The 64,133-nt window shown below is 44.9% G+C and overlaps 1 protein-coding gene, 1 long non-coding RNA gene and 1 pseudogene across 2 annotated transcripts; 2 read left to right on the plus strand and 1 right to left on the minus strand.

Annotated features, from left to right (window-relative positions):
- Window positions 1–6,674: 6,674 nt before the first annotated feature.
- On the plus strand, window positions 6,675–7,327 carry LOC120997342 (annotated as a pseudogene).
- A 1,171-nt stretch (window positions 7,328–8,498) lies between these two features.
- Window positions 8,499–18,218, plus strand: LOC120998786. The gene is made up of 3 exons (XR_005778483.1): window positions 8,499–8,513; window positions 12,525–12,530; window positions 18,099–18,218. It is a non-coding gene; the product is annotated as an uncharacterized LOC120998786 (long non-coding RNA).
- Window positions 18,219–20,310: 2,092 nt separating this feature from the next.
- FBXO30 (F-box protein 30) lies at window positions 20,311–52,145 on the minus strand. Its single transcript, XM_040429616.1, has 3 exons — window positions 51,958–52,145; window positions 25,275–27,258; window positions 20,311–20,654 (listed from the first exon to the last, which is right to left on the minus strand). The coding sequence occupies exons 1-3, from the start codon at window positions 51,993–51,995 to the stop codon at window positions 20,451–20,453; spliced, it is 2,226 nt and encodes a 741-aa protein (XP_040285550.1). The 5' UTR covers window positions 51,996–52,145; the 3' UTR covers window positions 20,311–20,450.
- Window positions 52,146–64,133: the final 11,988 nt, after the last annotated feature.

Consider the following 64,133-nt stretch of genomic DNA (forward strand, 5'->3'; position numbering starts at 1 on the left):
GTCCAGTCAGGGCACAGTTCTGGAGGATGTGGAGAAGGAGGAGGATGATGAGGATGAACCGTGTTCACAGCAGCGTGGCACCCAAAGCAGATCATGGGCATCACTGGAGCATGGCTGGGGGGATACAGAGGACACAGACGATACACCTCCCACAGAGGACAGCTTGTCGTTTGCCTCTGGGCATCCTGGCATACATGAACGACTACATGCTGCAGTGCCTGCGCAACGACCACCGAGTTGCCCATATTCTAACCAGTGCTAATTACTGGGTGGCCACCCTGCTGGATCCCCGCTACAAGGACAACGTGCCATCTTTAATTCCATCACTGGAGCGTGATAGGAAGATGAGCGAGTACAAGTGCATGCTGGTAGACGCGCTGCTGATGGCATTCCCACCTGACAGCAGGGGCACAGTGGAAGCAAAAAGCAAAGGCAGAGGAGGAGGAAGAAGTCGCCAAAGCAGCTGGGGCAGCGCCAGCACCTCAGAAGGGAGGGTTAGCATGGCCGAAATGTGGGAAAGCTTTGTCAGCACGCCACAACAACCAGCACCACCAGCTGATACGGAACGTCTTAGCAGGAGGCAGCATTTCAGCAACATGGTAGAGCAGTATGTGTGCACACGCCTACACGTACTGACTGATGGGTATACCCCATTCATCTTCTGGGTCTCCGAATTGGGCACATGGCCTGAGCTTGCCCTTTACGCCTTGGAGGTGCTGGCCTGCCCTGCAGCCAGTGTATTGTCCGAACATGTGTTCAGCACGGCAGGGGGGGGTAATCACAGACAAGAGCAGCCGCCTGTCCACAGCCAACGTGGACAAGATCACGTTCATTAAAATAAACCAGGCATGGATCCCACAGGACTTGTCCATACCTTGTGCTGAGTAGACAAGTATACCGGACGCACCCAGCCATTGTTAGACTCCAGTGCACTTTCTCTTTTCTAGTTCCCAATGTTTTGGGGTCTTCACAAATTTATAAAAAAATAAATTAAATAAAATAAAAAAATAAAGGAAAAATAAAAATAAATAAACAGCAAAAACAGTGTTGGGTACCTCCTCCTCCACCACCACTGCTTCCACCTACACCGCCACGTCCACCACGTCCTCAGCCTCCTACTCCACTTTGACGTCTGCCTCCTAGTTCAAGATTATTATTCCTTTCTATTCTATGTTATTTTAAGTCATTTCCCTATCCACATTTGTTTGCAGGGCAACTGTCCTGCTCTTACCCCCATTTTGCTTCAGTTTGCAGCCCCCTAGCCCTTACTATATCTATTTTACAGGCATTTTAGTGCCCCAAAGTTTGGGTCCCCATTGACTTCAATGGGGTTTGGGTTCGGGGTCAAGTTCGAGTCCCGAACTTTGAGCCGAAGTTCGGCCGAATCCGGCGAACCCAAACTTAGAGGTGTTCGCTCATCCCTACTGATAACCTCTCCCTCCTGTACCAATAGTTGTTCAGGAAGTGAAAAAATTTATCAATTACAGGTTTTACTGAATCTTTTCCCACAAAAATATATAGCAATCTGCTAATCTCTTCCTGCTCTATAACATAACAATCTTCAACAAAAAGTGCTGTTTTCAGGAGGCTTTTTGCAATTTAAGGCTACTTTCACACCTGCGTTTAGGTCGGATCCGTCTGGTATGTGCCCAGACGGATCCGCACCTATAATGCAAACGCTTAGATCCGTTCAGAACGGATCCGTTTGCATTACCATGTTCATGATAATGCAAACGGATCCGTTTTGACTTTACATTGAAAGTCAATGGGAGACGGATCCGTTTGAAAATTGAGCCATACTGTGTCAACTTCAAACGGATCCGTCCCCATTGACTTACATTGTAAGTCTGGACGGATCCGTTTGCCTCCGCACGGCCAGGCAGACACCTGAACGCAGCTTGCAGCGTTCAGGTGTCCGCCTGCTGAGCGGAGCGGAGGACAAACGGAGCCAGACTGATACATTCTGAGCGGATCCGCATCCACTCAGAATGCATTAGGGCTGGACGGATCCGTTCGGGGCCGCTTGTGAGCCCCTTCAAACGGAACTCACAAGCGGAGCCCCGAACGCTAGTGTGAAAGTAGCCTTAATGTGACCGTTTGTGGATTAAGGTGGTCATAGCCATGAAGTAGCTATCAGGCAAACAATCCATCTAATATTAATATGAGCACAAAAAATAAAATCCCTGGAAAATGATCATACATGATCACATACATGTACCTAAAATTTTTGCAAGAGTCTTTCTTGGTGGGGTTTGAGTTGTACCATCCATTAGTGTAGTAAAGAAGTGTTGCACGCTTAGGATTTTATGAAATGAGGAGTTCATGGACATCGCTATGTGCATGGACACACATGTACTTGCTTGCTCAGGTCAGTGCACCTTAAAACACATATACAATGCCTCCTTGCTGTACAAATAAATAATACTGTCCCACTGTACTGTATATGAATGCATTAATATACTGTTTAAACACAAATCTGGAGAAACAAAACTTATCCCCATTACACCTGCAATATCTTATATGACCAGCAGATGGTGCATCTATCCTAGGGCTTGATATTGTTAAAGAGGACCTTTCACTAGAATAGAAAATCTAAACTAAGTATACAGACATGGAGAGCGGCGCCCAGGGATCTCCCTGCACTTACTGTTATACCTGGGCGCCGCTCCGTTTTCCCTGTATAGCCTCCGGTATCTTCATATGTTAGGCTCCACCCAGGGGAACCTGCCGGTGTCTCTTTCTCCCATGCTGTAGCGCTGGCCAATCACAGCGCTCAGCTCATAGCCTGAGAGAAAAAAAAACCTCTCAGGCTATGAGCTGAGCGCTGCGATTGGCCAGTGCTACAGCATGGGAGAAGGAGACGCCGGCAGGTTCCCCTGGGTGGAGCCTAACATATGAAGATACCGGAGGCTATACAGGGAAAACGGAGCGGCGCCCAGGTATAACAGTAAGTGCAGGGAGATCCCTGGTCTGTACAGTTAGTTTAGATTTTTTATTCTAGTGAAAGGTCCTCTTTAAATAGTTTCAGTGTCTGTTGAGGATAGTAGTTACTTTTGAGTCTAATAATACACAACTAGGGATGAGCGAATCGACTTCGGATGAAACATCCGAAGTCGATTCACATAAAACATTGTTTCAATACTGTACCTTGGAACCGAACCCGAGTTCGGGAAATGTTTTTTGTACAGTATAAATTAATTTCTGAAGTTATTATGTGAAGTCTCACGAGATTTCGCGAAGTAATAACTTCGGCTCATCTGAGCCAATACATTCTAATACTGTACGGAGTGCTCGCTCCGTACAGTATTGAAACGAAGTGAGACTTCGCATAATAACTTCAGAAATTGATTTATACTGTAAAAAAACATTTCCCAAACTCGGGTTCGGTTCCAAGGTACAGTATTGAAACAAAGTTTTATGCGAATAGACTTCGGATGTTTCATCCGAAGTCGATTTGTTCATCCCTATACACAATTAATAGCTTTTTATCAGAATTTTCCTACACAAAACATCTAAAATAACATGCTTGTAATCTGTTTTCCATGCATGCAGCAGAAAATTCTCCTGCGTTTGATAGATGGGTCCATAAACACTTATGGGCCACCATATTTTGCCATTGGCCAGGCGGCTATACATGAGTATGCCTTTTATTTTGCTGTATAGAAAAGGGTAACCTGCTGCACAGCAAGAACGAAAACATCACATGCACACAGCGTATTTGCTCGGCCGAATCCCAGCATATCTGCGAGGTAGTGGCCGGATCTCCGCCAGACCCCATTATAGTCAATGGAGCTGTCAGGCATTCTGGTAACATCCGGCAAAGCTGAATCCACAGTGCTCTGGCAGGCTGCACTCTGCTGGAATTCCTGCCACAAGTGCGAAACAGGCCTTACTTAAATAGCAGCTGCCAACATTTGGTCTTGTTCATTCCTAATATCATTTCTCCAGTAATTTACTATGTAATTATTTAGATAAAGGAAGGAGTCTAGTACCTATAAACTGGAAGATTTATAAGATTTTTTAACCTTTTCCAGAAATCTACCATACATGTACGGCGGAAGTCAGCCAATAAGTACCTCAACCATCATAACAACAGTACTAAGGGTCTAGTCTAAGTTGTACTGAAAACCTATAGAGAATAATTAATAACCCCCAATTAATCATGACATCCAAATCAAAAGTATAAAATATATTTAATACTTTTGATTTGGATGTCATAATTAATGTAACAGTGGCTGTAGTACGCCGCTGTTCCCCAGCTTACCGCCGTGGACCTGGGCGCCTCTGCAGTCCTGGACTCTGTTGCCTGTACATGCTGTGGTGCTGAGGATTCCGCGCCACGGGTTCCATTTAGCCCTGGCCACAGCGTGCTTGTTGCTGGTGTCTGGTTTCACTGCCCTGGAGGCGGCAAACATCACTTTCCCGAGTTGCAGGGGTTGGGTCACGTGACCTCACTGACCAACCCAGGCTCTCCAGCAAGGATTTAGGATGCTCGGCCCACTTCCCAGGTGCCTCAGTGTCAAGGTCCTTGTGCTTGCTAAGTTCTTTATATTCACGTGTGCTCCTGATTTACGCTTCGTTCCTGGACTCTGCTTCTTGTCTGTTCCCTGCCTGCTTGTATTGACTCCTGTTGCCGACCCGGATTGCCTGACCTCTAGCTGTGCCGCCTGCCCTGACCTTTTGCCTGTCTGACTACGCCTCTGCTTCATCCTTGATCCTGCACTGTTGCTACTGGTAACGACCATGCCTGCCTGACTACGCTGTACTGCTGGTACCTACTCAGGTATCTCCTGGTCCGCCAGGACAAGTTGCTTCTGACTCGGGGACTGCTCTGGAGTAGCTCCTGGCAACTACCCTTATGGCTCAAGTCTATCCTCACCATCTGAGACTCTAGTGAAAACCAGGTAGTTGCTTAGACATGCCCCTCCAGAGTATAGTCAGTCAGTGGCACAGTGGGTTCACATCCGCTGATCCGTGACAATTAATTGGGGGTTATAAGTTATTCTATTTAGGTTTTGGAAGTCCAGTCATTAAACATGGCGCCCACTCAGAAACTGAGCAGGTACCATAGCCACCAGGTGCCTGCTGTATAAAACAGGCAACATCCACAGACATTTAACCACTCAGATGCTGTGTTCAATTGCAACCATGGCATCTGAGTGGCGAAACCCAGGGAGTGCTGCACTCCTGGGGCCCGAACGCCCCCGCGCCAAGATTGAGGGAGCTGTACAGTTGTCTCTAGCACTATGAAGGATCCGAGGCCTGCCACAGCAATGTTCCTATGGAGCCCAGCCTATGACCTGTCTTAGTTTCCCCCGATTTGCCATAGTAGACAGCTAATTTATGATTAGGCGTGTACCTTGTCATAAACTTAGTAACTTATGCCTGCTAAAAAAAAACTAAGCCAGCCAGTAGGTTTTCAACTACCTTTACATTTCCGTCCTGGCACAGCCCCTGCTCCACCCCACTGTCGAAAACCAGCCGTGTGACAAAATATTGCCGCACAGCCATTAAAAAGGTGTTTTGTGACTTTTTATTTGACTAAAAAAAGTTGCAAATCTCTTAGAAAACATGCCCCATTCTGCCTCACATATAATAAATGTTATCTTGCCACACAACCCCTATAAATTTGGCTCAGTTAAAGGTTTTGTCTGAAACCCACAGACCTTTGAAGCGAGTCTGGAGAGGATGTGATATCTAAGAAAACCCAGCCTACCTTTTCAATGGCTCCCATCTACAGTTCTTAGCCTTAGGTGACATGTGCATGAATGGTACGGGAACCTCAGTGGTCACGAGCCATACATGCAAACGTCACACTCTCTGTAGTCACCTGCAAAAGTTTGTGGATTTCAGACAACTACTTTAAGGCACCAGTCAATGAAGCTGAATTAGGAGATGCTACCTTCCAAACTTAGCTATGATTTCTTGAAAAAGCTGCCCCAGGGCTGAGGTGACAGATTTCCTTTAAGAAATCTCTTCAGATGCCTCTCTCTAGCAGGAAGCCACTGGGAAAAGAGTGGAGTATTTCTGGTTTACATTATGGCCTGTGGCTTTATTTGCTCCACATTTATCTATCCTTAATCAGTTACAGACAAATAAAAGCCATTTACATGCTCCTCCAAGAGAGAAATGTCACAATAAATTAACTTCTTAGCTTTGTAACAATTTGTAGAACGTCACTGACCTTTAAAAATGGAATAAGACTAAAAGGCCTCTCCAGGCAAATGAGAAAATGCCACACAAATGAGATCTGTGCCCTGCGGAGACACAGACTGGCAACTGCTGTACTGAAAGGTTACATCCCGAATCTGTAGAAATGCTGCTTATAAAGAGGAAGTATGGAGCACATAGAAGTGGCATCAAAGGTGGAAACCAAGTTAAGGTTCTCACATTAGAGGACATTAACAATTTCTGAAATGCATTTATAATATACACTTGCCCCGTACATCAAAATCACTGGGCCACATAGCAAGAATCTGAAATGTCCAGAGGCACCAGATCTAGCACTGCCGTGATTTTCATTGTTGTGCTTCCATGACAGAGCAGAACAGCGAACGTCACTAGCGCAGATGTGAACAAAACTTAATATACACCTCAGCTGCTGCAGAACATCATAATAGTGATAAGAGAACTACAAGTCTCATCATGACCAGTTTAGGCCAGCAGGGCAAGAGAAGACAGAAACAGAATGTCAGAAGGATACAGTATCGGAGAATCAGTACATGGCAAGCCCTCGCTGATATATCGCTTCTTCACACGGCTAGGGCAGGTTTACCAGTCATGGCTAGACAAATCTACACCTTACACAGAAGTGCGATGGTTGATGACCCTTGGCCTAAGTGCACTCTACATGATAAGGGTTTATATACTACAGGGTTGGTATATAGTAACGTATGCCTTGGGTATCTACCATCTAAATCTCTTCATAGCATTCTTATCGCCGAAGGTAGATCCGTCCTTACTGGAAGATTCAGATGAGGGGCCTTCATTACCCACAAAACAGAATGAAGAGTTTTGTCCGTTTATCCGGAGGCTGCCAGAGTTTAAGTTTTGGCATTAGGCCACTAAAGGGATCGTTGTGGCGATGGTGTGCACTTTCTTCGAAGCATTCAATGTCCCCGTATTCTGGCCAATCCTGGTCATGTATTTCATCATGCTTTTCTGCATCACCATGAAGAGACAAATAAAGCACATAGTTAAGTACAGATACATCCCATTCACACACGGCAAACGGAAATACAAAGGAAAGGAGGAAACCGGCAAGCCATTTTCCAGTTAGAAGAAACTGTCGCCTTCTTTATGACTTTCTTATGTAAAAATGTAATCAACAAAAAAAAGGGAGAAAAAAAACAAACTGTTTTGAGCCAGTAGTAGCTACAGCAAACTGTTCCAGCAGAGTATAGCCTGCCGGAGCTCTCTGGGTACGATGGGGCCGGCAGGCACTCCGATGAGCTCTAGCAGGTTGTTCTCTGCTGGAATTACTGGCGGCAGTGTGAATACATGAAGGGGTAAAATAGGAGAGAACTAAAACTCCCAGCAAGTCCAGGCTGTTATTATGGAACCCAAGTTGACATTACAGGAAGAGGGTATAAGAAGAGAGAACTATAACCCTCAGCATTACCAGACTGTTATGGATATTATAAAAGGAGAGAATTACAACTCCCAGCATGCCCAGACTGTTATTGTAGGGATTCAGTGAACATTACATGAAGGGGGATACAGAAGGACAAAACTACAACTCCCAGTATTAGGATGTTATGGGCTATCCCAGGTTCCTCCCCATGTAGTTTCACTACATTTTCCTCTTTACGGCTGAGCTCCATCTTCCTGCCCTGGTCACATGACATCATCACAGGTCCTTCAGCTGTAAAGCTAACTCTGTATGGCCGCCCTGATCACATGCTGATGACGTCATCGCAGATCTTTCTGCACAGCAAGTTAGATTTTCACAGCTCGCTATGTAAGTGTAATTGGGGGTGGGGCTTTCCTGAAGTGCAGGGGCCCCTTCCTTCAAGGGCCCGATAGTAGCTGCGTGGTCTGCCTGTATTAGAGGTACGCCACTGCACTTGCCATAGTTTTGTTTTTAAAGGATTTCCACCCCAAACACAGTGCTACTCCTGTGCTCACGCTGTGCTTGGTATTGCAGATATAACAAGAGTGGCCCTATTTTGTATGGGGTTATGCCATGATTGCTGTAAAAATGAAAATGAGACATTATATAGTACATGACAACCTCTTTCTAACTAACTTAAAACCAGACAACCTCATGTGGATCCTGAGATCTCCCCATTTATTGCTCTGCTAGATTTATTTCAAGCTGGCAGCTCAGATGGAAAGATGGAACTAAACATGTGCTTCCATCCCAGTGAGCTGGACAAAAGTTGGCAAAAGTGCAAACAGCATGTAGCGCTATACAGATAGATTTCAGTGAATAACTAAGATCCAGGTACTGGTTTGAAAAATGTTAAATGTTTTTCGTGGGACAACCCCTTTAATTAAAAAACAGCACTTTTGTACCCTTTTCTGAAATGTTACTAAAATACAAAATCTGATCCCCAGCTGATAGAGATGTCGCGAACATAAAATTTTCCGTTCGCAAATGGCGAACGTGAATTTCCGGAGATGTTCGCGAACGGGCGAACCGCCATAGACTTCAATAGGCAGGCGAACTTTAAAACCCACAGGGACTCTTTCTGGCCACAGTGATGGAAAAGTTGTTTCAAGGGGACTAACACCTGGACTGTGGCATGCCGGAGGGGGATCCATGGCAAAACTCCCATGGAAAATTACGTAGTTGACGCAGAGTCGGGTTTTAATCCATAAAGGGCATAAATCACCTAACATTCCTAAATTGTTTGTAATAACGTGCTTTAAAACATCCAGTGTGTGTATACGATCAGGTATGATGTTGTATCGATCAGGTAGTGTAAGGGTTACGCCCGCTTCACAGTGACAGACCAAACTCTGACAGACCAAACTCCCCGTTTAACGCACAGCAAACAACCACAAACAGTCCATTTGCACAACCGCAAACTCCCCATTTGTACAAGGTTGGATACCAAGCTAGCCATGTCCCGTTCCTTGTCCTCACTGACGTCATCGAAGGTCTCTTCCTCCACCCAGCCACGTACAACACCAAGGGTCCCCGAAAGGTGACAACAAGCCCCCTGGGACGCCTGCTGTGGTTGGTCTTCCACCTCCTCAAAGCCACCTTCCTCCTCTGAATCCTCTTCTTCAGACTCCTCTCTCTGCGTTGCCGCAGGTCCAGCAATCGACGACGACAAGGCTGCTTCTGGTGGTGATGGTGACCACAACTCTTTCTCTTCATGCTCATCTACTGCCTGATCCAGCACTCTTCGCAGGGCACGCTCCAGAAAAAACGCATATGGGATGAGCTCGATGATGCTGCCTTGGGTTTGACTGACCAGGTTTGTCACCTCCGCAATAGGACGCATGAGCCTACAGCCATTGTGCATGAGCGTTCAGTAACGCGGCCAAAAAATACCCAGCTCCGCAGAGGCCGTCCTCTTTTTTTTTTTTATTAAAAAAATCTGTTCTTACCAGTTTAATCTCTGTTTTATCCCCTATCAGGGGCCGCTGTATGGAATAGATTTTAGGAACCGGGAGATGGAAAAAAAATGGTTGGTCGGTCCTCTTACTTCCAATCTGGGGCACTGCGGGTGCGCCGTGCAATGTACTGTGCCACCCTATATGAGTGGTGTGTTAAGTAGTACTATTCCTATCAGTTTAATCCCTGTTACGTCCTCTATCAGGAGCCGGTGTATGGAATAGATTTTAGGAACCGGGAGATGGAAAAAGATGGTTGGTCGGTCCTCCTACTTCCAATTTGGGGCACTGTGCGTGCGGCGTGCAATGTACTGTGCCACCCTATATGAGTGGTGGGCAGTGGGCACAGTACAGTCTGTGGGCCTGACACTCACTGGCAGGCAACTGAAATCATTTTACAGAGAATTTTTTTTTTATCTGCAAGGTACTGTGCCACCCGATATGAGTGGTGGGCACTGGCAGTGGGCACAGTACAGTAAGAATTTTTTTTTTTTATCTGCAAGGTACTGTGCCACCTGATATGAGTGGTGGGCACTGGCAGTGGGCACAGTACAGTCAGTGGGCCTGACACACACTGGCAGGCAACTGCAATTATATTAAAGGGTAAAAATTTAATGACTTTTTTATCTGTAAGGTACTGTGCCACCCGATATGAGTGGTGAGCAGTAGGCACAGTACAGTCTGTGGGCCTGACACTCACTGGCAGGCAACTGCAATTATAGTATAGGGGGCGGACCGAACATCGCATATGTTTGCCCACCGCGGCAAACGCGCGATGTTCGGGACATCTCTAACAGCTGAGGTATGTACTGGCATAGTGTGAGCGCCATAAGGTTGCTTTCCTTTTTCTGCTGTCAGCAAAATGAGACCTGACATATAGTGAGAAAAATAAGACCTCATGCACACAGCCATTACCCGGCAGTTCCGTGCATAAGGGACTGCAATTTGTGGTCCCCAATGCATGGGCAACATCCATGCGGCTGCTGCAGATGATCCCGACCCATTCAACTTCAATAGAACATGTTCCGCACCCAACCTTCCAGATTGCGGACCCAGTCAAGTGAATGGGTCCACATCACGGCTAGCCTGCAATACAAGCCCACTGTTAGCGGCCTGCAATACCGGCCCGGCCAGCACATGGTCATATGCATGAGCCCTAGGACACACTTTTTCCCCCGCAAAACAGGAGGCCAAAGTGTCTCAACGTCTTATACTACAAAGCAGCAGGGGCTCAGTAAAAAAGAAAGTATGCGCTACATATCGCTGGTAATGTCAAGGAGAGTATTCTACGTGCAGGATGCAGAGGGAAGCAACAAGAGCTGTTGTAGCTACAGCATACAGTATGTCAAGTGCGCAGCGCCAAACTAAAATAAAGGGGACGGGGAGCATAACTGTGGATGCATCAAGTACAATATGCTAGTATACTGAAGTGGAGAGAAAAAAGGACCCTCAACTCCAGGTAGACGCCTAAACTGAAACATGAACAAATCGAGTCTGGGGGTTGGAACATACACTGTAACTACAATGGACAGCTGTAGGAAATAGGGGTATAAGTAAAGGAAGGGGTTAACCCATCCATAAAATTAATGCAGAATCAAGGAGAAAAAAAGAAAATAGAATGAAATACTAAAACAAGAGGGGAAAAGACTCCAACAAAATCTACACATAAACCACATGGATAAAGGGGCAATGTACCCCTGTTTCAAAAGGGTATGGGGTCATAATAACAAGGGTATGTCAAGGGTAGCAGCAGATAACCACAGAGACTATAATAAGAACTTAGTGATGTTGGTTTTTACAGATAGGGCAATGATTTGTTAATTGCTGTATCCACGGCATCAAAATGATTAGATGCTATTAACTATCTGCAAGAATCATTTTTTAAGACACCATTTGGTTCAAAATATTTTTCTCCATCTAACACCTGAGTGCGTCTTATGGTCCGATGCATCTAAGGCCTCATGCACACGACCGTTGTTTGGGTCCGCATCCGAGCCGCCGTTTTGGCGGCTCGGATGCGGACCCATTCACTTCAATGGGGCCGCAAAAGATGCGGACAGGACTTTGTGTGCTGTCTGCAGCCCCGCTAAAAAAAAATATAACATGTCCTATTCTTGTCCGCGCTTTGCGGACAAGAATAGGCTATTATATTACCTGCGCCCGTTCCGTAAATTGCGGAAGGCAACACGGACGGCTTCCGTTTTTTTTGCGGATCCGCGGTTTGCCGACCGTAAAAAACGGCACGGCCGTGTGCATGAGGCCTTATAGCCAAAGAATATGGTACTTACACTGCATAGGCCTAACAGCCTGGTTGTTTGATGCAACCTACTGTTTTTGATCTTCAGTGAAACTGCGACTGAACTAAGGACAGAGACGTAGCGAGCAGGCTTAAAGGGGTTGTCTGGTTTTCCTCAGGATAGGTCATCAATATCGAATCACTGGGGTAAGATTGCCCGCCCTCGCCAATCAACAGCCGTGTTATGGCTGCTTGCTCCTTACGGTTTACCTGCTCGCCGCCAACATTACAGATGCTCTGGATTCAGAACTCGGCCCCCTCACAAGCGCTGCATTCTCTTCAAACTGTTCACTGGCAAGGGTGGGGAATCATACTCCAGCGATTTGATATTGACGACGTATCCTGAGCATAGATCATCAATGTGAGAAAACCGGACATATCGCGAAACATATTGTACATTAAACCAGCACCTGAATCTGAATACTTTTCTAATTGCATGTTTTTAAATATTCAGTATAGCCACTGAGGTATTCAATAAAATGTATCTATATAGCGCCACCTGCTGTTTGTTCTTTCCCTTTAAAGCTTACGATTAACCTGCCATCAATTCTACAATCCTGAAACTGCTGCCAGTATGAAAATGAGCCTTGGAGCATAAAGGCAAAAATAAAGTTGTAACGTGGCATGCTGTAACTGTGACTAGTCATGGAGACAGTCCCAGTGGCAGGTGTAGTCATGGATCCAGTACATAGTGGAGGGGTTACAGGCCTTGGTTTCATCTGCACTGGTTTAAAACATTACAAATGCATTAGACCAGTACCAAAACCTACAACAAAGTCCTCTCAGCCAACCAAGAACCCTGCTCTCTACAGTTGTCTTCAGACGAATTTCCTTCTCCTTGTGGGGAAGGTTCTTGCTTTGGCCAATAGCTTTCATTGTGTTGCAAGACCTTTAAAAGGCTGGACATTGACTATGGGGTAATTTTCTCCACTAGTTGGCACTACAGAGCGGTCTTTCTTTTGGAAGCAATTTAATTGTCATTAGGGATGAGCAAACTTGAAGTTTGAGTTTGGGCATATGCTGAATTGCGTTATGTATTCCGTTACTATGGACCATATTAAAGGCATTCCGTCATAATAGAAGTCTATGGCCAGGATAACGGATCCGTCCGTACGGTTTCCGTTATGCAGGAGAGGACTCGATTATGATGGAATGCATAACGCAATGCCTCTAAAGGGATTCCGTTATGGTGTGTGGTAACGGAATCCATAATGCAATTAAGCATATACCTGAACTTCAAAACTTGAAGTTCACTCATCCTAGGCCTCTTTCACACTACAGCTTTTTTTTTTTTTCGTTTTGCGGGCCGTTGTTTGCGTTCCGTATACGGAACCATTCATTTCAATTGGTCCGCAAAAAAAAACGGAATGTACTCCGTATTCATTCCGTTTCAGTGTTTCCGTATCTCCGTTCAAAGATAGAACATGTCCTATATTTGGCCGCAAATCACGTTCCGTGGCTCCATTAAAGTCAATGGGTCCGCAAAAAAAATGGAATGCATGCGGAAATGCATCCGTATTTCTTGCGTATCTGTTCCGTTTTTTGCGGAACCATCTATTGAAAATGTTATGCCCAGCCCAATTTGTTCTATTTAATTGTTGTATACTGTATATGCCATACGGAAACACAACACCGAACGGATCCGTGAAAAACGGACCGCAAAACACTGAAATAGCCATACGGTAGTGTGAAAGAGGCCTTAAAGGGGTTATCCAATACTATAAAAATGTCCCCTATACGCCGGGCCCCTCACAGTGAATATATTTACCCCGCACCGCCGCTGCTTCTACCTGTGCGCTGATGAACATCCGGTGTCAGGGAAGAGCAGCCAATGGCAGGCGGGGACAGGGACGATCATCCCTAGCATCGTGGGTGGTGCTAGGGAGGACTCATCCCCATCACCACCTGCCATTGGCTACCCAACCCTTCCCCCTGCCACCAGATGTTTTCATCCCCGCACGGTGAGAAGCAGCGGGGGTAAGTATATTTACTGTGAAGGGCCCGGCCTATGAGGGATATTTTTATAGTATTGAATAACCCCTTTAATTGTCATACCCTTTTCCCAGGAAGCATTGCATAGTCTATAAGACTCCCTATACCACCTCTGGTGCTCTACAGAAGAAGAAACAGTAGCTTCCAGAGTCACATCAAGAAAGCCATCATGATCCTGAATAATACTATAGTGGTGGTTGATGGATGGTACATTTGATAAGTTATTTTTTTTTTTAAGCGGTTGTCCCTCAAAAATGAATTTATCACCTATTCACAGGATAAGTGATAACAGCTTGTGGGGTTCCAAAAGTAGGATTACCCAAGTCCTCTCTAAATGCGGTAGTGCACGTCAGTCCACTGATCCATTCACTTCTGTGGGACAGTCTTTTATTTGCAGTGCCTCGAAAAAGTATTCCTATCCCCTTGAACGGTTCCAAATTTTTTTCACGTTACACCCACAAACTTAAATGTATTTTATGTGGATAGACCATCACAAAGTAGCAAGTATGTGTGAAGTGAAATAAAAAAAAGTTACATGGCTTTCAATAAATAAGAATCAGAAAAATGTGGCGTGCATTTGTATTCAGCCCTCTGTACTCAGATACCCCTAAATAAAATTCAGTGTAACCAAAGGCCTTCAGAAGTTACCTAATTAGTAAATAGAGCCCACCTGTGTGTAATTTACTTTGAGTATAACTACATCTGTTCTGTGAAGACCTCAGAGGTTTGTTAGGGAACATTAGTGATCAAACAGCAAAATGAAAACCAAGGAACACACCAGACAGGTCAGGGATAATGTTGTGAAGAAGTGTAAAGAAAGATTAGGTTATAGAATAATATCCCAGTATCTAAACATTTCACGGAGCACTGTTCAATCCATCATCCAAAAATGGAAGGAGTATGGCACAACGGCAAACCTACCAAGACATGGCCGTCATCCTAAACTGACAGCCCAGCAAAGAGGCCCGGGGTCACTCTGGAAGGGTTGAAGAGATCCAAAGCTCAGGTGGGAGAATCTGACCACAGAACAATTATTAGTTATGTACGCCACAAATCTGGCCTTTATGGAAGAGTGGCAAGAAGAAAGCCAATTTTGAAAGCAAGCCATAAGAAGTCCAGTTTGCTACAAGCCATGTAGGGGACACAGCAAACATATGGAAGAAGGTGCTCTGGTCAGATTAGACCAACAAACTTTTTGGCCTAAATGCAAAACATTATGTGTGGTGGAAAACTAACACTGCACATCACCCTGAACATACCATCCTCACCGTGTAAGGCTACTTTCCGTTCAATTGCGGTATCGAGATCCTCTGCTGGATCTTAATACCGGAATAAACGACGCAAGTGTGAAAGTAGCCTTACATGGAGATGGCAGCATCATTTTGAGGGATGCTTTAGCAGGGACAGGGAAGCTGGTCAAAGTTGATGGAAAGATGGATGGAGCCAAATACAGTGCATATGGGTAATGCTTTGGTTTAAATGGGTTATCCTCTAATTATTCAACACCTATCCACAGGATGAATGATACAGTGCCTTGAAAAAGTATCATACCCCTTGACCTTTTCCACATTTTTTTTCATGTTATACCCACAAACTTAAAAGGTCTTTTACTGGTATCAGGAATGTGTGAAATGAAAAGATGCAAGTTTTTTCAAAATTTTTAATAAATAAAAATCTGGAAAGTGTAGTGTGCATTTGTATTTAGCCCCCCTCGGTCAATAGCAGATCTGTCAAGTGTCCTATGTTACACTAGCAGAGTATTACAGGGAAATGCTGAGCTTGGGGATGTATAATTTTAATTTCATGTAAAAATCTATTGCCAAGCATCATGGGGAAAGCCTATAAATTCTTCTTCCTCTGAACAGTGATTAATAGAATTTTCCGAAAATTCACACAAAGCTGTCAATCACTCTGCGTGGGCCCAGTGTAAGGAAGTCTCAGGCTCACTGCAAGTCATGGCAACTATTGAGACAGCCTTTTACATTAAAACAGCAAATCAAATCCTAAGTAGTAATATATTAGTGAAATATAGATAGATAGAGATAGATAGAGATATATATATATATATATATATATATATATATATCAGTAACGTCATGGCCACTAGGGCTCTCACTTCCACCTAATTTGCAGTCCACTGCATGTTAGGCTAGATCCATCTCTAACAGAAGTTCATAGGATGTGGGGGCGTGTCAAAGCTAGCTGAGCTCCTGAGCCTGATACACCCACTGCCTCTACACAGCATTTGAAAAGGAGATAAGCTCCTGTGTGTCTGTAAAGTCTGATGTTCCCCTCCGTATCAGCTTTCTGAGCTCCCTACAAGAAAACAAATAGTGGAACTTTAGGCAAGTGAGGACACAGCAGTGCAGTACTGGCAGATCCCATAGAAGGGAACAATCATTGCTTGTGAGAGAAATCTACCTGTGCAGCTGAAACTGAATAATATGGCTGATGAAGACATTAGAAAAGCCCAAAGAAGACCTGTTCCTTCAGAGTTCTGATTCTACAATGAAGCACAGCCATTATGCAAACTTTTTTTTTTTTTTTTAAACTCAGGTACGCTTTAAAGCATCCAAGTGCAAGTCTGAATCTCAGATAGATAATGCCAAGATATTCAAACAAACGTGAAACTGTTTTATTAGCCTTTATTATACACCAAAATATTTCAGAAAATAAAGCATTTTGAACGCAATGATAAGTAACGGAATCAAATTGTACTGATCAAACGGTAACAGCAAGATTGTTCAATTCATTAACTCAAACCTATCAAAGGTGCATGAAATGCAAAAAAGTGACATATACAATGAGATTTTTCACACTCAACTTCTTATATTTAAGGACTCTTCTTAATGACCTATCCTTAGGACAGGTCATAATTATCAGACGGTTGTCCGACTCCCAGCAGCACCACCGATCAGCAGTTTGCAGGCGCTGCTGTGCAGCTCTGTACTCTGCATAGCGGCCATGCCCGATTACTGAACCGCTGCACCCATTCACGTGAAAACAGTGTACGGAGCTGTGCTGTTCCAGTGTCACAGATACTGCAGATCTGATACTGATGACCTATGCTAAGAATAGATCAATATTCAAGTCCTGGAAAACCCTTAGTAATTAGTGTTAAACACTTTGCACTTGAGGCATAAAATGCATTTCTTCACATGGTGCGTATGTGGCAATGTATGAATGCATTTTTATACACACAGGTGGTGAAGTGTAAGCTGCGACCCCCCCCCCCCCCCCCTTTCCTGGGAACTTAGCCAAGTGTAAGTACTACAAGTGCAAAGTGCACTGCTGACAAGACTGACAAGTATAGATAGTTTACAGTGTGCTCAAGTCAGTTTTAAGGTCCGATATTTGTGGATCATGTCTCTCTAGAGGGGTCAGAGATCCATTTAATGGCACTTCAAAATCCCCTGCATAAACATGGTCACTATTTTATTATAACGGGTGGTCCAGGATTAGAAAAACATGGCTGCTTTACTACATCTCCACCCCATTCACTTCAATGGCACTGAGCTGCAATGCCAGACACACCCATAGACAGCACCACCCCCGTTCATAGGTTCAGTCTGGCATTGCAGCTCAGCTCCACTGAAGTGAATGGGGCCAAGATGTAAAACCACAAACATGTGGACGGGTGAGGTGCCGTTTTTTCTTGGAAGAAAACCTATTTGTAGTCCTGGAGAACCCTTTTAACTGTCTGCACTCACCATTAGGGGAAGCACAGAATTTTATCACACCTATGTATACACCAACCGCTCATGTAGAGGTGGCAGCTAGAACGTGTGTAATTTGTCTATGGAGAGGGTTTGGCGCTTTGTATCATGGAAATTGAGCTGGACTGCTAGAAATATATATATTGAGAAATTAATCAGCACAGGATTTCAAACCTATTTTGATAGAGAAAAATAAATAAAAAAAGGCAGCCATTCACTATACGTCTTACTGATCCATACAAAACTAATAAGGCATCTGTAATGGAACAGCTCCTCTGGGGCTGCAAGGTGATGAATGTTAATTCTACAAAATTTACTTGCATTTGAAAACCATGGTTTTCAAATGCAACACAATCTTCTGGTCCTTTGGCCAATACTTCAGACTGAGAAGCCACACAGGCAACTTCAGCGCAGACACCCACCACCTACGCCCTAGAGAATTTTCCTGCACCCTTGTCCACACACTATTTGGGGGAGTCTGTTACATACATTCTGCCTGTAATTAAGAGGGGGAAAAAAAGCAAAAGAAAGGCACTGTAGTTAAGCTCAGGAAGACTTGCTTAGAAATGAAAAATCGGTGTCCCAAATGCATAAGTGAATATGGATTTGTCTCATCTCACAAAGATGATAACGTAAAACCAAACGAGAACCAAAAAAAAAAAATATATAAAGTCTTAAAAGTCCATCTCATATATCCTTAGTCTTAAATATAATTCAGTAAAACAGAAACGACACGTTAAAAATGTAAAAGAAGCTGTATGTTAAAAAGGTATGTGTGTGTACTACGCCATACGACCGAGTGGATCCCACTGTAGATAAATAAGGTAATGAGTGCAACTGAGAACAGCAAACATGCAGAAGCACATACCCCGAGGAAACGGACCATAGCCCTTCCTACCCCTATACAAGAGGCTGGAAACGGACCATAACCCTTCCTACCCCTATACAAGAAGCTGGAAACGGACCATAGCCCTTCCTACCCCTATACAAGAGGCTGGAAACGGACCATAGCCCTTCCTACCCCTATACAAGAGGCTGGAAACGGACCATAGCCCTTCCTACCCCTATACAAGAGGCTGGAAACGGACCATAGCCCTTCCTGCCCCTATACAAGAGGCTGGAAAGGGACCATAGCCCTTCCTACCCCTATACAAGAGGCTGGAAAGGGACCATAGCCCTTCCTACCCCTATACAAGAGGCTGGAAACGGACCATAGCCCTTCCTACCCCTATACAAGAGGCTGGAAACAGACCATAGCCCTTCCTGCCCCTATACAAGAGGCTGGAAAAGGACCATAGCCCTTCCTGCCCCTATACAAGAGGCTGGAAAGGGACCATAGCCCTTCCTACCCCTATACAAGAGGCTAGAAACGGACCATAGCCCTTCCTACCCCTATACAAGAGGCTGGAAACGGACCATAGCCCTTCCTACCCCTATACAAGAGGCTGGAAAGGGACCATAGCCCTTCCTACCCCTATACAAGAGGCTGGAAAGGGACCATAGCCCTTCCTACCCCTATACAAGAGGCTGGAAAGGGACCATAGCCCTTCCTACCCCTATACAAAGAGGCTGGAAAGGGACCATAGCCCTTCCTACCCCTATACAAGAGGCTGGAAACGGACCATAGCCCTTCCTACCCCTATACAAGAGGCTGGAAACAGACCATAGCCCTTCCTACCCCTATACAAGTGGCTGTACTCCATCCCTAGCACAGTCTGCAAACTTCCAGAGCCTTGAGATAAAGTGCTAACACGAAGTCTGTTCCAGGTCCAAGTGCATAAGGCTACTTTCACATCTGCGTTTTCAATTCCGCTATTGAGATCTGTCACAGGATCTCAATAGCGGAAGAAAACGCTTCAGTTTTGTCCCCATTCATTGTCAATGGGGACAAAACTGAACGAAACGGAGTGCACAAAAATGCATTCCGTTCCGTTGCGTCCCCGTCGACAGAAAAACGCTGCAAGCAGCTTTCTGTCCACGATGTGGTGCGGAGCAAGACGGATCCGTCCTGACACACAACGTAAGTTAATGGGGACGGATCTGTTTTCCGTGACACAATAGAAAACGGATCCGTCCCCCCATGACTTTCAATGGTGTGTTCATGACTGATCCGTCATGGCTATAGAAGACATAATACAACCGGATCTGTTCATGACGGATGCATGCCCTTGTATTATTGTAACGGAAACGTTTTTTGCAGATCCATGACGGATCCGCAAAAATGCTAATGTGAAAGTAGCTTAACCTGCGCCAGATGAAGGTGACTAAGGAGTTAATGGCACTACAAGAGGTCAGTTACTAGGAAGGGATCCCATGTACAGTACTGATGGAAGGCCGAGGAGAAGTTTAAGAGCACCTTCACATTCAGCGGAAATTTCTGTGGCTGGAAATCGGTTCCATTCATATGCTGCAAGCACCTAGATCAGATGAATGGAAGAGATTTTCAGTCGCGGTGCACCCTAAAAGAAACGCTCTTGGAGGCGTGCAGGTCTGTTCTCTACTTGCAGGCTGACCAACACTAAACTGACGGGAAGTCACATGTACATTGCTTTTGGTCAGAATGACGGAAAACAGGTTAGTATTGTTAAGTGCTTGATACCGGCCCCCATAAATCAGGACACCACGGAAATCCACGAGGGCGCTTTTGTCATTTACACATCAGGAAAAAGTCCCACAAACTTTAAGGCATTTCTTACCACTTCCTCCTGAACTAATTCTCTTTAATAGGTTCATAAAAAAATAAACATCACTTCCAAAACCAGTTCTATACAGTGATCGAGCGGCTTCTTACTTTACTATTAAAGTGTCAAAAGAGATTGGATAGCATTTAAAACTGGTGCTTGAGTGTTGGCGTTTGGAAAGTGTCCACCTTCCTCCTATTAAAGGACCGGCTTCAAGACGGAGCGGAGTGAGCGGCCATCTTTTGTCAGTTCTCGGGTCACACACATGCAAGGAAGAGGGACAGCCTCTTCTCTCTTTTCCACCGTATTGTAGCTGCACTTATTCAAATGCTCTGCCATGCTCACATTATCCGCAAACTTCCACTCCTTCACTGTGCAGAACGCAGTGCTGAACCGCCAAACCTGAAAGACAGAGCAGCATTAGAGTCACAGCCTGGTTTTCCACCACATGGGGGTCCTTTGTCTCTCCTGAATGGAGCGGTGGTCGAACATGCGTGCCGCTGCTCGATTCAGCTCTGCGGGACTCTGCTCCTCTTCGGCAGTCCCGCGCAGATGCTCCACTGCCACTCCATTCATAAGGGGAAACAAGAGGAGCCCCGTTTTAGTCATCAGTGGGGTCCCAGTGGTCAAACCCACACTGACCAGATGCTTCTTCCTTATCCTGTGGACTTTGCACAAACCCTTTAAAGGAGATTTTCTGGGAGTTCAATACCAATGACCTACCCGCAGAAATAGGTCATCAATATCTAATCAGTTGAGGTCCAACTCCTCGTATCCCCACCGATCAGCTGTTTGAAGAGGCCACAGCTGCAGTAATGTCATGTTCTTTGGTCACGTTGCCCGAGTTGTAATACCAAACACTATACAATGTACTGTGCTTGATGAGCTGTGAGGAGGCTGCCGCGCTCCAGGGCCTCTTCAAACAGCAGATCGACCAGGGTGCCGGGTGTTAGACCCACACTGATCAGATACTGATGACCGATTATGGTAGGTGTAAAACAGTTGGTTATTTTAAATAGTGTAAAGTTTAGTTTAAAAAAAAAAAAAACATGGGCCTGACAACTAGTGTTGAGCGAAGTAGTCAGAACCGAAGCAGAGTTCAGTTTCGAGTTTTAAAGTAGTTTTCCACTTTAAAAATCAACTACCAAAGTTATTCAACGAAGTCACGCGTGACTTTGTGAATGACAAACTTCGGCTCATCGGAGCCCATACATTTTAAATACTGTACGGAGACGGATCTATTAATCCAAAGTTTTGAACGAAGCGACGTCGGATGTAGCATCCAAAGCTCGCTTCGTTCAACACAACTGCCAACCTTTTTAAAGGGAATCTGTCACCCCTATCTCCAGGAGGTGTGTGTGTCTGAATTGGGAGTCCATACTGCATATTTTTTAAAGTTTTTTTTTTTTTACCAGTGATACTTTTATCATGATTAAATAAAGGATGAATTTGGATTGCATGTGGGGGTTTCATATTTATGGCGCTTTGTATAACTAGACCACACATTGGTTCTTGTTTAGTGTTTTCTTTAAAATCAGATTTGGTGTTCTCATTTCTACATAGGATGAAGACGATCCGGTCTGCAAAACACGGAACACACATGGCCGGTTAATCCGGGTTTTGCGGATCAGGAATTTGCAGACCACAAATACGGATTGGGTCGTCTGAATGAGCCCTTTGTAAGATGTGTGGAAGTGACACCCCTACTGTAGGGCTCCCATCAGAGGACCCCCACATAAGTCTGTCAGAATCCACGCCGGGCCAGAACCGCCGGGTAACAGCTGCCTTCACTGCTAATTTTGGTTTGGTGGCAGAGCCGATTGGGTGGAAGAATATAGGACACAGAAAAGACGGGGACAGGCCATAAATCTTAAGATATGACCGCACTGAAGGAAACTAAAGCGCAGTTACAGGGCACTCCATGAACTGGAGGTTGTGGACGGAAAAGACAGATCTTCTAAAAAGTCCAGCTTTTACCGAGCTACTAGTGCTCAAGCTCAGCCACATAGGATTAGAATGAAATGTGCCTCATCATGCTGCCTGTCAGAAGACGCAACGCACGTGTCTCAAGTATCAGCAAGGAAAGCCAATACCAGGTTTCTGAAACAGCCAGTAAATGTGGAAGCCTGCCGTCATCTATACAATACTAGTACTCATCCATCATGTCTGCGACCAGGACTTATAAAGGGAAGGTGTCGCCAATAGTTTTATAGCAACTCTTTTTTTCTAAGCTCTTTATTTTCTGATTACAAAATTTATTATTGTTGTTTCCTGGACATTATTATGGGGCGGCCATCTGACCTGAGCTGTTAACAGCATTTAGAAAGCATTAAGAAGATTGCTTTATGGCAGCCACATGGGCCATAGACACAATGGTCAGGAGGGGACCTCATTGATTTCTATGGGAGAGTTTAAGACATGCTGTGTGACCTGTGGAGAGCTCATTGTACAAGGAAAGAGTAGATAAGCTCTGACAATCACCTATTGTGAATGGTGGATCCTGTCTTATCTACACACAGGTGATATCATTACAGGCAGGATTAGATTAACATAAGCAGGTAACTGCAGTAAAGTGATCTGTACAGACCAAGAAGTGGTGCCTATTCGATATAGTGGCCAGTGTGAAAACTAAAGGAGGTTATTTTTTTATTTAAAAAATATTTAAATAGATATTGACATGGAAAATTTAAATAACAAAAAAACTATATAAAAATATTTATATATGGCCATTACCCCAACTCCCCTGATGAAGCCGCATCGCGGCAAACATGTCGGGTGGGGTAGTGACAATCTACAATTTTTAGACAGGTTTCAGTATAGAGCAAGATCCACAACCAGTAGGGTCGGAATTGTTGTCCACCTCAATACATATTGTGTAAATGTTCGGAGGCAAACTGCCTGATCTCCCAGCGTGTGAGATGTGTGAATGAATGATGGATGTCTGTCGCATAGGGATATAGGAATACATCTCATCTATTTACAATATAAAATCCTATACTTAGGACCTATAGGGACAACAAATAATTCACCATTGAAAACACACCTGCCACAGAGTATCCATGAGGTTGGCCACCTCTTGAGTAGAGCGTTGAGCAAGCGACAGCGCCCCAAAAAAGACAAAGTAAACTGACTTAGCCCGAAACTACAACCCGATATTTTTGAATTACCTTGTAGTATTGGCTTCTCATTTTAAAAGTAAATAATAAAGGTTAAAGTTTTAACATCTAGATAGGACCCCTTAAAAGGAGTTTTTGGTCAGGTGACCGTGGTTTGATTTTTGTTACAATCTCCTGAGGGCCCTATAGGGACAAAAATCTGGTTCTATCCCAAGGGGGACACACCATCTCTGGGAGTATTCGACCTGTCCTCATGCTGTGCAGCAGTGTATAATCGTAATCCTAGTAAGGGGGGGGGGGGGGGGGGGGGAAGGTTTACGAATATATATTTGTATAGAGGGTACATTGCTTTTGAATATTTCTGAACACTGTCCTAGACCACCAGGAAAGCAAGCATTAAAAGGGAGACTCGGCAGGAATGTGCCTGTGCCACAAAGCGCACTAATATTTTGTCATAAGGAAAACCTGCCACAATTTTCAGCATGGTATTCTAAGCAGCACTTTTTATCCATTAAATGTCAATAGTAAATGTCCGAAATTGGGAGCGCTGAAAATAGCCCCATAGAAGTGAAATGAGCAGTGGGCGGGCTTGCGCTGTGCGCTTCCCATTCATTTCAAATGGACTGCCAAAAATAGCAGAGTGCGCCACTTGGCTATTTTTGGCACTCCCATAGGAATGAAAAGAGGACGGCCACGCCCTCACTTTACAGGCTCCATTATAAAGATAGGTGCAGGTCCCATAGGTGGGACCTGCACTTATCAGACATTCGGTGCATATTGCTTGGATATGCCCCAATGTTTGAGGCGAGACAACCCCTTTAACTATTGTTATAAGCTCTGTGCACATCACATTTTACCTTAACAAAAATATTACTAAATAAACATGATTGTATATTGTAATGGGTCCAAAGATAAATTCCGCATCAGACATTTCAGACTTGGGCTACATGCACACGACAGTGAAAAATGGCCGTGTGGCGGCCGGTTCTTTTAACGGCCAGTGAATAGCGTCCGTCCAAAAATAGGACATGTCCTATCTTTGGCAGTTTTCACGGCCGGACGGACCCCATTGAAATCAATGGGACAGTTTTTAACGGCCAATTGACAGGAGTGCACCCATCTAACGGCCGTTAAAAACGGGTACACAAGCCATTTAGGGGTAAAACAAAACAAAAAAAAAAAAAAACTCGCCTCATCCACTTGCTCGCGGAGCAACAGTCTCTTCTCTCTAAACTGAGCAGGACCTGCCAAAGGACCTGCGATTTGTGTGGCGACGTAACCATGTGGGAGCGCGCAGTGACGTCATCGCGCACCTTCGGCAGGTCTCGTTCTGTGAAGATAGAAGAGACTGCTGCAGCGCGAGCAAGTGGATAAGGTGAGTTTTGTTTTTTTTTGCTCTATGGGGGCATCATATAAACCATGGGGGCCCTAAAAAGAAAAAAAAAAAAAAAAAACGCTATGGGGGACATTAATTAAGATGGGGCTCTACATAGGGGGCCTTATTAAAGCTGGGGGCAGCAAAAAATTTAAATTAAAATCCTACACTATGGGGGACATTAATTTTAGCTGGGGGCCTACCATCCTTTGGGTGTTTTCAGAAGGTTGGGTCTATAAATAACTGCCAATTAAATTCATCCATTTTTCATGTCCGGTTTTAACAGACATGAAAAACGGATGCAAAACAGACATTAAAAATGGACACACGGCCAGAAAATGGATGCACACACTGATGCAAAATGGCCATAAAAAACTGAAAAGTGTGTCTTTTAAACGGACGTTTTTTTTTCACTGTCGTGTGCATGAGCCCTAAAGGTATTTATGGTATATCCAAGGACAAGAACATTAGAACTAAGAATATTCAACTAGAAATATATTTATATCTTCCAGCTCCTATGTAAACACTAACCTGCTCTTTGATTTGCCAGGAACTTCCATGGGGATACTGTCTCTTTTCCCACAGCAGAACCACCATTCCATGGGCTTGTAGTAAACTGGCACATACATCCCTCATAAGTCTAGACACTCTTGAAAGCTGGCACAAGGAAAAACCATCAAGAAACCCTGCAATATGCTGCAGAACTTCATAAGGCAAACTACTAAGGTGATTAACGGGTGGTCCTAATGAAGAACTTTTTGTAGTTTCAATGTCAATGGGTAAATGAGGTTGAACCCCAAATGATTTCAAGTGTCTGTCGTGGATAATTTTTGATCCTTGAGTTGAAGGACAAAACCTACGTTGGGAATAAGTACATCCATAATATGCTAATGGACATCTCTGTTCCATCCAGCCGTTCAGACCTGCATGAATATCACCATGAACATTCTTAAAGTGAGAGGAAAACTCTTCTCTTCTAAACAATTGTCCACATACAAATGTAAACATAGACCTCTGTTTAGTTTGGTATCTCGCAACACATTCCAGAACCAAGTCCAGACCAAGTGTCTGAAAAGGACTAGGATTAGATAGTTGGGGATTTGCGTGGTCACAAGCAGAAGCTGAAGCTATCTCCCCAACCATGGTATTTGTTGCCAATATTGCAGAAGGAAATGAAAAGGTTTGTGTTCCAAAGTCAACATGATAACCATCTACATTTCGACTGTCTGAAATCCCTCGACCACCAGGAGAATCCCCTAAACAAAATAGCAAAGCAGCTGTAATTAAGTCAATACCATTGAGCCCCATTGGGTCTTCTTGAACTTCCAAGTCAGAAGTGTCCACTGATTTATTTGCGGTTCTAGTCTTGAACCAATACGTATCAGCCAAGAAAGGACTTCTTCCAAAGACAGCAACATTTCGTAATCCTTGTTCCTCTTTCTTATCCAATATTTGTTCGCTAGAGCCATTTACGAGTGGTGGAGAGGAGACTGGGTTGGCGCTAGGCAAGGAGCTACATTGACTGACGAGTTTCTCACCTTCTACGGTGATGACAGCACCATTTCCATTAGGTCCCACAGTAAACACATTATCTTTTCCCTGAGGAGCAAGCGTGTTATCATGGAAACCATTGCACATAACAGATACCTGGCTCACGTCATCACTTTCCACCACATAACTACCATTTGTTCGTGGATAGAAATCACTTGAACCATTTTGACACTTTTGTTTCAAGGAGCTGCAGGCCATTCCACTAGCAGCCCCAATACTGTCTTCATCATCAAATTCCTGATCCATAAAGGTATTGTGTATACTATTGTGCTCAGAGAGCTGGAAGTTTTTGTTCATCTCGCAGCTTGCATCTCGTAGCCTTCCATTAAGCACCGCAATGTCTCTTGTGGCACTGTTTAAGATGTCAAGAGCAGCTGCTAAACTTTTAGTGGTCTCTACTGTTGCTTGATAAAGTGCACTGTAGGAATCTTCATCACTGGATACATCATTTGTGATCGCATTGCCCTCATCTTCTGTTTTGACAGCTATCTGTTTAGGCGATTCAAGTTTTTCAGTAGTTTTAGATATCATGGTGGCCACTTTGAGAGACTCCAAGAGCATTCTTTGATCTTGCAATGCTAGAGCCATATCTAGTTGTTCTACTTCATCAACATCTCTGCTCAAATTCTCGTACGATTTTCTATCGGCGTAGCTCACCGGCCACCTATTCCACTCCATTGTGCAACAAACGACACTGGCAGGGCAGAGCTGTAAATGTTCAGCTAGTTTATTACGCGTCATAAAAAATGGACATCCAAAACCGCTGTTCAAGCAAGGTACTCTTTCTAGGGGACATAACATTCGATGTTCTTCGGCTTTGCATGAATGGAAGACCGCCCCACAAACATGTGGGCAGCCGATGAGATCGCAGGAAATTCCAGTCTCTGGTCTTATCATGCATCTTCGACTGACACAACAAGCACAGTGTGAATGTTGAGGTTCTTCATCCATCATGGGGCCAGGTCTAAAAGAATAAAAGAAAAATAAATAATTCACCTTTTTTAAAGAAAGTACCTTTCTTATTTACACAATCGGACATCTTTTCAATTAAAAACCAAATGATGCCTAAAAATTTGCTACTGAACACCATTAGAGGAAAGAATTCACATTCTACGGGACTAATGGAGGCCACAAACTGAATAAAGCAGCAGTGTGCATGTCTGTCCACTGCTAAAATCAAACTTCTCCTCACCACAGATCATGTAGGGTGAAGGTAATCGGGACTCAGGACCCCTGTTCTAGTGATGTTTCAGTTGTCATACCTGTGGATAAGTGACAAATTTCATTTGTGGGAAACCCCTTTATGGAAAACCCCGGATTGGACCAATAAGTGGAGACCACTAGGGACCCGGTAAGTGTAAGAACAGTGGCTGATCAGTGAGGATCTGAGGTCTTTACTAAACTCTGCCCAACTCACAGGCATCCACCCAAACCCACATTAAAGATAAAAAGATGCCACAAATACATTTTTTATTATTTTTTTAATAGGAAACCATGTACTGACTAAAAAAAGTGTTCTCTAGCTTTACCCAAATCTTCTCACTAATGAAATCATATACAACCTTCTACTGTACTTTGTGTATAATGGCCTCACCATTTCAGATCTCTGCTTGCCATCAGTGAATGCAAAATGTATTTGCAACAAGCCAGGCACCTGTGACACCAGGACATATGGCATCTTCAGCCCCCAAAAGGTAACCAAGAATGTAAGGAACCATACAACATAAATTTGTGATTTATTAACCCCTTAAGGACTGGTCCCTTATTTCCTCCCCAGACTCCAAGGATCATTACTTTTTCGGTTCACATGACGCTGATTTTTGGCAGAACATGTATTTTTTAATGGCACCATTTCATTTACCAGGTCTTGTACTGGAAAACAGAAAAAAAGTCTTTTGGGGGTAAAAAGGAAAAACTCCAAGGTTTATTTTGGCTTTGATATTAAAAGGAAAAATGGCTTATATTTTAATAGTTTGGTCATTTTGAGATGCGGCGATACAAAAATTAATAAACAATAACACAAAAATTATGAGTATGTAAAAATTCAGAAAATGGTTGATTTTAATTTTTATTTTATTTTCTCCACAGTAACTTTTAGTTCCCTTAGGGGACTGGAAAATGCAGTCTTCTCATCGCTTGTCCCATACACTGCAATAGAATACTACTGCAGTCTATGGGATTCTGAGACACTGCCTGCTGAGCCGTGTCTCGCACATGGCTTTACATGCAGTCACTTCAATCATCGACTATTGCTCCACCTGTAGTATACCACGACCTGATTCAGAACCTCACTCAGGCTCCACAATTATGTCCACATAATCCACTCAGTCGTATTAGTCTTCTTTAAAAGGTTATTCGAGAGGTATAAAATAATACTAACTCTTTTGAAGCTTTGCTTGAATTTTTTTTTTTTGTGCTTTTATTTTTCATATAAATAAATCGCTATAATGAATAGTAAATCCTGAAAGCGCTGCTGCTTCATGGGGTAGCTCTCACGATTACTATGCATTATAGCGATTTATTTATATGAAAAATAAAAGCACTGAAAAAAAAATACAAGCAAAGCTTCAAAAGAGTGAGTATTATTTATACCTCACGAATAACCTTTCAAACAAGACTAATACGACGGAGTGGATTATGTTTACACGCAGTTAACCATGACAGGCTTGAGAACCTTCAGAAGGCACTAGACTGTTAGGCCCCTTTCACACAGGCAAGAATTCCTCACGGGTGCAATGCGTGAGGTGAACGCATTGCACCCGCACTTGTGCGTTGCGTCAAACTAGCAGCATGTTCTATATTGTAGGTTTTTCACGCAACGCAGGCCCCATAGAAATTAATGGAGATGCGTGAAAATCACAAGCAAGTGCGGATGCGGTGCGATTTTCATGGATGGTTGCTAGGAGATGATAGGGATGAGCAACCAAATTAAAGTCAATTTACTGTATTATTCTCCCTTATAACACGCACGCGCGTGAGAAAAAACTGATTGTGGTACCCAGACCCGAACTGGGACTTCTTCACAGAAGTTTGGGATCGGTGTTCTGTAGATTTTATTATTTTCCCTTATAACATGGTTATAAGGGAAAATAATACCATTCTTAATACAGAATGCTTACTAAAATGTGACTTGAGGGGTTAAAAAATAAATAAATAAAACTCACCTCATCTGCTTGTTCGCACAGCCGGCATAGTCTTCATTTAGGACCTGCCAAAGGACCTTTGATGACGTAATCGCCCTCACCACGTGGTGAGCGCGATTACGTCAAAAGGTCCTGAAAAGATGAAGACGATGCCGGCTGCGCGAACAGGATAAGTTGAGTTAATTATTATTATTTTTTTTTTAACCCCTCATGCCACATTTTAGTAAGCATTCTGTATTAAGAATGCTATTATTTTCCCTTATAACCCTGTTATAAAGGGAAAATAATAAAATCTACAGAACACCTAACCCAAACTTCAGTGAAGTAGTCCGGGTTCAGGTACCACAATCAGTTTTTTTTTTCTCACGCGCGTGCAAAATGCATTGCACTCGCACGGAAAAAAACTGAGCAACGCAATCAAAAGTGACTGAAATTGCGTACGCACTCGCACGATTTTCCCTGATCGCAGACGCAAAGTATCCGGAGCTAATCTGGACCAGCTCGTCTGCAAGGGGCCTTATGGTAACTAGTCGTAGCACCGGGTTTTCGCTGCGGGGCCTCAGATCGGAAGAAAGAGCCCCCTCGTTCGCCTAACCCCAAAGATGACGCAATTGCAATCGACTGCAACATCTGAGGAGTAAAATGACCGGGTTCCGCATTGTAGCCAATCTCTGTCACTGCGACCATCTATACAACCCCTTAAGCATAATAACATATAGTATATGTCCATGATTCTGCGTTAAGGCGTTAATAATCGTAGTTTGAATAATCAGATATAAATGCAGTTCACTGATTTCTTGAAGACGGTCCTGCGCTGCTGAGCCACCCCTTCATGAAACTGAAGTCTAGCAGAGCGTCCATCAGTTTTTGTAATTGCTGACCATGCCTAACGCCATAATGCTTCGACCATACGGAATAAGATCCACATGCAATTCTCTAATACTCTTTCATTTCGGATTCATCTGATAGAAGGGGTTACAGAAGTACATTACAGAATTCCAATGCAAGACGCTATAAATGCGGACCATCCATTGCTTCTGACGTCCGAGCTGTAGATTTTCACACACAAGAAAGCAGAGACTGAGGAAGGGCGACATGCCGAAATACAGGCCGGGACTGCAGATACACACGTGTTAGAGGAGGAGGCGTTAGAGGAGGTTTGTTTGCTCCTTACATTACAGATTATGAACCTCTGTGTAACAAAGACGTTTTGTAAGAAGGATGACCGGCGAGAACAGTCTGGTTGTCGAGAAAACTATAAATAACCTATTTCCACAGAGAGACTTCATTAAGCCACGAACACAACCACGTTTTTACGAGCAGCCTGCTGGGTACACATTTAGGACAGCTGCCGACAACCCCCCATGACAAGAGTCTTGTGCCTTCTGTTTATAACCTGATTATGCAACTTCTCTACTCGGAATAATATTAGCGCACAAGAAGCAGACCCGTCACGAGAAGAGGACGAGAAATGTCCTCATACTGTTTACCTCATCTAGGGCCTAAAGAGGTATCACAATTCACATTAAAGTGGTGGCCATGGGGAAAAGCGAATACTGAACTTTTATTTTAACCATAGTAAAAAACAGCCCAATATTTTCTATAATATATCAACGCGTACAATAGTGCGATTGGTTACAGTGTGCAATAGTAAAACCGTTCCTTTTTTTTCTATTTCAGTTGTGCACAGTATTTGGGGGTCCCGCGCCTGCGCCGTTCACTTCTGTATTCAGCGCAGGCGCAGTGAGGAATCTGGCATCAGGAGCGCATCATTCACTCACTGCGCCTAATACAGAAGTGAACGGCGCAGGCGCGGGATTTAGTCAGCGATGCTGCGAACCGTGACATCAATTAAGAGGAGCGGGGCGGGCAGAACAGGGGACCTGGGCGGGATAAAGGGTGAGTAGACGGAGCCTCTAGGTGCTGAATCTACGCCCACATAGCACCTAGAGGCTCATTAACCTATCATAAAAGTGCTTATTTTATCAGAACGGCTGCAGGGAGAAAGGTAAAAAAACATACTGTTATGTAGTGCTGACATTAGCGCATCGCTAAGGTCAGTCAGCTACATAACAGTATTTCTGGTGGTAGAAACCCTTTAAAGACGGAGCATGCTGCTTCTTTTTGGGAAAAAAATAAATAAATCAGACGAGCTAAGCCTATGTAGCACTATGCTTGGCTGCTGACCGACTCCGTCATAGCCACATAGGAGAAACCTTGCACAACGCAGACGATAGAACATTTTTAGAGTGCTGCTAAAGTAAAATGCCCCCAGAGATGTTCTAATGGGCGTCTTCATTAAAGGGATTGTGCTATTGAAACAACTTATCCCCTTTACACAGGATAGGGGATGCATCTAACCAGTCGGGGTCCAACAGCTGAAGATGGGCTTCCTGTTTGAATGGATGGGCAGAAAGCATGCTTGTCCGCCGCTTCATTCAACTCTATGGAACAGCCAGAGACAGCAGAATATAAGCGCTCCTCTCCGGCAGGCCCACCAAGCTGAATGGAGCAGCAATGTGCATGCATGACCGCCACTCCATTCAAATGAACAGAGCTTAACCGCGCCAAGGCCATTGATACTAGTCGTGACGTCACTGGGCCTGCGGTAAACAGCGAGAAGTCCGCGGCGCTACTGCCAGCGCCACTGCCTTTTCAAACAGCTGATCGGCAGGGGTCCAATGTGTCGGACCCCCGCCCATCAGATGCTGGTGATCTATCCAGAGGTTATATCATCAGTTTAAAAAAACTGCAGAACCCCTTTAATGGACAACCACTTTAAAGGGCATCTGTCAGCAGATTTGTACCCATGACACTGGCTGACCTGTTACATGTGCGCTTGGCAGCTGAAGGCATCTGTGTTGGCCCATTGTTCATATGTGCCCGCATTACTGAGAAAAATTAGGTTTTATTATAGGCAAATGAGCCTCTAGGAGCAACAGGGGCGTTACTCCTAGATTGCTCAGCTCTCTCTGCAACTGCTGCATCCTCTGCACTTTGACTTTAGGGGGCCTGGCCTGATCACATTTTCACTGCAAAGTGCAGATGGCGTGGCAGCTGCAGAGAGAGCTGAGCCTTTAGATGTAACGCCCCCATTGCTCCTAGATGTTCATTTGCATTTATTAAAACAATTTTTCTCAGCAAAGCACCAATGAACATGGGAGCAACAAAGATGTCTTCAGCTACCAAGTGCACATGCAACAGGTCAGCCAGTTTCATAGGTTCCCTTTAAAGGGTATCTGTCAGCAGATATGTACCCACCATGTTGAATGTGGCGTCTGAGATGAAGGCACCGTGCTATAGAGCAGGAGGAGCTGAATAGATTGATATATAGTTTTATGGGAAAAGATTCCCAAAAAACTTGTATTTCTGGGTTTTGAAGTCCAGGAGGCGGTCCTATCAGTGATTGACAGCTCTCTCTCCATACATAGTCATAGAGGGAAGGCTGTCAATCACTGAATGAGCAGGAATTTAGATGAATGAAATACAGGTTTCTAGTGAATCTTTTCTAATAAAACATACATATACATACATACATACATACATACATATATATATAAAAATCTGCTCAGCTCCTCCTGCTCTATAACATGCTCAGATTCCATGTTCAACATAGCAAGTTCACTTTAAAGATTTTTGGAATTATTTTTTTTTTCCATTCAAAAAATGTTCACTTTATAATATCACCACCACTACAGACTGCCTGCTCGTCTGCTTTGCACAGAGCCTTAGGGCTGGCACAGAGGTCTAGGAGGCCACAACATTGCCTTTGTGCGACTGATTTCATACTGAGGTTTTGCCGTATGCCCCTTCAGACGACATGGGTGCAGAAAAGCAATGCTACTAATGGACAATATCTCCTTACATACAGAGTCTGGTGGAAAGATTAGAAACCATCTTCAATCCACTGTGCGCGTGAACTCAACTACCAAGCCTAAAAACCCAGCGCCCCTCCTGCGCACACAGCTGAGGACGCCGACTCTCCTCGGGAACACTTTTGGCTTCGTGTATTGGGCTTCTTCAGAGTTGTCAGGACAAGACCTCAAGAGTGTATTTAAGGACACGCCATCATTAATCTCCGATTTCAGTATGGAACTAGCACGCTGCAACAAAACAGCCAAAGACACAAACACCAAACCTCGGATCTAATGCGTTTGAATATTTCCGATCAAAAGAACAATTCTATATGCTTATTTTTTCTAATTTTATTTTCTTTATAGGATTAATAGGGCAACTATCATCCCAGAGCTCTTGCAACAGTAGTTTCCAAGATTTGCTTTAGGCCCCATGCGCACGACCGTATTTATTTTGTGGTCCACAAAAAATACGGATGATGTCTGTGTGCATTCTGTATTTTGCAGAACGGAACAGTTGAACCCCTAATAGAACAGTACTATCCGTGTCTGTAATGCAGAAATACGGACATACAGAAACGGAATTCACAAAGGGTACCTTCAGGTTTTTTTGCAGACCCATTGAACTGAATGGTCCGCAAAAAAAAAAAAAAAAAAAAAAAACACGGAACGGACACGGAAAGAAAATACGTTTGTGTGCATGAGCCCTTACAGTAGGGGCCGGTGTGGACTGGGAGACTGCTGTGAGCAGAAGGGAGGGGGAGGAGGCGAGCCATCAATGGTGTGCATTCAGACATGGTCAGGACAGGTAATGTCATTTATCTACATAGTTACTCAGCTTGTTGTGCAACACTACATATAAAATGGTATACAAATTATTTATGGTTCTGAAAATTCAGGATAAGGCCTCTTTCACACGACAGTATGGCTTTTTCAGTGTTTTGCGGTCCGTTTTAAACGGATCCGTTGTTCAGTTTTTTTGTTTCCGTTGTGTTTCCGTTTCGTTTTTCCGTTCCTTTTTTACCGTATGGCAAATACAGTATACAGTAATTTCATAGAAAAAATTGGGCTGGGCATAACATTTTCAATAGATGGTTCCGCAAAAAACGGAACGGATACGGAAGACATACGGATGCATTTCCGTATGCATTCAGTTTTTTTGCGGACTCAGACTTTAATGGAGCCACGGAACGTGATTTGCGGCCAAATATAGGACATGTTCTATCTTTTAACGGAACGGAAAAACGGAAATACGGAAAGCATACGGAGTACATTCCGTTTTTTTTTGCAGAACCATTGAAATGAATGGTTCCGTATACGGACCGCAAAAAACGGCCCGCAAAACGGAAAAAAAAAAAAACGGTCGTGTGAAAGAGGCCTAAGGCCTAGTTCACACACCAGCGATTTAGTCATTGTTTGATCAGTGATTTCCATCAGCGATTGGGAGACAAAACCAGAAGTGGATCCTGCACAGAGATGAGGGTTAAGGGAGAGATTTATAGCCTTTGGGCCAGATTTATCATGACTCTGACAGCTCACTCCACTTTCACATATGGCTAAAGTCAGTTTTAGCCAAGTCAGATTTATGATCGGCCCTTTAAGACTGTAATAAATGTGGTTTGACGGTAGCAGTTTATCCGTCAGTAAGCAGCTTTACAAAAGTCGCACATCTTTACGAAAAAGTCGCACGTTTTTATGAAAAAGTCGCATAAGATAAGCACGGTCCTCACTGGAGTGAAATTGCGACTTTTTAAATAATCCCAATAGTAAATCTGTCTAGAGATTCATTTACATAAGAAAACACACCCACTTTCAGAAAACTGGCGAGCATAGTGCAGAGCAAAGTCTCAAATTTGTGCGCAGTTTTAGCGTTTGGGACTTTTTTTGGGACTTTTTCGCTCCATTATTCTGACCTGAGCTAATGATAAATCTGGCCCATTGCGTTTTCAACCCACACCTGATTCTGGCTCACGCTCCCTGATGGAAATCACTGACCAAACAATGACTAAAGCCTGTATTAAACAAATCAGCAAGCGATTGTTGGGAGGGAAGCATGGCAATCGCTTGCTAGCTAGCGGAGGAGACTGCTCCTATTACATGTAGCGATCTTCACCCGCTTGCTATGCCATTGCTTGTCCCCATGCTGTCTAGTGGTTTGCCAGCGGCAGATTGTAATTAGGGTACTTTAACACTTGCGGCAGAGGATTCCGGCAGGCAGTTCCGTCGCCAGAACTGCCTGCTGGATGCGTCAAAACGTATGCCAACTGATGGCATTTGTCAGAAGGATCAGGATCCTGATCCATCTGACAAATGCATTGAAATGCCGGATCCGTCTCTCCGGTGTCATCTGGAATAACGGTTCCAACATTTTATTTTTTCACATTTTTTGCAGTCCGAGCATGCACAGACCGCAAAAACTGATCCGTTTTGCCGGAACACTCAGGGCCGGATCCAGCAATCCGGAATTTTGGACAGATGAAGCCACAGCATGCTGCGGTATTATCTCCGTCCGGAAAAGGCAAAAAGACTGAACTGAAGACATCCTGAACGGATGGCTCTCCATTCAGAATGCATGGGGGTAAAACTGATCAGTTATTTTCCGGTATTGAGCCCCTAGAACGGAACTCCACGCCGGAAAAGAATAACGCCAGTGTGAAAGTACCCTTAGTCAGCACGATCTGCCGCCAGCAAGCACTGATGTTTAAGCATGCTTAGGGTACTTTCACACTAGCGTTTTTGTTTTCTGGTATTGAGTTCCGTCCTAGGGGCTCAATACCGGAAAAAAATAAAAAAATCTGTTCAGGATGCATCAGGATGGCCCATTGGAGCAGACGATTGTCGGGAAGGGAGCGTTCCTTCCTGAAAACTGCTTGCTCGTCAGTGGTGGATAAAGCTGCATTCTACATGCAGCAATCTCCTCCACAGTATGGGGAGAAGTAATTGCCAATGCCATCGCTCGTTCCATACAGAATTATTGCCACCAGAGATGCCATCACCTTTTCCTATTGTGTGCACCCACCACGACCACCACTGCTTGATTGCAGGGTGGTCGTAACCCCTGGATATGAGCAGTGTATAATGTGATGGAAAAATTAATCCAGCCAGAAAAGGAGACAATATGGATAATGACATTACATTAGTAAGTGCCTTGTATTAACCTACTCTACATGATGAATACCATTTACTGAAGTGGGACAACCCTTCTAAACTTCATAAACTCAGCCATGTCCACATTTTGGTCCCCAAAAAAACATCCGCAAAATACTAAAATATCTTCCATGTGCACGCACTCCCATCAACTGAATAAGGACAATAATAGGACATGTCCATGGCCCCACAGAAATGAATGGGTCTGTGTGGGATCTGCAAAAAAATAAAATAAACACGCAGGTAGCACATGGATGAAAAATACGGCCGTGTGAATGAGCGCCTAGATGTTTATACACGTTTGGACACTGGCAACAGATTTAACAACCATACTACCACAAACAAGAGAGGCGTTCCTCTAGACGGCCATGTACCGTTATACGCACAGAATATACTAAATTAATAACACCGTCTTCTGTCAGGCCTTAAAAGGAAAGCAAAAAGATTTCCTGCACATTCAATTCTGGGCACCGGACCAGCGGCATTTCTACCACGATAAACACGTCTAGGAGGGGGGGGGTTAGGGAATAAATCTTACAGACTGTGCAGCTATACCAGCAGAGTCTGACACAGCACTGTATACACCTGCACACAGGTAAAGAGCCCCAAAAAAAACACAGTATGGCCCTGGTAAGGCCCCATTCAGACGACCGTATGGCCGCCGTGCCCATGTTGTGGATCGCAAACAGAGGGTCTGTGAAACACGTCCACCAGCCGCGTGAACTCCGTCCTGCAGTGTAGACCCATTGACTTGAATGGGTCCACGATCTGCAAGATAGGACATGTCCTATCTATCTTTTACATGCAGAGGCATGGACACGGAAGCGCTTCAGTGTCCATGCCTCTGCACCGCAAAACATAGGACATGTCCTATCTTTTGCCGTATCTTGCAAATCTCGGACGCATTCAAGTCAATACGGAGCACACATGGCTAGTTTGTGGTCCTCAACACTGGCACGGCGGCCATACGGTCATCTGAATGGGGCCTGAAGAAAAGGGCGGCACTAGATTGACAGGTCTCGTGCTGTACAAGAACAAGCCCCGGTTCTTTTTAAGTAGATGATAGGAGTAGTGCCTCATGCACACAACCGTAACCATTTTGTGGTCCACAAAATAGAGATCGCGGCTACAAGCATGCCGTACTTTTCTCACTACCTTCACTAGATTTGTCTATCCTTGTACGCAAAAAGGAGAATAGGACATGTTTGTTTTAGTTTTTTTCAGAATGGCCACACAGATGCAGGCCGCACTCAGATGATATCCATGTCCGTGTGTTATCCACAAAAATTACAGACAGGCGCGGACCAAAGCTACAGTTGTGTGCATGAGGCCCAAGTGTGGCTCACCTCATTGTGGTGTACCACAGACAAACAAGAGGACTGTGGTGCAGGTGCTATTCTGAGCAAATTTTTCGACGGAATGTGTCAAAAAATGACCTACTGTTTAAATCACGTTTTTAATGTTACACTTTTCTTGTTATAGAATGAGGATTTTTTAAAATGTTATCAATATAAAAAATGTACAAAAGCCTGCAGTTCACACACTGGCCAGTAGGCCTAAAGTATGATAAAGGGGTTTTCTGCTTTTGTCATATTGATGACTGATCCTCAGGATTAGGGATGAAACATCCGAAGTCGATTTGCATAAAACTTCGTTCTAATACTGTATGGAGCAGGAGCTCCGTGCAGTAATAAAGTGTATTGGCTCCGATGAGCCGAAGTTATTGCTTCGTGTAGTCTCGCGAGACTTTGTACTGTAAAAAACATTTCCCGAACTCTAGTTCGGTTCCAAGTGGTTCTGAGTTCGGCAAATGTTTTTTTTTACAGTACAAGTTAATTTATGAAGTTATTGCGCAAAGTCTTGCGAGACTCCGCGAAGCAATAACTTCGGCTCATCAGAGCCAATACATTCTAATACTGTACGGAGCTCCTGCTCCGTACAGTATTGGAACAAAGTTTTATGTGAATAGACTTCGGATGTTTCATCAGAAGTTGATTCGCTCATCCCTACTCAGGATAGGTCATCAATATCAGATTGGCAGGGGTCCGACTGCTGATTAACTGTTTACCTGCTCACTGTCAACATTGCAGCGGTGTGGAGTATAATTACAGCTCCTCCGTCCCCATTTACGTCAACAGGACGGCTCCGTTCTATTCACCCATTGAAGAGAATGGGGGCTGGGAGCTATAATCACACCTACTCGCCTGTGCCATGTCAACGTCGAGCAGGCAAACAGCTTATCTGCAGGGATGCTGGCAGTCGGGCCGCCGCTGATCTGCTACTTACAAAGAATGGTGTGAAAAGGGAAAAACATCCAGTATGCGGCAGTTCTGTGGGCAAAAATGCCTTGTGGATGCTAGAGGTCAGAGGAGAATGGGCCGACTGATTCAAGCTGATAGAAGAGCAACGTTGACTGAAATAACCACTCGTTACAGCCGAGGTATGCAGCAAAGCATTGGTGAAGCCACAACACGCACAACCTTGAGGCGGATGGGCTACAACAGCAGAAGACCCCCCCCCCCACCGGGTACCACTCATCTCCACTACAAATAGGAAAAAGAGGCTACAATTTGCACGAGCTCCCCAAAATTGGACTGTTGAAGACTGGAAAAATGTTGCCTGGTCTGATGAGTCTCGATTTCTGTTGAGACATTCAAATGGTAGAGTCCGAATTTGGCGTAAACAGAATGAGAACATGTATCCATCCTCTGATGGCGACTTCCAGCAGGATAATGCACCATGTCACAAAGCTCGAATCATTTCAAATTGGTTTCTTGAACATGACAATGAGTTGACTGTACTAAAATGGCCCCACAGTCACCAGATGTCAACCCAATAGAGCATCTTTGGGATGTGGTGGAACGGGAGCTTCGTGCCCTGGATATGCATCCCTCAAATCTCCATCAACTGCAAGATGCTATCCTATCAATATGGGCCAACATTTCTAAAGAATGTTATCAGCACCTTGTTGAATCAATGCCACGTAGAATTAAGGCAGTTCTGAAGGCTGTGTGTGTGTACATAAATGATGGGGGCGCTGGGTTTGTTGTGGAAAAAAATCCAATACTGCTGAATTTTTTGTGATTGTTGATCCAGCTCACATCGCCGTTTAGCTTTTCATTCTTTTGATCCGTCAGACAAGGAAGAAAAAAAGCCGGATCCGTTATTTTGAGCATCAGTTTGCGTCAGAGATCAGTTATTTTTGATAAGAAAAATTCCTGCATGCACTGATCAGATCAGTTTTTTACAGGATGCTCAAAATAAAGGATTTTTTTTTTTTTTTCTTCTGACGGATCATGAGAATGGAAAGCTAAGCGGTCATGTGAACCCGGCCAAAGGCTAGTTTCACACTAGTGCTAGACACTTCTGGCAGACTGTCCTGGCAGGGAGCGCGCAGCGGTTTTCGTCAGGTTGTGGCCAGATCTCCACCGGTCCACATTATGGTTAACGGGACTGCATGGCAACGCAGTAGCTTCTGGCGATGCTGGAATGCAGGGAGGTCCAAGAGGCTTTAAACCCATGCAGAGCCAGGAGAACATCTTAGACTCTTTCTTTTTAAGTAACAATTCTTAGGGGGGAAAAAACTGCGCTGAGTAGTAACAGGCGAATATATTGTACTATAGCATTGATTGGAATTCAGAAACTGCGACAGATGCTCTTTAAGTTCCTCGGGCTATAAAAAGAAGAAGTGAAATGTAGAGGATAATTAGGAACAGAGTGGTGTCTGCTGTAAGGATTAGTACAGTACGGCGTATGTGCGATGATTTACGGAGACATCTGAGCATTCTTTCCCATTTATCGGCCCCCGTGCCATTTGTGGCTAGGACAGCTGCTGGTCACACTTGACCTAGGGTGTGGAGAGAATATGATGCTAAACTGGTAGTCAGGAGTGATCAGGCTACAGGAACCTCAGTAGTCAGAAAGAGAAAAATCTTTACCAGAGGTCATCAATATCTGATCGGCAGGGGTCCGACCAGCAGTTTGAAGAGGCCGCAGTGCTGAGGCCGTCTCACGGTATACCCACACATGGGCACTTCCGTCGATGTAGCCGCTTGGATGCAACAAGAGCAACTGTGACACCCTCATTGCACCAAGTAGTGTATGGTGTTGTACAAGCTGAACCATAAAAAGTAATCAAGGAGAAATCTTTCTTAAAGGGAACCGGTCACCAATTCTAGGCAGCATAAACCCTGATTGATAGCTTAGACCCCGATTTAGCGGATAAGGCCTCATGCACAAGTGATGGCCTATCCTCAGGATAAGGCCTCATGCACACAGCCGTTGTTTGGCCGTTCCGTTCTTTGGGGACCGCGGGCAACATTCATGCGGCTGCCGCAACGGATCCAGATCAGTGATTCGTCCACACCACAAAAAAAATAAAAAAATAAAATAAATAATAGAATGTGTTCTATTTTTTTTTGCGGTGGAGAAAAACCCCACAGAAGCACTCCGTAGTACATCTGTGCCTCCGCTCTGCACCGAATCTTCCAGTTTGTGGACCCATTTAAGTGAATGGGTCTGCATCCGTGATACACGGCCGGTGCCTGCATATTGCGGGCCGCAATAAGGGCAACTGTCGTGTGAACGAGACCTAAGCCACCACTATCTGGGCATCGGCAATGTGCATTCCGCATTTTGCAGACCTCACATCGCCGGCACTCTCATAGAAAATGCCTTTTCTTGTCCGCAATTGTGGACAAGAATAGGACATGTTCTATTTTTTTTTCGGAACGGAAGTGCGGATGCGGAAAGCACATGTCGGCCCCATTGAAAATGAATGGGTCCGCACCTGTTCCGCAAAATTGCAGAACGGATGCAGACCCATTTTGCGGATGTGTGAATGGACCCTAAAACCGAAAGCGATTCTCCTATCTTGTCCCCAGGACAACCCTTCCTTTCTACATGTGACACTCGGGTTCTCCCCTTCTTCAGAAATCTGATAACTATATGTAACATACGGTCTGGCCCCTGTATAAGCGCGCACAGGCCCCAAGTAACGCAAACCTGGTCCAAGCATTTCTCTGGAGTCTCATGGGCAAGGAATGGACGGACTTGTGTCCGATTTCACAAGGGAGTTATTGTTCACAGCATTTTCTAAAAATAACAGTTTATTAGTCCCGCTTTTTATTCAATCTAATCACAGGTTCATGTCAGCCGTGTCTAATAATTCTAGGTCATCATCATCTATAATGACATACTCCCCGATCCAGTGATGTCACAAAGCACCATCAATTATACAGATTTAGGGCTGATTCACACGAGTGCGCGCTGTCCAGGAAACACGGGCCTCTAGTCGGCCGCATCTCCCGGCCATTTACTATGTGATTGCGGGTCTATTGTACGGTTCTCTCATGTGACCCCCGATCAAATAGGAACTGATTATCATAAATCACCGGTGCAGGCAGTTCTGGTCAGGGGAGCTGCGGACGACGCACCATACGCGTTTCCCGGACCGAACGCAGTCGTGCGAATCAGCCCTTGGGCTGCAAGTATACCACACCTGCCCATGGACTATGTCTGGTACTACAGCTCAAGATGCAATACCACATACAACCTGCGGGAAAGTGTGGCGCTGGTTTTAGAATAAAGAAGCCATGTTTTTCTAATGCTGGACAGCTCCTTTAGAGGGGTGGTCTCACGAAGACCTCTCCAAATAGGTAACAGAGGTGGGGTACTGAAATTCTGTCTGGCTGCAACTGCCACTGGGGGGACTGAGGAGTTTACTGTATATAATTTGATACCCAGCTATTAACTCTTGCATGCCTGCAGCTCTCTGACCACAGGGAACACCCATGGTGCAAACATAAATGTACTCCTCCATATTATATGCGATATAAATATTGCACTTAAAGGGGCGGTCCCTAAATATAAAAAAAGGTATCCTCTACCTCATGATGCGTCTGATTGGTGGAGAGTCCCACCGCTGGGACCCCCACCATTTCGGAGAGCACATCTTGTACCGCTGGTCCCCCCACCATTTCGGAGAGCACATCTTGTACCGCTGGGACCCCCACCATTTCGGAGAGCACATCTTGTGTCATTGTCCCCCTTACAGCACATGAATGGAGGTACGGTGGAGCAAGCACCTTCAGCTCCATTCATCTCTAGGAGAATGCCAGAGATAGCCGAGCACTATAATTGACTATCTTGACTACAGGATATGAATGGAGGGGCAATGTACATGGGCAATTGTTACAAGGTGGGAGACAAGACCCACATTCTCATGAATCTTGGGACCCCAACAGCTGTATCCACCTAGACACTTATTATTCCTCATCCAGTGGACAGTGGATTGGGACAACCCCTTTATGCTCCCCCTAGTGGTGGCTGCAGGCATCCAGGACTTTATCATACGACTTTCGGTCTATGCAGAGCGGCTGGAGCCCAACTTCAGGAAAAACTACCACAAGAAAAAAGTGGTATGAAATTAAACAGCACAATACACTGGACTGCGGTCACTCAGTGTAAGGAAAAGGTTGTTGCACGTGACTTGGGAATAAGAAGGGGATCTGCACTAGGATATAACCAGATGACATTAATAAGGGTCCCTGTGACCAGACAGGTGGGAAAGGCTTGAGATTTCAAGAATTTGCTAAATATTTAAGCACCTAATCACCAATAAACTCTGCTCTACATATAAATGAAAGGCCGTTCATGAGATGAGCAGCTTAACCCGATTAGTGACCCTCATTAGGAACAGATTTCATTTTCACTGCACTTACACTGGTGGTAGAAAGCGTAATCTGTTACTAGGAGGTCCACAATAACAGATTTACTGTAGAAGGTGAGGCCTCGCGGAGGGGAGATGCCTAGAAGACACTAGAGAGTGAAACCTGGCTGATTCCAATTGTCGGCCCCGTCACCACGTCACGGTGCTTTCGGTTAGGGCAGTACAATGTTAATGACGGGCTCCCATTAATTCAGGAGGCATAGCAATTTACAGGGAAACTCAAGTGGAATCTGGCTCTCCTGTGTCAAACATTTATAAGGGAGGTCTTTCAGATTCCCCTATAAAACAGAGAACTTGCTAGGCAATGCCTGAATGACTTGTGGCATAACCATACACCCGGTCAGATAGGAACTATCATAAATGTCTATGATGCAGTCAGTTTAGGGGAGTGGAGCAGCGATCTGTCCAAGAAATACGGCGGACACACGGGCCATGTTTCCCGGATAAAGCTCAGCCGTGTGAATCAGGCTGTACAGATTCTGCTCCTGAAATATACAGTAATTGTGTTCATCTCCACAGCAGTCTACTCTGTCATTAAAAGGTTAAAAGATCTTGGCCACCTAAAGTGCATTGGTCCAAGCATGCAAAAATCTTAGCCTCAAAGGCTGCATTTCCACAACTATCTGAATGTGTAAGACTAGCTGAATGTGCAACCTAAAGTCTACGAAGCTGGAGAAAGGAGGCTGCCCGATAACCTCCGAACCCGCCTGATCAGCAACTGCACAGAAGTTCGGGCTTGGGATCGGTGTTCTGTAGATTGTATTATTTTCCCTTATAACATGGTTATAAGGGAAAATAATAGCATTCTGAATACAAAATGCATAGTAAAATAGCGCTGGAGGGGTTAAAAAAAGGAAGAAATAATTTAACTCGCCTTAATCCACTTGATCGCGCAGCCGACATCTCTTCTGACTTCTTTCTTTGCTCTGTGCAGCAACAGGACCTGTGGTGACGTCACTCCGGTCATCACATGATCCATCACCATGGTAAAAGATCATGTGATGACCGGAGTGACGTCACCACAGGTCCTGTTGCTGCACAGAGCAAAGAAAGAAGTCAGAAGAGATGTCGGCTGCGCGATCAAGTGGATTAAGGCGAGTTAAATTATTTCTTCCTTTTTTTAACCCCTCCAGCGCTATTTTACTATGCATTCTGTATTCAGAATGCTATTTTCCCTTATAACCATGTTATAAGGGATAATAATAACGATCGGGTCTCCATCCCGATCGTCTCCTAGCAACCGTGCGTGAAAAATCGCACCTCATCCGCACTTGCGATTTTCACGCAACCCCATTCATTTCTATGGGGCCTGCGTTACGTGAAAAACGCACAAAATAGAGCATGCTGCGATTTTCACGCAACGCACAAGTGATGCGTGAAAATCACCGCTCATGTGAACAGCCCCATAGAAATGAATGGGTCGGGATTCAGTGTGGGTGCAATGCGTTCAACTCACGCATCGCATCCGCGCGGAATACTCGCCCGTGTGAAAGGGGCCTCTCTCTTTACCTCTAGTGGACCCTTCCTGTCACTTCATTGGCTGCGGGATGCCAACAGGTTGTCATGACAACCAGGGGCTCTCCCACAGCCGTATGCCTACCAGGCCATGCGCAGTACAGCAAATTCTACAAAGGAACAGTAGAACGCATGCACCCGTTACATATAGTACAATGAAGTCCCATGATTAAAGGGCCGGACAAATGCCTGGCTCCGTCAATCAATCATAAGTGAGGGGCTGGAAGAGAACAGCAATTGAACTGAGGTGCACAAGGAGCTTGGGCACGCCCTTGGTGCACTTAACAGTTCACTTACATAATTAATTAAAAGGCTTTTCTTTAGTAATGAAGAAACAACGGGAAATAAATAAATAAATCAGGGAACTGTTATTATATGCAGCAAGCCAAACCAGCCGCGGCCTTCTCTCAGCTTCTCCCAGGCCGAGCGCCAACACGTTCATCGATCACAAGGCCTAGGAGCAGCTCAGCCCCATAGAAGTGAATGGGGCTGAGCGCGGTTGCTTGGCAAGAACGGAGAAGGCTGTGGTGCTCACAGCTGATCAGCAGGGTCCCCGCTCAGATAGGTCATCAGTATAAAAATCTCCACAGGATAACTACTAGATTTATCCCTAGCACTTAGCGCTCCAGATGGCCACCAAATCGCCTTAAAATTTGCAGATGGCGACAAGACTTTTTAGCCTAGTCGCCATTTGCGACGGGGCTGCCGCGCTGTACCTGTATATTGCAGCGGGGCATGGGAGCCAATAATGCCTTGTCCCGCCGCCGATCACCTACGCTACAGGCCTGCGGTCTATTGGGTAGTGAAATCCCAGAGGAGGCGGGCGTCAGGACATCACGCCCGCCTGTGCTGGGACGCACAGCAGTGAGGTGTGCGCTTCTGCATTTTGCCAACATTACTGGCCGGAAGGGGGGGCACTGGGAGACCTTACTAGCCATAAGGGGGGCACTAGAAGACAGTATGGGGGGGGGATTACTACTGTGGAGCATATTATTTCTACTGTGGGGGCAGTGGGGGAGTAATTACCATTTGTGGGGAAATTACTATATGGGGGCAGTGTGGGAGAAAATTACTACGTGGGGGAAATAACTATGTGCGGGCATTGTGTGTGTGGGGGGGATTAATAGAAGGTTTTATTATTATTACTGGGGGCACTCTAGGTGGCATTTATAATTGCTGTAGACACTATAGGGACATTATTTCTAGTGGGGTCTAGCAGTATAGTACCTGGGCCATTCGGGAGCACCACGGGCACAGTACTGGGAGTGGCAGCAGGATGACATTGTTGGGACATCATGATGGGGGGGGGGGGGGGGGTTTGAAGGAAAAATGTTTAAATCTAATGTGTCTGTAATAAACTCTGTAGAGATGAGATGCGGCTGAAAGAATTTGCCATGGTGGTCTGGGTCAAACGGAGGAGAAGAGGAAAGAGAAGGTCTACATGACAGGAGATGTCACTGTAAGTAACAGGTATGTGGTGCTGTATTCTCCTATATGTAGTGCTGGCTCACTACTGTGAACTGCGTCTCGTCTTCTCCAAGTCTTTTTTTTATTTTTTTTATTATATATATTTTCAATTTGGCGACAAAAAATAAATATTTGGCTCCTAAATTTTTCAGTTTAGGAGCCAATGGTTCCGGTTTATTTATTTTTAGTCTGGAGCACTGGCAAGGGGACTCCCAACAATCACAAGAAAGGGGCCCTTGTGCCCCCCCCCCCACAAAATAGAGCGGCCAGTCAGGCATGTGTGCGGCCACTCCATTCTTTTTTATGGCAGTTATGGAGCTGCACTCAGCCATTTCCGGAACTCTCAGAAATAAATGGAGCAGCTGCTTGCATGCCCGACTGGCCACTAGGACCCCACAGGGATAACTCCGGAATACCTCTTTAATAGATCCACTTTTTGAACTCACTAGAGAGAATGAGGACCGTCCCACTTTGGTGCCTATGTATCCAGTCCTACACACTTTTGCCCCACAAAAAACAAAGCCTCCTATGATCACATTGATGGGGGAATTGCTTTTGGAATGTGCCACATCTTTTTTTTTTTTTTTTTTAACTACAATGAAGTGTGCCATTGCAGGCACTAAAACATGGGGGGGGGGGGGGGGAAGATGCCAGAACTGAAAAAGTTTATAAAAGCTATATACAAAATTACACACATCTCTAAATGATAGCAGTGAAAACGCTGCTCTGATGGAAACCATTTTCTCAGTGCCGGGCCTCTAGCTAATCTAGAAGACTGGTCAGATGAGAGGAAAATTTTCCCTTCAGGGCTCGATCTGCCGCGTCTTGAGAAATGCCAGCAAGACGGCAGCGGATGAAAAACCAATTAATTTATACTGGGCAGGGTGCGGACCGCCGGGTGTCACCCTGTATTTGGGTTTGTGTATCTACATCAGCAGCGCTCACCGGTTAGAACAGAGCAAATAAGAGACAATGATAAGTGTATTGTTCCTGCCATGATTCATACGGCAGGAGCCATGGGCAGCCTGTACTCTGATAACTGCCCCTTCACAGCAGACGCTGGTCTACCACAGTCCTTCCAAGGATGGAGCTTCTGTCACAGCAGTGTAAGGGTCCATTCACACGTCAGTTGTTTCTTTCCTGATCTGTTCCGTTTTTTGCGGAACAGATCTGGACCCATTCATTTTCAATGGGTCCTGAAAAAAAACGGACAGCACAATGTCTGATTTTTTTTCAGGACCCATTGAAAATGAATGGGTCCAGATCTGTTCCGCAAAAAACGAAACAGATCAGGAAAGAAACAATGGACCCTAAGAGCGCTGCTCCGGACTGTGAATGGGACATGTACTTTCTTCTCTACAGACCCCAGAGATGGAACGTGATCAGACAACGCGGTCACAGCCTAGTGTATATGGGCACCAATAAATATATTAAATAATGTATCCTCAGAATAGGTCATCAGTATGTGATCGGTGGGGGTCTGGCACCCAGGACTAGGGCTGAAACGTTTACTCTAATTAAATCGATTAACTTGACACAAAAAAATCCTTGATGCAATTTTTTTGCATCGATGATTCGTTTGCGCCATGTGACCACAGAGTGCGAGTGAAGTAGGGTTGTTTCAATACCAAACTTTGGATTCGGTTTCGATACCATAGAAAAGTATTGCAATACTCGATACCATTCGAAAAAATAAAACACCAAAAAACATTTTATGTAACGTCTGGCCCATAATAGAACAGTCTGATCCTATTTTTTGGGGGGACAAGGCGACTGACCGCATAGGAAATTTTTTTGATATTTTAATAGTTTGGACTTTTCAGACGTGGCGATATGTGATATGTTTATTTATTGTTTATATATTTTATATGTAAAATTGGGAAAGGGGGTGATTTACACTTTTTATTTAATAACTATTTCCCCCCTTAGAGGCCAGAACCTGGGATCTTTTCATCCCTTGTCCTATTCACCCTGATAGAGCTCTATTAGGGTGAATAGGACCTCACACTGTCCTTGCTGTCCTGTGCATAGTACACACAGCAGCAGGGAGTCAGTAGCGTCCTGGCTGCCATGGTAACCAATCAGAGCCCAGCAATTACAGAGCCCAGCAAGCCCAGCTGGGACTCAGATCAGAAGCTGCCACTGCCACCAATAAGAGGAGTTGAGGGGACTCTAGCCACTGCCAATAATTTTAATACTTGGGGGGAGGGGGGGCGCACTGCACCACCAATGATTTTAATACTAGGGGGGGGGGGGGGGGGGACCACTGCACCACCAATGATAATATAATTAACATTTAATATAGGAGGCGGGTGCGGCACCTGAGGGGTTAACTGCCGCTAATCGCAGCTCCCCGCCAGCCCCCACCTCCAGGATTTGTATCAAACATTTACTTTCATTGGTGGCGCAGTGCGCCCGCCCCTCTCTCCTCATTGGTAGCAGCAGCACAGGGGGGAGGGATAGACCGCTTCCTTCTCCCCTGTGTTGCTGAGGAGAACACGCAGCGCGCTCATGTTCTCCGATACTAGACTGCGCAATAGCGAAGCCTAGTATTGAAAAAAGGCAAATGCTGGTATTGAGGTCTATAACAGGCAAAAGTATCGATTGGGTATCAAAAATTCGATACCCGAAACAACCCTAGAGTGAAGAGCTTACTATTACTCACGTTCCATGGTCACCCGCCTACCCGCACAGCGCTGCACTGGATCCTGATGTACACACATCGTAAGGACATTTTAGTTCACTGGCACTGTGGCTGAGCACTGATGGCACAAGGGGGAGGGAAGAACTGACGGCACAAGGGGGGAGGGGGGGAACTGACGGCGAGGGGGCTGATCAGTTTTTTCTTATTAGAGTATTCGATTAATCGGTAGAATACTTGATTACTAAAATAATCGATAGCTGCAGCCCTACCCAAGACCCCACCGATCAGCAGTTTCAGAAAGGAGCAGCACTCCGGTGAGCGCCGTGGCCTTCTCCGCGCTCACCAAGCACAGCGCCGTACATTGTATAGCGGCTGTACTTGGCATCACGCTTAGACCAATAGAAGTGAATGGGGCCGAGCCTGATACCAAGCACAGCCACTATACAATGTACGGCACTGTGCTTGGTGAGCTGAAAGACTGCTGTGGTCCCGGGTGTCAGACCCCCACCAATCAGATATGAGGATAGGTCATCAGTATCAAAATCCCGGAAAACCCCTTTAAAAATGTGTTGTTTTTCTATTTCTTTACACATCCCTAGACATGTGCTGAAACCTCAACAACCTCTTATAAAGGGGACAGAGTCCAAATCATCTCCTGATCTGTCATAGATACATGTGCTACATCGGCGAGTCAAGGCCGAACTGCATGTATAGTAATTCCCCAATACACTGCCATGCTCGGGGTGGTTAGAGAATTGCATGTATAGTAATTCCCCAATACACTGCCATGCTCGGGGTGGTTAGAGAATTGCATGTATAGTAATTCCCCAATACACTGCCATGCTCGGGGTGGTTAGAGAATTGCCGTTGAAGTGAGAGGCGCTTTACAAGATGGTTGTTTGAAGCCTCCAGTGAAGGGAATCTGAGCGGTGCTGAGGGGGTTTGAGCGTCCTACACAGCCCGTTATGATGGAGATCAGCCAGTTACCTTCTAGGCCAGAAAACAAAGGGGCTTCATTTTCACAGGACAACCTTCTGAAATACAACAGGGGGCAGATTCCCACCTAAGACACCTGACATCTCACGGACAAGTCAAAGGGGTTTGTCCCACAAAGGACATTTTTCACAGATCCACGGGAGGAGAGGTGACATCTGATCACTAGAATGGAGGACATGACCCCCCCCCCCCCCCCCTTCCCGACGTTCCTGCTCAGGGATGAGGAGCTTGAATGGATCAGTGCCCCCACGTGTACCCTGCCACTCCGCTCAATGTCTATGCTGTTTCAATCAGCCACTGAATGGACCTGTCAGGCCCACGTGTGACCATCGTGTCCTCCTCATCATGCTTGTGTAGCGAGGTGGAATGGTGGGACTTATTACCTCCATTCTAGTGGTCATGGAGGTCCCAGCAATCAGACATGTATGACATAACCAGCTCCATTGTGTGCAGTTGTCTGTAGTACCCGTGCCGGGCCATGGAGACATTCTTCCATGCTTCAGAGGTCATCACGGACCACACAACCTCAGGCCTCATGCACACGACTGTATTCTTCATCCGTGTGCGATACACATTTTTTTGGGAACAGTACACGACTCATTCATTTCTAAGAGGCCATGCGCACATCCGTGCAGCCATTCTGCAAATTAGTGTTGCGAGCAAGAACAGTCCTTACTATTGATGGGAGTGAGAAAACTGCGGAACGCACACAGGAAGTCTCCGTATATTCTGCATCCGTTATTTGAGGGCGTAACGCGGCGGTGTGCATGAAGCCTATCGGACAACAAATCTCTATTGATTTTATCACCCCCCAATACTTTGTCCCCCTCCATAGCCTATCGCAGGGGTCACCAACCTTCGGCACTCTTGCCGTTGTGAAAAATACGACTCCCAGTGCGCACACCGGCTCGGTGGTTCCATAGAAGTGAATAGGAGTTGTAGTTTCAGAACAGCTGGAGGTTGCCGATCCCCGATATATACACTCAGACATAAAAACCTGATGACTATGGACAGCAAGTGTGACACCACCAGAACCTTACCAGAGGCCGCAGCCCCCCGCCCCCCTTACACCAACATAGAACGAGACCAACGGAACCCACCTAAGAAGACGAGGGCGCCGCACCCCATGGAACTATCAGACATGTCGGTCAGGACCCCAGTGCAGGCAGAACGGGTCCCTGGGGCCACATCATACAGGCAGCAGTCACGGACAGAGGACCCTTCAGGGAGATCAGGACTCACACACATTGCAGGAAACTGCACAAATAGCAATTCCCGAATATACTTCCATTATAGTAAATGCAGCCTTGTCATCGCAGCCGTTCATAAAAGGACCACCCCGAGCATGGCAGTGTAAAGGGGAATTACTATACATGCAATTCTCTAACCACCCCGAGCATGGCAGTGTAATGGGGAATTACTATACATGCAATTCTCTAACCACCCCGAGTATGGCAGTGTAATGGGGAATTACCTTTACATGCAATTCTCTAACCACCCCGAGCATGGCAGTGTAATGGGGAATTACTATACATGCAATTCTCTAACCACCCCGAGCATGGCAGTGTAATGGGGAATTACTATACATGCAATTCTCTAACCACCCCGAGTATGGCAGTGTAATGGGGAATTACCTTTACATGCAATTCTCTAACCACCCCGAGCATGGCAGTGTAATGGGGAATTACTATAGATGCAATTCTCTAACCACCTCGACCATGGCAGTGTATCAGGGAGTTACTATAGATGCAATTCTCTAACACACAGGTCACAGGGTGCCGCTATGGGGACACGACATGTTACCCCAGGGTGACACTGCACTTTCCAGCTGATGACTGGAGTGAATCACATCCCAGGAGCTGTATGTGAATGGCATCATATGGGGCGCAGCACTAGTGAGGACACAGGTGAGTGCAAGACGGTAGGTACACCTTTAAGAACCAACCTCAACCTCCTCCATTCCGGTGTAAACTTGTCACACAAGATGGAAGGGGCTGTCACAGTCGGCATTAGCCAAGTACCTAGGTGGACCGCGGGGCACAGTCCCGCACTGAGAAGCTGCCCCAGTGACGTCACTGCCGCCCCCTTAGACCGTGTTACGTAAGGACACACACAACCCCCATGGTCTGCCATGTAAAGTGAGGTAGAAGCGGCCTAGAGGTCTCACCTCGTCCCGCCCGGGGGCAGCACACAGGAGCCGGGCATAGGCGCTGCGGCCTCCTCTGGTCCGGACGCGGCCTCCTCAGCGCCACAAGCCGCCGCCTCTCCACTTCCTTTTAAACCTGAGTTGTCCGGTCACTGCTCCCCCTGCGCCTGGCTCCTCTCTGTTTCTCCGCCGTCCTTCCCGTCGCTATGTCGTCATCACCTGCGTCACCAAATCCCCTCCCAATATCCCCGCCCACCAGTTCTAGCAAGGAAGGGGGCGGTGACGTCACGAATCTGTCGCTAGGAAAGCCATTTTTTTGGAAGGAATGAGCGGAGCAGATTTTTGTTCTTTTTCTGATGTGATGAATGTGTTTTATACACTTGAGGGATCCAAATCTGGCGCAGTAAAGGAGGCCGAGGGCAAAGACGGCTGTTTGAATTTCAGATTAAACTTTTAGCATCTGTCAGCAGGATCAACTCTATTACACCAAGCATACTACTTAGTAAGGTTGATCCTGCTCAGGGGTGTATACAAATCTCACAGGACCCCATAGATAGAATGGGACCCCTGGGGGGTCAATCACACACAAGCAATCTAGAACTAGGGATGAGCGAATCGACTTCGGATGAAACGTCCAAAGTCGATGCAACTTCGTTTCAATACTGTACGGAGCAGTGTTAGAATGTATTGGCTTCTATGAGCCAAAGTTTAGACTTTGCATAATAACTTCAGAAATGTATTTATACTGTAAAAAAAAAACATTTCCCAAGGTACTGCTTGGAACCGACTCCGAGTTCAGGAAAGGTTTCTTTACAGTAGAATAACTTTGGCACGTCAGAGCCAATACATTCTAATACTGTACGGAGCGCTCACTCCATACAGTATTGAAACGAAGTTTTAAGCGAATCGACTTAGGATGTTTCATCCGAAGTCGATTCGCTCATCCCTAGTTGCCACCTTTCCCAACAAAAAATATGGCCAAGTTAAGCCACACCCCAAAGGGTTGTGGGCGTGGCTTAACATGGGTGTTAAGTCGCTATCTCATAATGTAGCTTCTGCTTCCAGTAATATTAATGCCTCCATTAGTGAACCCCTAGATCTAATAATGTCCCCACTAGTGCTCCTCAGTAATAATAATGCTCCCATCAGTGCTCCCCAGTAATATTAATGCCCCAATTAGTGCCCTCCAGAAATAATAATGTGCCCATTAGTGCCCCCCAGTAATATTAAGGCCCCAATTAGTGCTCCCCAAAATTAATAATGCCCCCATTCATGCCCCTCATTAATATTAATGCCCCCCAGAATTAATAATGCCCCTATTAGTGCCCCCCAATAATAGTAATGCCACAATTAGTGCTCCCCAAAATTAATAATGCATCCATTAGTGCCCTCAGTAATAGTAATGACTCCATTCGCACCCCCAGAATTAATAATGCCCTCATTCGTGCCCCTCAGTAATATTAGTGCCCCCAATAATAGTAATGTCTCCATTAGCGCCCCCCAGAATTAATAATACCCCCATTAGTGCTCCCCAAAATTAATAATGCCCCATTAGCGTCCCCCAGAAATAATAGTATCCCCATTAGAGCCCCCCAGTAATAGTAATGCCTCCATTAGCACCCCCAGAATTAATAATGCCCTCATTAGTGCCCCTCAGTAATATTAATGCCCCCAATAGTGCCCCCAATAATAGTAATGCCTCCATTACCGTTCCCCAGAATTAATAATACCCCCACTGATAATAATACCTCCATTAGTGCCCCTCAGAATTACTAATGCCCCTATTAGTGCTCCCCAAAATTAATAATGCCCCATTAGCATCCCCCAGAAATAATAGTGTCCCCATTAGAGCCCCCAGTAATATTAATGCCCCTATTAGTGCCCCCCCCCCAGTAATAGTAATGCCTCAATTAGAGCCCCCAGTAATAGTAATGCCTCCATTAGTGCCCCCCAGTAATAGTAATGCCTCCATTAGTGCCCCCCAATCCCCCCTTTATTAATAATATCCCCTTCTCTGCTTGTGCAAAAAAAAAAAACTCCATCCATATGATCATGGGGAACACTCGCTGCTCGCTCCAGCGTGATGAGGTCTCGCAGGTCCTGTACTGACCAGTAAGCAGCGAGTGTTCCAGTGGCGCCATCAACTGGTGAGGTGAGTTGTTGTTTTTTCTTAACACACGAGGGGGAGTGGAGGGAATTAAAGGCTGTACTAATGAGCGCTCCACAATGGAAGTGCTCATTAGTAACAGTCCATATAGGAAAATACCGGCAACTATTATTGCCAGTAGAAAAACATTACTGGCAGGGGCACTACATTACCAGCTTGGCCAGTGAGTTACCGGCCAGGTGGCAACCCTAGCCACAATGCCCCAGATTTCTGAAGAATTTATGTATAGTTTTTTTTTTATTAGAGGTTTTTGAGGAATTTTGATATTGATGAACTATCTAAAGGATAGTTCATCAATTTCATATCTGCGGGGGAGAGGTGTGGGGGGGTGCAGCCCCCGGATTCCCTGCTGATCAGCTGTATAAAGAGGCCACAGCGCTCCATGAGCACCTAGTCCTCTTCTCAGGTACCTGTGCCTGCGCCGCGAGCCGGTCTGAAACAAATGCAGTCACCGGGAGCAGGCAGTTCCGAGGGCCTTCATCGGGCTGTTCTCGGAACTGCCTGCCCCCGGTGACCGCATTTGTTTCAGACCGGCTCGCGGCACAGGCACAGGTAAGGGCTTACCTGTGCTTCGCCGGACTTGTGAGTCAAGATGGCAGCCCGCATGTGTTCGCTGGCGAACACTGTGAACTGGCCATCACTGGTCAGTGATGTCACATTCATCATTTACGTGGCCTAGGTGCAGCTCAGTCCTATTCACTGGTGCGCTGCCACTTCCTCAAACAGCTAATTTGGGTACTTTCTGACTTGCGTCAAAGTTTTCCGGTATTGAGTTCCGTCCTAGGGGCTCTATACCGGAAAAAAACGCTTCAGTTTTATCCTAATGCATTCTGACTGGAGAGCAATCCGTTCAGGATGCATCAGGATGTCTTCAGTTCAGTCCTTTTACGGTATTTGGACGGAGAAAAAACCGCAGCATGCTACATTTTTCTTTCCTGCCAAAAATCCTGAACACATCCGACATGCTGATCCGCCATTTTTTTTCCATTGGAATGTATTAATTCTGGATCTGGCATTAAAATTGCCACATTGACGGATCCGATCTGCGCATGCGCAGACCTTTGAAAATGTAAAAAAAAAATAATACTGGATCCGTTTTTCCGGATGACACCGGAGAGACATATCCGGTATTGCAATGCATTTGGGAGACGGATCCGCATCCGGATCCGTCTACAAATGGTTTCCGTTTGCATACAGACGGAACTGCCTGCCGGAATCCAGCAACGCAAGTGTGAAAGTACCCTAAGGCTACTTCCGTTTCTGAGATCCGTTCAGGGCTCTCACAAGTGGTCCAAAATGGATCAGTTTTGCCCTAATGCATTCTGAATGGAAAAGGATCCGCTCAGAATGCTTCAGTTTGCCTCCGATCAGTCGCCATTCCACTCTGGAGACGGACACCAGAACGCTGCTTGCAGACTATGTAAGTCAATGGGGACGGATCCACTTTCTCTGACACAATAGAAAACGGATCCGTCCCCCATTGACTTTCAATGGTGTTCATGACGGATCCGTCATGACTATAGAAGACATAATACAACCGGATCCGTTCATGATGCATGCATCTCATCTATTACAAAGCTGGCTGCCAGCAGCCACCAGTAGGGGGAGCTCAGTGCACTGGAAATTATACAGTCATAATTGACTGAAATGAAAGCTGTAATCATCTGTTTGCACTGAGCCCCCCTTAGTGGCGGCTGCCTGAAAATGCAGTGTTTTCACAATGGAAAGAGAAGTAGGAATTCGCCACCAGGGCCCTGTAGCCGGTGTGCGGTCTGCCTTCACTGAAGTGATGCCACTGATCCTGCTGATCAAAATGATACCTGTCTTGTAAAAACCGTCTGCAGGGACCATCAGTGGGGGTGTATTAGGCCTGGGCTACACTGCGACTTTTTGTAGTGCGATTGATTGATGTAAACTATTGAATGACAGCTGCAGTCCATAAGATTGCATTCAACTGAACGCATTCATTTGGCTTGCAGCTGTCATTCAATAGTTAAAATCAATCAGTTGCGCTACAAAATTGCAGTGTAGCCCTAGCCTTAGGCCACCTGCACACGACCGTATGGTTTTGCGGTCCGTTTTAAGCGGATCCCTTTTTCGGAATGGAAACACTACTGAAACAAAAAAACTGAAAAAGGGATCCGCTTAAAACGGACCGCAAAACCATACGGTCGTGTGCAGGTGGCCTAAGGCTAGGGCTACACTGCAATTTTGTAGCGCAACTGATTGATTTTAACTATTGAATGACAGCTGCAAGCCAAATGAATGCGTTCAGTTGAATGCAATCTTATGGACTGCAGCTGTCATTCAATAGTTTACATCAATCAGTCGCACTACAAAAAGTCGCAGTGTAGCCCAGGCCTAATACACCCCCAGTGATGGTCCCTGCAGACGTGAATACAGATCTGGATGAGAAATAACTTTTAACAAATGTTCCAACTCAAGATCAATACAAAAAAGTAAAGTAATACCGTATTTTTCGCTTTGTAAGACACCTAGGAAGAAAATAAGAAAAAAAAATTGTTCTCATCAGACCTCAAATCAGACCCCCCAATCTTCATCAGACCTCATATTAGAACTCCGAACTTCATCAGACCCCCAATGTTCATTAGACCTCAGTCCAGACCCCCCTAATCTTTTTGAAACCTCAGATCAGACCCCCCCAAACAGACCCCAAAACAGGCAGCGCATTACATTCACCGTTCTCTGCGTCTCCTGCATACTAATGAGCGCTTCCATAATTTTTTACGTTTTTCCGTTTGGTTTCCGTTTGTGATTCGATTTTTGCGTATCGCGAACGGAAGCATACAATAATGTTTAAACAGTAAGTACATAAAAAAATTGGGCTTGGCTTAAAATATTCAATAGATGGTTCCGCATTCCGTATGCATTCCGTTTTTTTTTGCGGGCCTATTGACTTGAATAGAGCCACGGAACGTGATTTGCGGCCAATAATAGGACATGTTCTATGTTTGAACGGAACAGAAATATGGAAACGGAAGGCATTCAGAGTACCTGCTTCCGTTTTATTTTGCGGATCCATTGAAATGAATGGTTCCGTATACGATACACAAAACGGAGCGTAAAGGGAAAAAAAAAACGTTCATGTGCAGGAGGCCTTAAAGCTATCTTTCTGAATATGACCACATGGGCACAATGGTAGTGTCCATTGATGACTTTCATGTATATGGTGCCTCAGCTACCTGAGACCCTACTATGTCCAGGTATATAAAGGGCTTAACACAAACTCAAAATTATATATGCATGTAGGTCATTCGTGTGCGGGGTATGTATGGAGCAGGCTCACAAGCTGGCAGCCACTGGCAGTGACCAGGATCAGTCATTTAACCCCCTCATATGCTGGTGCTAATAGGAACTATGGCATCTGAGATGTTAGACAGAGGAAGGAAGCTCCCTCTGTCCTCCTATCAGACCCCCCCCCCAGGATGAAATCAATTCAAAGGGGTTGCTATGGCAGCCTGGGACCCTGAGGCTGTTAAGCCCTGCCTACAGCTTGCCCAGCTTTCTCAGTTCACTACTATATGACTTCTGAAAATAGCAGCTGTTTTCAGAAGTCCCATAGCAGAGAATGGAGAAGATGCTTCAGGCACAGCAAGCCCTAGCAGCATGAAAACAAATGTGCAGCATAGACCTGGGCAAAAGTAACTAAAAAAATATTTCTGTCATATACAGTTGCAAGAAAATGTGAAACCTTTGGAATTACCTGGATTTCTGCATGACTAATACAATGTGATCTGATTGTTATCCAAGTCACAGTTATGAACATAATGACAAACACAATATAAGTAAACTAATATTACAATAACAGTTGTACCATTTATATGTTTTATGAAAGGGGTTGTCTGGTTTCCGATATTGATGGCCTATCCTCAGGTCCTCAATATCAGATCGGTGGGGGTCCAACCAACCAGCTGTTTAAATAGAACTTAACGCTTGTAGGAGTGCGGAGTTGTCTTGACTGTTTACCTGCTTCCTGTCAACATTGCAGCAGTGGAGCAGTGTAACTACAACTGCTTCTTCCAATTCACCGCTCCACCGCAACAGTGTCGATGGAATTTTGGACCATTCCTCCCTGCAATTGTGTTAGTTCAATAATATTTCTGGAATGTTTGTGTGCTTTCGGCCATTGTCATGTCACATTGACCATTCTTCACCTTGGAGACTGCTCCCCATATAGGTTCAATTCATTAACATTTAATAGAAAATACATGAAACAAGATGTCATCTAAAGTAACTGTATGGGGTATTTGATATTTGCGGCAACCTCCTTCATATCATGGGACAGTAAAGATAGTCCGTTCTGCAGCATTGCTAATATACCGTATTTTTCGCTTTACAAGACGTACTACTAATGAGCGCTTTCATTATGGAAGCGCTCATTAGTATGCAGGAGACGCAGAGAACGGTGAATGTAATGCGCTGCCTGTTTTGGGGTCTGTTTGGGGGGGTCTGATCTGAGGTTTCAAAAAGATTGGGGGGTCTGATGTAAAAAAAATGTTTTCTTATTTTCTTCCTAGGTGTCTTACAAAGCGAAAAATACGGTATTACTTTACTTTTTTTGTATTGATCTTGAGTTAGAACATTTGTTAAAAGTTATTTGTCATCCAGATCTGTATTCACAATTCAGCTGCATTCAGAGCTCAGTTCTTCCAGCACATGTAAGGTTACGGCTACACAGCAATTTTCGGATTGACAAGTGTCCAGCCATAGAGATTAGTGGGTTTGCAGCTCTTTCACATTTGGCACAACCCCAGAATTGCAAAAAATCCATCAGTTTTGGAATTTTGGCAATTTCTGGGGTCGCTTCACAGGACACGTGTGAGACGTGCTGCAGCCCCATTCATTGCAATTGCTGCCCTGCTACACTGCAATACCTGGGCGCACCACACGTTGCACCCAAGATGACTGTGTAGCCGGACTCTTAGAGGGGTTGTATCGCTTCAGCAAATGGCATTTATCATGTAGATAAAGTTAATACAAGGCACTTACTGTACTAATGTATTGTGATTGTCCCTATTGCCTCCTTTGCTGGCTGGATTCATTTTTCCATCACATTATACACTGCTCGTTTCCATGGTTACAGACCACCCTGCAATCCATCAGTGGTGGTCGTGCTTGTACATCATAGGAAAAAGTGCCGGCCTCTCTGGTGGCAGGATCATGGTAGCTCACATAGGCTGGTGTTTTTTTCTGTAGTGTGCAAGCACGGCCACTGCTGATAGACTGTAGGGTGGTCGTAACCATGGAAACGAGCGGTGCATAACGTGATGGAAGAATGAATCCAGCCAGCAAAGGAGGTAATATGGACAATCACAATACATTAGTAAGTGCCTTGTATTAACTTTCTCTACATGATAAATGCTATTTGCTGAAGTGAAACAACCTTTTTAAGTGTCAGTACACGGCTGGCTCTGGTGATTTTCATTCTTAGTGTAGTTATTACAACAGACACTGTAATTTGATCAGGAAAACTATCCCACAATGCAGCGCCGCAGAGAACATTCTATTATAGTAACTCAACTATGCTATGAATAGATATAGGCTGCAACACTTTCATTGATACCCTAGTACAACGGGTATGGATAGCCTGCTGTTCTGCTGTGCTGTGTATATAGATACTATGTAATGTTAGAGAACCTAAGCTGTTCTGCTGTGCTGTGTATATAGATACTATGTAATGTTAGAGAACCTAAGCTGTTCTGCTGTGCTGTGTATATAGATACTATGTAATGTTAGAGAACCTAAGCTGTTCTGCTGTGCTGTGTATATAGATACTATGTAATGTTAGAGAACCTAAGCTGTTCTGCTGTGCTGTGTATATAGATACTATGTAATGTTAGAGAACCTAAGCTGTTCCTGCATTTGGTGCATTTATACACTCCTCAACATTAAAAATGAAGGAAAAGTGTCTTATTGCTTGTCCTGAGTTTTATGTGTTACATCTTTTGGTAACCTGGGGACCTGTACTGCTGTATGTGATGTTTTTTCTGCTTATTCCCATTTTGATGGTCTGCTAAATGACTCTGTTTGAGCTATGTTGTACCATTTTATGTTTTACCTTTTTTCTTTTCTGTACTATTGAAAACCTGCACGTTCTGTACTAATAAAAATCTACAGTTTAAAAAAAAAAAAAATGAAGGAAATGTCATGGAAGTATGGAAATCCACAGGATCCAAAGGCATGTTAATGATGTGCAAATGATAAAAAAGGGAAACAAAATATTCAGTATTGAGTATGAGCGCCACACACATAAATTCATGCACTTACACGCCTTGGCATGCTGTCAATAAGGGTATTAAGGGTCCATTCACACGTCTGTCTGTGTTTTGCGGATCCACGGATCCGCAAAACACAGACATCGGCGATGTGCATTCCGCATTTTGCGGACCGTACATCGCCGGCACTTAATAGAAAATGCCTAATCTTGTCCACAATTGCAGACAAGAATAGGACATGTTCAATTTTTTTCGGGACCGAAATTGCGGACCCGGAAGTGCGGCTCCGCAATTCCGGATCCGGGCAGCGCATCGTGCAGCCCCAAAGAAATGAATGGGTCCGCAATTCCGTTCCGCAAAATGTGGAACGGAATTGCGGATGTGTGAATGGACCCTAATGGTTACCTGAGGAATGTTCCGCCACGGTTAAAAGGGGTTTTCCGAGATCTTGTTACTGATGATCTATCTTCAGGATGGGTCATTAGTATCTGATCGTGGGGGTCCGACGCCCGGGACCCCCACCGATCAGCTGTTTGATAAGGAACCAGCACTCCTGTGAGGGTCACTGCCTTCTTGCAGCTTACCAGGCACATTGCCGTACATTGTATAGCGGTTGTGCTTGGTATCGCGCTCAGCCCCATTCAAGTGCACCTAGGTCATGTGAACATGTCGTCACTGGCCTTGGGAAAGGTACGAGAAGGCCGTGTGCTAATGTCTTCTGATGGTTTGTGTGGTCCATGAAGAGTTTGACTCTGTGCACCTCCTGCTGACATTCCAGTTCATTGATGTTCTCTGAACCACCAGGACACACAGCGTTGAACAGAGCTGATATCTTGGCCTAGGTGTGCAATGATCTGCTGGAGAGATATCTCAGCGACACCTGCTACTTCCTCAATTACGGCTAGTCCTTCTTGGTGTTGCAATTTCAACGTTGAGGAGTGTATAAATGGGCATTTCAAGGGTTTATCCACTCAGAAGATCACCTGTCCTTATGATCTATTTATGGAAGACTTGACACAACAAAGTTTACTGTACACGGTCACCCAATGCCTTCTATTGGCAGTGTGTAATACTACAGTTCCCCTGCTTTGTCTAGCGGAACTGTCTAAAGGGCATCTTTGATTACAATGTTTTTATTGCATTACAACAATTATATAATAAAATCATTTTTCATGTTTTTTTTAGCTCATTTTGGCTTCTGCAGGTTGAATGTCTTCAAATATATAGCAAGCTGCTGAATGCCATTCTGTGCTTGCCTCCAGCCCCTCTCTCCTATCCTAAGTGCTTATTTGTTGAATTCTAATCAATCAGGCTGGGTAAGTTACATCACTTACCTGGGGATGCACTATGGAAAGACAGATACCGAGAAGGCAGTGTGTGCACTGGGCAAAGTCCTGCTGTGAAACCTTGGTTTTTGACATTCATGTGGATATTACTTTGACAGGGACCACTTACCTCATTGTTGTACGCCCGTTCATAGCAAGGGAATTCCCTAATGGCAGTGGCCTCCTTCAGCAGCGCAATGTAGCCTGCCATGCTGCAAACATGGTTCAATAATGGTTTGAGGAACATGACAATGTATTGACCTGGCCTCCAAATTCTCCAGATAGCAATGTAATTAAGCATCTATGGGATGTGCTGGGGAAAAAAAAGTCTGATTCATGGAAGCCCATCTCACAATTTACAAGACTTAAAAAGTTTATTCAGCCTTAGGCTAGGCCGTCAATTTTGGACTATGAGGGTCCAAGTCTGCATCCATGCCGACCAGCGGTCTGAAAGGATGTGACCCTTGAGCAAGTTCTGCCTACTTGTTTATCTTGGTCCAGACTCGTTTGCACTCAGAACTCTACACTTTTAGAAGTCGTTGTTTTGGGTATTACATTCAAGTGAATGGGGCAAAGTTCTAATACCCTGCTCTGTGTATGGTCAGCATCCAGACCAAGCTAAACAATGAATGAAGTGCTATGGTCCCATGACCCCTTCAAATAGCTGATTGGCTGGGTGCCTGGGTCATCACTTTAAAAAGTCTGGATGACCCTTTAGGATTCTCTCCTAATGTCTTGGTGCCAGATACCACAGGGCCGCTTCAGAGGTCTTGTGGAGCCCATGTCTCAAAGTGTCAGAACTGTTTAGGCAGTTGAGATAGATACGCCACTATGACCGTGCACATCATCATCTGATAAACTAGAAGGACCAGGAAATTGTGGCCAGTATATTGTAATTTGTGTTGCTTCACCAGATTTATGTTAAAGCATATTTAGAAATCCCAGAAAACTTCACCAAGAGTCTGTCCTATCCTCTCTTTGTGCCGTCATATGGTGTCTCTTTGTGGCACCGTAACACGGCACCCAATGGATAATGCCACATATTTTTTTTATTTGAGATGTTACTTCTGAGTGTTTTTGATAATTCCATCTAGGAAAAGATTTCTGGAAATTCCCTCTAGAGAACATGGGCAAATGAGAAAACTGATATATTGACTAGAGATGAGAGAATCAATTTCAAACAAATCCAGTTTGACCCGAATTTGTCAAAAATTCTGGTCAAATCCAAATATAAATTTTTGGCAATTCAATTAGGGCAAATTTCTGTAAGCCATTTTTCATATCCGAAGACAGGAAAGAGGAAGAAAGAGGATCACCTCACCCCGGGAGGTGTGTGTATACACAATGGCAGGCATTTTCCACCAAAAATTATTCGGACCATTAAAAAAAATAAAAATCCTACAGTGCATTTTATTTTAGGCTATTTGTTATCACCAGCAGCCATGCTTTTACCCTTATATGTCACTGTCACTTTAAGATTACTGATGCCGGCTTGATGTTAAGGGTATGGCCACACAGCGACACTGGTCTCAGCAGAGTTGGATTTTTTTGGATTCAGGGGCCGCATTCACAACACACATGCAACTAGCACTGCTACCCCAATCATTTCTAGGGTATCACCGCAGCACTGCAATGCCCATCCTTGCCACGATAGCTGTTGCGTGACTCGCTATGAAGCTGTACCCTAAGGAGCTTGGGGTGAGTTCCATACAATCCTAGGAGACCCCAGAATATCACCCACAACTTGGAGCACTTTCGATTTGGGTCAAATCAGATCTCCTGACTGATTTCGCAGAATCGAATCTGAATAGAATTTCAATAAATTTGCTCATCACTAATACTGAATATGATGAAGAGCTAAAAAAAAAACAAGTACTGTATATAAAAATAATCTCTAACTGTTCATTCACAATAGTTAGGCTTTATTTACATGAAAATGGAAAATCCCTTTAAGTGGTAAGAGTAGATACTGTCCTTAGTGGTGTTAATGTAACTGAAATTAGTAGTTGTGCGCCCTCTTGTGGTTATGTTTCAGCACGGTGGCTCAGTGATTAGCACTGGTGCCTTGCAGCGCTGGGGTCCTAGGTTTAAATCTGACCAAGGCCTCATGCTCATGGCTGTTGTTTGGGTCCACATTCGAGCCGCCGTTTTTGCGTCTCGGATGCAAAACCATTCACTTCAATGGGGCCGCAAAAGATGCGGACAGCACTCCGTGTGCTGTCCGCATCCGTTGCTCCGTTCCGTGGACCCGCAAAAAAAATAGAACATGTCCTATTCTTGTCCATTTTATAGGCATTTCTACAATGGGCTGCCCGTTATGCAAATTGCGGAAGGCACATGGGCGGCTTCTGTTTTTTGCGGATCCGCGGTTTGCGGACCGCAAAAAACGGAACGGTCTTGTGCATGAGGCCCAAGGAAAACATCTGCATGGAGTTTGTATGTTTCCCCCCATGTTTGCGTGGCTTTCCT

This window comes from Bufo bufo, chromosome 4 (genome assembly GCF_905171765.1).
Source record: "Bufo bufo chromosome 4, aBufBuf1.1, whole genome shotgun sequence".
Lineage (NCBI taxonomy): Eukaryota > Metazoa > Chordata > Amphibia > Anura > Bufonidae > Bufo > Bufo bufo.

What these genes read in the sequence shown, in the direction of transcription:
- FBXO30 (XM_040429616.1), bottom strand. Translation starts at nt 51,995, where the DNA reads ATGCCCGGCTCCTGTGTGCTGCCCCCGGGCGGGACGAG. An exon ending in CTGCCCCCGGGCGGGACGAG is followed by an intron (nt 27,259 to 51,957) that starts GTGAGACCTCTA and finishes TTATTCTTTTAG; the next exon opens with ACCTGGCCCCATGATGGATG. An exon ending in CCTGGCAAATCAAAGAGCAG is followed by an intron (nt 20,655 to 25,274) that starts GTTAGTGTTTAC and finishes TCTGTCTTTCAG; the next exon opens with GTTTGGCGGTTCAGCACTGC.